Below are 57,259 nucleotides of genomic sequence, written 5' to 3' on the forward strand. Positions count from 1 at the left end.
AGAGGACGGGAGGTCACGAATTAACAACATACAATAAAGTAATTATAACAACCTACCAGATGCTATAATTATGAATTACGTGCCCCCAGCACTACCCGGTAAATCTGAATGAATAGCAATATAATGCAATTACTAATATTATTGACGAAATTCAGTCATAAACTTGAAAACTGACCACCCTATTGGGGCTCCAATACCGAAGGCTGTAATGACTCGAGTCCGACTCGAGTCGCGATTTTTTGGTGACTAGACTTGACTCGAGTCATTTTTTTAAATGCGTGAATTGACTCGACTCGAGTCAATTTCTGTATTGACTCGACTTGTACTCGAGTCATTTGTCATGACTCGAATCATTAGGCATGACTCGAACCAAGTCATATGACTCGAGACTAGAACGGCCAAGACAGACATTCCATATAACTTCGAAGAAGAGTAAAGTTACCACATTATTTGTATTTCGTCTATAAGTCCTGATACTTGGAAATAGGGCCGGAAACTGTGAAAACTGATGAAAATAATTATATTATGAATACCACTCGAGCAGAGTTGAAAAAAAGTGGGTTGAACCGGATTGATCAGAAAACAGATCTGTGAACATAACGACTTGGCCTCGTACTCGAGTCAAACACTATGACTCGGACTCGACCCTATACTAGCTGACTTGGACTCGGACTTGACTCGGGGGTGAATTGAAAATGAGTCGACTTGACTCGAGTCAAAACTTTAAAAGTGAGATTGACTTGTGACTCGGAACATTGTGTCTTGGTTACAACTTCACCAATACCAACGTTTGGAGTGGGGGACGAATTGCTGTTTTGGTCCTGCTTGTACCTACAACCCACGCTAACATGGTGTATAAGTGGATGGCAATGGCGACAGGTATAAATGTCGAGCGAAGAATTGTGAATTGGCGCCCGTTTCAAGTAGAGTCATATGTGAATAAGTTGAAGTGAACTTAAAATCCTACCTTCCACTTAATACAGATACTGCAAATTGCCTTACGAGAAACGGCAAAGAACAGCTCGGTTATGATATATATCAGCAGCTGTTGATTTTAACCATCGTAATCTGTTATTTGACGCATACTATACTACATAGATAGGCCTACTGCTCGCCAAGCAGCAACGGTCAAACTGCGTTTAACTAAGCATAACCAAACATTAATACATAAGTTCCTATTTGAAACTAGGCAAAGCGGTGATTATCATCTTGATGCGAGGTAGTGGCGGCTGGAGTGCTTTGATATCCTGATATGCAGCATGGCTTACACTGTTCTAACAATCTCACAACAATGTATATACAACGTACATATATTAACTGGTTGCCCGACATATGAACATGCGACACAATGGAAAACGACAGTTCAACATGAAACACATCAGCATGCGTCACTTCAGCATGTGACTGTATAACCCAAAAACTTACCCTAACCCGAAACATAGCCTAACCTAACCTAACCTAGCCTAACCTAACCTAAAACCTAACCCTAACCAAACCATAAATCCAACCCTAACCTACGCCTAACCAGTAATTTAACCCACATGCTCATGTCTCGCATGCCAAATTGTCGCATGCCGAAGTCTCGCATGCTGTAATTTCGCATGCTCATATGTCCAGGGACCATATTAACTACGTGCGGACTGTGGATACTTCTTACGCAAGGACGAGCAAAGCTAATACTTCTGACGTAATAATGAGCAGTGGCGTTTGAAAATCAACCGTTAGCGCTATCAATAACCTGGTATAATATTCCTTCCTTGTTCACGAATGTTCGGTTATGCCATATTCATTGTACAAATAAAAAGTAATCGTTCTTTCACAAAGAAATCGATTAGATATGTGAAGTAGTCGATTACGATTACGATTACTTTCGATTTTTTTCGAATGTAATCGATTGCGATTACGATTACTTGAAAATGCTGTAATCGTCGTAATCGATTACGATTACTAATCGCGATTACCCCATGTCTGATTTCAAGTAGCGTAAATCTGCTTCAAAATACTATTGTTTATGTTAATTTACGAATGAAATTTGAGCTTATACCAAGCCTTCTAAATTCCGTACATTTATAGGCATATGTCAGAATTTCCTCCCGGACGCAGTTTGAACAGTGAAATTCCGCACATGTCCGGGGAATGGCAACCTTAGTATAGAGCTGCGACTAAGTGATCACTTGTCTGTGTAGGCTGTTGCTGTGAATTACAATACTTTGTACTCTGCAAAACAGGCCAATCCGATCAAATTGGTATAGTATAGGCTATGCGCGCATTGGCAGGGCCTCAAAACCCTTTCTTTATCTGGCATTGCTATTGGGGAATTTATTTCTCCGAGGAAAATGTTCGTGTTTTGTACTCAGACTACATCGATAGGTCGCAGTTTGATTCGAGATGTGGTTTCCTTCTACTTTTCACGCAAATTAGCACCGCAGCTCACCTAGTACATATACCTGTACCAGTGGTTCTTAACCGGTGGTCCACGGAACACCAGAGGTTACGCGAGCCAGTCTCAGGGGTTTCACAGGTGGCCAAGACACAAAAAACTTATTCATCTGATTTGTGATGACATGCCATTATTGGCAATTAGGCGCGATCAGTAGCCGAATTGTACGCGGTTCCAGGCCGTGTGCGGTGCCGTACGCAGGGGTTGGGGATTGGGTTTAAAATCTTTTTTTTTTCTTTTGAAATGCCGGTTTTATCTCCAATATTTATAAATACATAAGCGCATTTGTAATCAAGCAATTGGCATCATGTTTGCGTTTCGACTGAGAAATACGATGACACTTTCCAAGGTGAAGCCTCTCATTTATGAACTGGTATATGAAATGGAACAGCTGACAAGGTCAGTGCGGACAAGTAATTGAAAACAATTTCAAACCTAGATAATAGATATGCTTGTCATAGGAAATGATAAACTCGGCGACCGGGTAAATAACTGCGGCGGATTCAGTAGATTAATGAAGGTGAGCGACACGGTTAACTTCATGCATGCATCAGCAAAGAATCTCCGATAAAAGTCATATATTGTACAATGTATCAGTACATCAGTAACTTTTTCAGGAATACCCTTCACGCTACACAGAGTAGGGAATCTGCACAACCAACTTTCAGTAAGTGTAAGTATTCATTACAATGTTATCGTTTTGTGTGGAAATCATATTTTCAAGGTTTTGTTCTTTTAACACTCTATACCTGAGTTTGAATTGCAGATTAACATTCGACAAAATCTGTCAAACCTCTGATTTTTTCGTGGCGTTTCACGCGAAATATGTACCGACTATGTTTGAAACATGTTTCTACGAATGCAGTGGTTTAATATAATTCATGTAAAATGAATTGCACGTACTTTTAGATCAAATCCCAGTTAAAATACTTCCGCCACGGGAGTTCTGGTTATTTTCCACATCTTTCCCGTCCAAATCTTTTTAATTAGGCATTATCCTGCAATGAAAATCTAAGGCACCGTACCACTTTTTTCAGTGAACAGAGCCGTTGGTACATTGAAGAAGAATTGAAGCTTTTTGGCCAAAATGATGAACTAAATATACTTTGAGAGCTACAAAATTAAATCGTCAGAATAATTCTTGATCGTGTAATCAAGGATGATACTGTTTAGAGTTGTGATGTGACCCACAACCTCACTTGGTCGTTATATAAAACGTTATCTCTACCACATTCCTGGTTGATTTACTAGTCACACAAAGCAATAAAAACAAAAGCCAATACAATTATAACTTGCCTGTATTGCCAATCGTAGAGGTGAATTCGGGATGTGTACATCGGGTTCGAACCAGACGGTATGAGCCCCTACACGATAGTTGTTATAACCTTGATTTTATCCCGAATATAGCGCATACAATTATTATATCGTTAATTAGTCGAGTGGTCCTCGGGCGCGATTCGAGCGCGAAATATTTTCAATAGTAAAAGACCAACCGGACTAATACTATTTACCCATTGTTTTTACAACAGTCCGGTTCAGACCTAGGCAATTTTTAAAAAAAGGAATAAGGTTAAGAACCACTGACCTACACTGACTCATGAGCAGAGCTGGTCACTGGTGAAAAACGAAGTATAGTTATAGTCTAGTCAGGCGGGCCGAATGCGACCCGCTGGCCGTATGTTTGACGTCTGTGACCTAAAATAATGATGAGACTACAGACTAGAATATTGAGGTCGCGTGGAAAAACTGGGTCGAGTAAGTGCAAGTGTAGAAATCGTGCCAGCAATTTCACAACTGGTCAAGCAGCGGAGACGCGCGGGCTCGCCACCACAGACACTTATTTATTCATCTGGCGCGCAACGGGGATTGATGGGATTTTCTTTTAGCTTCAGTACATTTACGGTGGATTTCAGAAGGAAATGGTTTCAACCAAAAATTATTTTCGCGATTTTATATCTTATTTGAGATCATATCATCTTTAGCGCGTAGTGCCCCTTGAAGTGACTATGTCTAAGGAAGATCAGGGATATCAGGTGAAGATGCATCTCTTTAACAATTTGGTATCACGAAGGCTGATTCTGTTTGCCATGACTCTGCTGCGTGGTCTGGAATTCTTGATATTATGCTACTATCTACAGTTTATTATATAAAACATACACATGTAGAGACGTGATGGGCCTTCGCTATCAACTCAATTTTATTATATATACAGACCAAATTAACAGAAAACGCAGATTCACGGAAATGCATTCGCAGTGATAGTGATTGTTTGACGTCTGAGCAGCTAATCGATGACAAATGACCAACAGTCGACCATTCATTTATCATGGCATAAAACACAAGGAATAGAACAACACAAGTGCAATGGAAAGTACAAGTAGCCTACACAACACAATATTACAATGGAAAGCGTAAAAACTGGCCCTACTAATAAAAGATTCACTGAACAAGTAATCGATAGGAAATTTCACTTTTATTGCAGCGCATTTTCGAGAACGATGTACAATGCAATGGATATGATAATTTCAAGAGCAGAGTAGAAATAGCATGTAGAAAGGCAGAAAGTACAGATCTATCAGTCCAACAACTAATCATAATCCATATGTGTTAGTAAAAACTCATCCACGGCCAATCTTCAATTGTAGATGTTCAATTGCTCATTGCTCGTATACTAGAAATGAAGGCATGACATTTTCGCCGCCTCTCTTACAGAGTCACTCGATTAATGCTTCCAAAGCATTGTTGAGATTCATTAAGCTGCGAAGCTCGGTCATACCCAACCGATCGTGCAAAAATCTGTAATAAAACTCTGGCGCGGTGTCTTTTAGATTCTTCAAAAACAGGAGGATTTGGCCGTCGATCGAAGACAAATTCTTCCTGCGAAACAATGGTTTAAATCGAACTTGAAACATCGCCGAATGTAGACCTATACCACAAATCAAAAACAATCAAAGTAGACACAATGCGTATCTGTTGTATAGCAGTAGTTCTTTAGTTTATAGTTTTTAGTTTATATTATTATCGGTGGTGTGTCGATATCACTGGTGATTGGCCAAAGGTCATTTCACATTAGGCCGATTATCTTTTTTGTGGTTCCTGAGTGATTCTAAGCTGGAGTGGGGCTCATTTAACCAACCGTACTTCACATCGCCGATATATTTCAATGAATACTAAAAGGAAATGTGCCTATCAGCATGCCTTTTGAGAACAAATATAATTTTGGTTAGATCGTTGGGACTGTTTTCGTCCAAGTCCTTTATTGGATGCATTTTAACCAAATCAACAACCGAATTCTCCCTCCTTTTATTCTATTTTCCTGTGCATATACTTAGTCAGTACGTCAACGTCGCAAATACAGGGGGATCCAAACAAAATTACGGCCCCCAAGAGTCTGACTTGAGACATCAAGGTGTAAAGTGATCATTGCAAAATCAATCACGCCACAGTGAGAGCTTACAGTGAATTTGCAAGCATCTCGCGTATCATCTATCCGCATTATATTCTATAGATCCGACGCTCAGCTATTTTGCGAAGCAGACTTTCAGAAGTTTGGTGTTCGAGCTTTGGAAATTGAGCTCAACGATTGGCGTTCCCTCTTTACATCTTAATAAGGACGATGCTCAATCACAACGGAAAAGCCTGACCATCACGTTACAATGTTACATCTGCTCACACAGAGAGATATTTTTTTACCGCTGTCATAACTCAGATCAATGTCTAAAAAGCTGCGTTAGAACTACGACATGAATTCTGCATGCATGGTTCTACTCACGAGTCTGATGAGTGCGTGAGTAGAAATCTGAAACTATGTTGTTTTGAGAGCACACCAAAGTTCGCACCGCTGGTATTTATATAAGGATGGCGTGTCAGTTTGCAATTACTTAGTCCGAAGACGACACCACCGTAACGAATTTTGGTGCCCTAATGGGGATATGATGATGGAAGTTCTCATATCTCACATGTGAACGTTGTTGATCGAGACCCAATCTTTGACTTCTTTTGACGTCCAGTTCTTTACGAGAGGACGGGCAGGATTTGCGAGGTCAGTCTGCTTGATGGAAATAATAGGCTCCTCCTATACAACAGCAATAACTCTGCGTAATTATATGTAGATCATGTCACATCATGTGTGAAAAACCGAACAAATATGCTATTACGGGCACTTGGAGCTAAGTCAAGCCCAATTTCTGCTTTTCGTGAGGGGTCTTAGTCGAAGTCTAGTTCACCGCAATATTCGATTTTTAGGAGTCGTGAGCAAGAGTTTAGGAGTTAATTTATGGAGAAATATCCAAGTATATATAGATTGTGTCAAATGAAAAGATACAGGCATGGTCCAATTCGATTCGAGCCGGAATTGCTATACCGTAATGAAATTGAGTCGTGAGTCGGAGTCGTTTCGTGGTGTCGAACGTAGAGTTTTATTGTCGTAGTTTCAGGATTTGTTAGTCGGAGGAATCAGACTAGCAATTTTGAATTTTATTCTGCACATTTGTTAATTTTGTAACCTTCGATTTGTATTATTTTCACGTTTTTACGTTGGTGAATGTGATGATGGTTACACACTTTTGGTTCCGGTGGTATTTTAGCTCTGGTTCCAATTTCTTTCGTTAGCTTTGTGAAGACCGTTTCGAACTCTGCCAAGTCACTGAAATCGAAATACAGCTTCGCTCCTTGCAAGGCCCCTGAAAATATACTTGAAGAGAAACTTCCGTGTTACTTTCCAATTTTTCCAAACCATAACATCATGACTAATGCTATAGTAGCGACTATTTCTCATATACCGGTAATAGAATCACCGCATGCGCCACGAATTCCATCCCATCTTACCCTCGAGCTTTCTCGGATTGGGATGAGTGTTTATTGTGCTTGAATATTTAGACGTCAATAGTATTATAACGTTATCCGAGAACGATAGTTTTTCTTTATTGTCTAATCTTTCACAGGGTTCATGTTCAAACGTCTGATAAATTTGTACCCCATATATCCAAATAGACGGTAATGTCTTACTATACCCGCCAATTCAAACATTGTGGAATTAACAATGTTACGAAGTTGACAGTCACATCATTTTATCAACTCCTACTTGTTTAGTCACAGAGTCATTTCCGTCAAACAATTCGAAGGTAAAGAACCCCGCGTTTAAAAAATAAGAAGATTCCCGAAGCCTCTTGTTCAAAATACGTGATGACTGCTTGGGGATTATTTTAAATTCCAGTATTTCTAAGCCAGTTCATCAATTGAGCTAGTAGATATCTTCTTACCGAGCCAGCCATCAGGCTCATAGCTTTTTTCCACTTTTAATGGGATGAGAGTTTTCTCGAGTTTATACGCATATTCCGCCTCCGTTCTGCAGTTCGGACTTTCCTTGTATTTTCGAGACATGCAGAGTAACACGATGGCGGACTTTTCGACCGCGTCCGCCATAGCCTGAACGAAAATACCAGTACTCACAATCAGTACAATATCAGTATAGGAAAGTATGGTATCAGTTATCTCTTGGAGAGTAGATGGAAATTTTCGTTCACGTTCGGCCGTGAAAACGTGCTTCAAATACATATTTTACGGCAGATACCAATAACCCGTCCCGAGCCAATATTGTTCGGGTGGACAACTCGAAGACGACATTACAAAGAAGAAGACATTACAAAGAAGACGTTACCAGCAGTGCCGATGACAGAAATGAAGCAAACCCGCAGCCGGTCAGCCTGAGCCAACACGTATTCGGAAGGCTGTAGACGAGTGGTTCACAGCCGGTGAGGAATTCCCAACTTATGGGTAATTCAGGGGTTTCTGGTGGGTAACAGACGTACTTGCAAAATCAATACATACAGTATAAAATACGTACGGAGGCATAAAACCACCACTATGGTTACCAGTTCACTGCTCTGGGCCGTGTGCGTCGATAATTTTATTGCGAGCTGTTCACAAAAACGTATTTTGAATTCTGGATAACCCAGATTGGGGTTACAAACACACTAGCACGAGCAGCATGACGTGCAATTCGCATAGTTTTGCGGGATACCAGTACAGAAGAAATCTTATGTTGCAGTAAAAGGCAATATCAGACGTCGGAGGGATATTGCGTGCACTCAAATAAGCAAATAGCTTTTCCGTGACATCCGTCATATCACTCTGGTGAATTCAGAGTTTCATAAAACGTAATGAATACATTTTAAAGAAAATTCGACCATAGTTATCTCGACCTCGGATTCACGTTTGTTCAGAAAAATTACAATCATTGACTTTCTTTTCACGGGTGGTCAGTATATCCATCCTTTGCGTCTTACCTTGCACCAATGAAAAGTTTTTACTAAACGAAGTATTATCAAATTTTTATTGGCGGGATCATTTTTAAGGGCTTGATAGAGGAATTTTAGGTTGTGGGGAATGAAGACTCGAAAAATATCTGAAACGGGGAATGAAGAAACAGGTTGGGAACAACTGGTGTAGATCGATGTGGCGCCGTACCCTATCCTTGACAATTTATTACAACCCTGGTATCGCTGGAGAATGTACTGTTTCTTGCCTGTTATTTTCATTACGACTTAGTTGCTTTCCGTTGATTACGCTCACTCGCATTTTATATAGTGCTGTGACTACGTGATCACTTGTCTGTTGTTTAAGGTGTTGTCTCTTGCGTTGTCGTATCTGAACTGTACGTACCGTATATTTCATGTATGCCTTGTTTATTAATATAATAAGTAAAGTCTATCTCGAGGTCAGAACATAAGTATTTAAGAAGGTAGTCCGTTTCCCGCAAGGTATAGTTATGGAACAGGCACGAAGCAAAACATAATATCAGCACATACCTGTAATGTTGATCCCCCCATCGACTCGACATCGATCCATACTCGGTATCCGAGACTTTCAAACTCATCCTTTACCTGCGAACATTGAGAGTCTATCGTTCTACTAGCAATATCGGTTATATATTATCAATTTTACCCGTATCATGAGTTTTTGATAATCCCATTGGTAGCTAATCATTATATGTTGGCCAGATGAGTCGTATTCGTTTGTCTCATTCTTTCCATAGTCTCCACCCATGACTTTCATGTCCGACATTGGAATCCTGGGAGTATGCATATCATCTGCAATTTTTAAAGGCAACTCATCACATTTCGGTATGTTACTGATCAAAATAGAATTTCAAACCATCAGAGTCATATTCCTCTTGCTGCGCGTTTGGCGGAAATTCAATCTTACTTTGAAACAAGCCGGGAGCCATAGAAATACTGCCAGCCTGAAAGTTGATATGGTTTGGAAAATAAATGTTTTGGCAACCCGAATCTTCAACACCCCTTTGGATTTTTTTCGGAATTTTTTTCGTAATGCCAATTTATACAACAACTTCACTATTCGCAAAATCGCAATAGATAATATAAATTTAAATCAGCGGTTCTCAACCTTTTTTGACACGCGCCCCCTTGGCGATGGTCAAAAAAATCGCGCCCCCCTGACCCCCCTCACATTTATCGTCATGTCAAAAAGAGCACATCATCTAATACAGAGGTGGGCAACCTTCTTGCTAATCATGGCCGCAGTTCGATTACTTATCTAGCCTAAGGCCGCATTCCCGGGCATAGCCGCAATGAACGATCTGGACGGAAAATACCTATGGTATACTGTCCATATCCATTCCCGGTGAACTCCGGACTATTCTACTTTTCACAACGGCGTATTGTACGCACCGAAATCGCGAGTGTCAATGTTATGAATTGTTGCTGGGAGTGCACACTGTCGCGCCGGGCGCGAAATTTTTTCAGAGCCGCGAATGAATTGTTCTTTCTTTAGGATTCTCATTCCTGCTTCAAGTAAGAAGGGCGCTACGGCATTACAATCAAAAAATGAAGTCTTGTTGAATTGCGCGGAGCGTGAACAAAAATTTCAAGATTAAATAAAATCTCTCGAAAATTCGGGAGTGAATTCATAATTGCAATTTGCATGTCTACGGTCGCCAACACGTACTAATTGAATTAGGCGTCGACGGCCGCACAAATTCCCTTCTACGGCCGCATGCGGCCGTACGGGCTGCCCACCCCTGATCTAATAGTATACATGTGGTATATCTTAGTCCAATTTTGAATCCGCATTCCAGTTGTTTAGTCTTTTACATTGCTGTCAAACTTCCCCAAACTTGTTTGAAAATAACAAATAACATTGAAAAGGATATCAATTAATTTCAAGGTAGGTTGCACTGAGACTAATCCTGATGCTAGTAGTGACTACAGAGAGCACGGCGTCGTTCTGTCCTGCCATGCTAAATTTGATCAGTTTCGGAAATGAATTAAATTGTGTTGATTTATAGCCTAATTGAGGGCGAAACCGGGCAACCTATATTGCATCTAGTCTGTCTTAGGCAGTACAGTTCGCCAGCTATCAACAACAGCCACCTATAGCACACAGAGATTTAGGCTACTGCCAAAGCTATTGAGTAATTAATGACTTGCACGTAGGAATTTCTCTAAATCTTCAAAGAATATCAGAAATTGGCTCAAATGAAGTTGAAGTCAGCCTACTCCGTTGAGCGCGACTGCTGGAGTTTGAGTTTGGCAAGCTTTCTAGAATACGAATTAAGTTCAATCTTCAATAATCGTTTCTTCAAAATGGTTGTGAAATACATGTTTAGTCACAATTTATACAGACATTGACAAAATTGACAAAAATTTCTCGCACCCCCCCCCCCCCCCCTGAGAGCCTTCCGCGCCCCCCAGGTTGAGAACCCCTGATTTAAATGCTCTTAAGGTAATATATTCTGTGTCCCTGGCGGCTTTTCTTACACATGAAACCCAGATCGAACGATCGGAAGTGACAAAATGATCGCAAATTTGCTGTTCTACTACTCTTTTCAAAGCCCTTGCTACCACACTATTGTATAGACGGGTACATAGTGATTTGGAGACTCGTGATATACATTCCCAGTTGATCGGCAAATATATATTGTGATTTTATATCCATGTTCCTTACCATATTTCCAGCGACTGAAATCTTTTTCTTGCGTTGTATTGATGCCGGATGCAGTGGCGGAAGCCGGGTCGGAAGCGAAGATGGCATCGACTGAATTATCTTTTCCGCATTTGCTTTGTTCAATCTTTGCTCCTCTTCGAGAACCCAAATTGCTCCAATTGCTGATGGTTTCCACTGACTGTAGATAATCCAAGCATCGTACTCGGATCGAGGATTTCATATGGCGGTTACTTAGGCTAAGCATATTTTTGACTATACGATGAGGAGCACTTTTGCATCACAAAAAGTCGGGACTTACTGCTTATAGTCGGGACATGGAAAATACTTCTATGAAGGCGTCTAGGAATATTGATTGTTAATTTCTTGTCAAAACATCGCAGTTTAGAGACATCGCGAAGAGAAAATGAGTCAGGAAGACCACGCGTGGCCTACGATAACCCAGTGATCGGACCACGATTTTTACCAAAGGCTGTCAAATCGGTCGTTGCTAGTGCCCATGTAGAAGTATAGGTAATGCCGTAAATTTCCAAGCAATTACAAGAAGAGGTAGCGATTCTCAAACCATGTTCAAACGATTTCAAACACAAGTTGAAAGGTAAGGTATGGGAAGTATACCCAAGTAAATAACCCGAAGATGTAGATTGATGCAGGGTGTCGCCTACATTTTCAAGTCAATCGCCGGTGACATGTCTTCAAATTGTAATATTCACTTTTGAGAGTAACGCAGAATGACTAATGGCGATGAAAATATGTGCATTTTTCGGAATAATAGTATTTCACCATCCTACAGGGTCAGAAAGCTATTAAAATACAACTTTGTACTTGACAAGATCTTAAATATAAGAGTAAGTCGTTTGGCTTTGAAGTAGATATGGAAGTAGTGAAAAGATTTGAATATACGTCCTACAGGTAGACGAAATCCAGTTGAGTAATTCGAGGAAGAGAAGTATACATGTACACTATTAATATCCATTTCTTTTCTTTCTATCGTAATTGATGAAATTGATAGCGTTTACCCGTTTGTCATGCTCAACTTTCTAAGTGCGTCCATTAAGCCCTCGCATTCCCTGATTTTCCTTTGATTTTCTTTACTGAATGACAATACCCAAATTGTTTTCGCCGCTATTGACTTTTCGCCCTCGTTGCCTTCGTGCAAGAGAACGACAGAGAGAGTGACAAAGTCTTCACCTCGACTCATCTAGAACTCACCAATGTCCAAAAGTTCTCGTAGCAGCGGTAGAACGCCCTGGTTTACAATTGCCTCTTTGTTTTGGTCGTTACTGGCGAGGCGCATGAGGCCCGACACGATTTCTTCCACTCTGAAGCCGTCATGCTTATGGTCTTGGCTTTTGATTGCTTTTCGAAGGTACTATAGATAGAAAACGGGAATGCCGAGATGTGTATATTGACGCATTAGAACTATAGGTTAAAAAGCTATGTTTATGACGCCACGAACTACCGCAACGTTAGTTTGGTTAAATGATTGAATCGCAGCTATGGTCATCATCAGACTCGACACCTTACCCTGCGAATGAACTTGATCACGGTATTATCCGTCGATATGATCGCATTGTCCTTTTCCTCTATTATATAAGCCAGGGTAAGGGTAGCAATGATTTTTATCTGTAAACAGAAAGGGATATTCAGTTAAAATAACGATACCTTCGGCGTGTTTTTCAAACCCCGTACATGATCATATAGCATAGAATAGAATGTATAAAATAGACATACCAACAACGGTAGGCGTTGGGTATATATCTATATATACATGACTCCCAGTGGCAACAAGCTGTTATTACCATGCTGGCAAACTGCAGCCGTTGTTTGTTAGTATCTAAATTCTATAGGTGGCTCATAGAAGTACATCAATATTGGAAGTAGACTATCGTTTTCCTATATTTCGTGGAGGTGGAAATATTTATGGCAGTCAATCAAATCACGTATACCATTCAGCTGTGATTATATTCCTGAAATTGCAGTGCTCGATTGGAAATCGTAGCTTTGCATAATTCCAACTACAGTTCGATTGAGTCTTCTTACCTCGGGTATTTCGGCCTTCAAGAGAGGCACCAAGGCATCCAATACGTTGGCTTCGTCCATGTATACTTTACTATCACTCGACTTCGCGCAATTGTGAAGAACGGAAACACTTTGCAAAATGATACCATATCTTTCATACTGTAAAGAGCAAAAACAGATGATACTCAAATGCATACAGCAGCAAGCATATGTTATATGGTGCGTGGACATGCGACGCACAGGCACATAAAAACAGCCGACCCGTAAGAACCAGGAGCATTCGGCACTTATGCATGTCGGTTAAAAATAGGGGGTGGGCTGGATAAGAGTTATATCATGATTATTATTATTAGGATTAGGATCGAGGTTAATTTTGGTTCAGGTAGATCAATAGGATTTAAAGATAGTTTTTGCGTTAAAGTCGCATGCTCTAGTGTTGCACTCTTATAACCGACATTTACCATTATGCAGCAGCTCACTTTTCTCACAATGGAGTATTTATAACTGAACATGTAGAGTATATTCATCATAGGGAACAGTATAGGGTACAGCAATTTGTTTCACTTCCAAATAAACTGGGCAGTTTTAAATCATGCAGCAAAATTTATAAATTGAATCGTGACATTGAACTTTAAAAGCTTTAAAAGTTTTAGTTATGTGAGGTTTTCAATATTTTGTTTCATATATCGCTCTTATAGCTTCGTGCGGGCTCCGTGATACCTCCGCATACATGAGTTGATGCGAAATAACCTAATGACCCTATTTTCAGAAACATGCTTTCTTCCGTGCACTTACGTTGTCACCAAGATCATCAGCATTGCTCTTGATCTCATCTACAAGTACTTGGAAGGTTCCAGCTCTTCCAAGTGCTAAGGTAAACTCGCTGCTCGCGTCGGAGTAATTCCAGCACACAGACTTCAGCAAGCCAAGGCATTCATCCCTGTAACTGTAGTACGCTCTGTCTTTTTATATGCCCATAGAATATGATAGTGCGGAGTTGATCCCAAAAAACGTATTTGGGGGTTGTCAGTTGTCAACTCTCGATTGGTGAAAGAGCGACAGCTGTTTAGTGTTTAGTACCATATATTGGTCAAAAAGATCCGTGGTCAACGTTCCATATTATATGGATCCCGAAGCAATGACGCCTCCAGCGTTCAATACGATGTATAAATACGCTGTTGCATAACGGAAATGTCATGTGGCCCTTACAGAACTTACGTAGAATTTTCACAATCCATTGGCAAAAGAGCTCTCATGTACTCCGTAAATATTTTTCCTCCGTTGTTATCGGCAATTTCATCTCCTAAAATTCTTTTGTGCTCCTGCGGAGTGCAAACGTCAATTAATTATATATGTCGTTATAAACAACGGTGACATGCCAGTTCGCAAGTAGTGTAGTCGATCGGTCTGGGTGTGCCCTTTTTTGCATGGGGCTCTTATGGGCGGGGTGGCATGTCGCCTGGAAACCCGGGGTGGCATATCGCGCTTTTAGACCCCCCTCTCGGTCGCACATCGCCATTGGTTCTTATGGGTGGGGTGGCATGTCGCACTTTCCGGTATAGGCATCTCTCACACATCGCATGGAAAACTCGTGGTGGCATATCGCACTTTTAGATATAGACATCTCTCGCACATCGCATGGAAAACTCGTGGTGGCATGTCGCACTTTTAGACATCTCTCGCACATCGCATGGAAACTCGGGGTGGCATGTCGTACTTTCGAGTATAGGCATCTCTCGACCGGTGTTGAATATGTATCAAGTGAATAGTCATGTGAATGAATCTTTGTTAATGTGTATATCGTGAAAACTCGCGGTCGTGACTCGCCTTTTTTGCTATAGGCTGTGGCGGTGATTCGCCTGTCGTGTATTCTTACGGGATCTGTGATGACTCGCCATGTGTTCTTATGGGTGCGGTCGTGATTCGTACTTTCAGGCATCTCTCGCGCGGTGTTGAATATGTACGAGTCACCAACAATAACCGCGCGGACGGAAACGTGACTTGTTGTGAGGATTAAGCAGTGCGACCTATATTTCGAACGACCTGCGTGCTGAATTATTTCTCGTCCAGCCGCTACTATCGATTATTACACTATTCCTGAATCGTAATGAAAACTCGTGGTCGTGATTCGTACTTTCCCGTGATTCGTAATGGATTCTTATGGACGCTGTCGTGATTCGTACTTTCGGGTATAGGCATCTCTCGCATGTCGTATTGGAAACTCGTGTTGGCATGCGGCTCTTATTTCTTACGGCGGGGGTCGCATGCGGCTATTGCGTCTTATGGATGCGGTCGTGATTCGTACTTTCGGTATAGACTGCGGGCGGTATGTCGTACTTTCAGCAAAAAAGGTGTGAAATAGTTTGCAAAACCCCGCAATCGCTGACAAGGAATCACTTCCAAGGTAATATTTTGGTAATTAGTTTACCGCAGAGCCGGCGTAGACGGCGTTTCGAACATCAACAATAACCGCGTTCACAAACTAACACTTCAAAAATGTGTGAAATAGTTTGCAAAACCCCGCGATCGCTGACAAGATAATATCTCGGACATAACCATCTTTCGCGACTTGGTGTTACAGACATATCGATCGCTCACGCGGTGAAATATTCGTAAGCATCACTCGCAGAATTATATTTTGGTAATTATTTTGTCACAGAGCCGACGTAGACGGCGACTTCAACACCAACAATAACCGTGCACACAAACTAACACTTCAAAAAAGGTGTGAAATATTTGTAAAATGCTACGATCACTCACAAGATAATGTCCCAGACATAGCCATCATTCGTGACTTGCTGTTACATACATACCAATCGCTCACAAGGTAATATTTTGATAGTTTGGCACGGAACTTGATTTCACTCGTAAGATTTAACAAGTAACGAATAACAGACCGCCAGTGTCGGTAACTTGAATAGCGACAAATTGTCACTTATTTCCGCTCTAACCCTAATCCTCTGTGAAGTGAACGCTTATTCAAAAGGGTGTGATATAATTTTAAAATCCGACGACCACTCACCGGATAATGCTAGCAATCCCTCATACCCGCTCACAAGGTAATATTTCGGTAATTAGTTTGTCCCAGAACCGTCGCAGGCGGTGATTCGAAAACCAACAATTTGTCACTTGACCGCGATCGCTATATGTTTCACACCTCGCGAATAGTGGCTGACTTTAGTTGCGTGATAAGATCCATGAAAATATTCAATCAATGTGTTAGTTTGTCAACTTGAAATGTAACTCACTACACAAATCAAGTCGATTCGTATCTGAATGTTTTAAATCGGTACAACTCTAATCCTTTGACAAATCCCTTAACGCGTTTTTGCTGAATCGAACGTAACCCGAATATTACTGACGCCGACTTTCAGCCACATCGAATTATTCGCACATTCCGCGCCACTGTTTTCACACTTATAGAATCAATACCAACTATAACTCTACAAGAATCAAGAATCACAAGTATGTGCATTACACAGTTATTGTCTTTATTGACTTGGAATCAAACTCTTAACAAAAACACACATCTTATCACTCGTCAACTCTAGCATTACCAAAAAATTCCAGTATTGTTGATTGAAAATCCTTGAGTCATTATTATCAAAAATGTTATAGTACCGCATCGGAATCCATTCGCGGGATGTACTAAAGATAAATCCAGATAATCCAAAATGAAATATTTGGACTTTGACAAACATGACTACCAACTTTGATCCAGTCACATTTCAAGATCATACTTTGAAACAACCCTTGAAACTTACAACTCTATTCACGACTGAGTTTTCCGTTTATCAAATAGAGTTTCAGTAAATACTATCGCGATATTTTAATGTGTTACTACACACAATAGAATCAATCAATGAAATAGCACCTGTTGTAAATATTTCTAACTTGACAACCACTTGTGCATACCGCGATCGACTTGTGACGCGATGAGTTAAATCGTAAATCGGAATATTTCAATCTATTTGTCGAAACCTTGAACAAACTATCAGGTTATTTTTTGTTGATGTTGTAATCGAGTGAACGGAAATAGTATTACGTCTCAACATTTTAACATCTTCCCATACACAAAAGAGTAAAATACAAAAAACCTTGTCAAGTCAATCCGTTTGTAACTTACCCAACCAAAACAAAAAGTATCCTTACGAAAAGTAGACAAGACTACGCAAGTAATCACTACAACCAACAAACATATCAAGTTCGGTTTTAGGCATATACCACCAACTCGTCTTATTGGAATGTCAGCAACTCTTTACGGTCATAGTTACAACCACATAAACTAATTTACCCTGCCCACACGTCATGATCATTCCTGAAATCAACACAAACTCGACCACTGACTTGAGTTAACCACAAAAACGACATCAAGTTTTTAATCCACTTATAGCTGACAGATTATTCGAATACATCGATGGAGAATATTATTGAACTCGTCGGTATTGTTACTTCAACAAATTACACCGACTGCGAAAGTTAATATCGAATGGTAACACTTGATCACATATTTGTTGAACACAGACATGACAAAGAACATGATCGGGATTTTATAAACTAGTCATATTACTTTTCGCATCTATCAATATCAGAATACAAGACATCAAACTTTTTGTTAAATGTAACATAGCACTTTTGGAATCGGATTCGTTATAGTCGTACAAATTGTATTAAACCCAACATCAAAACAAAAGGACTTTTTTAGTTCATTGAAATCAAATCATTCGTCTTCGACTTGTGCTTTTTTAGATTGCCCGCGACAATTCGTTTCGAGTGAGTTGTAACCAAAGTCAAGATATCTTTGTGTCCACAGATATGGAAGATGAATATAGCTAACACAATCACGAATCGACGTTTCAGAGTATTTCACGGATGTAATAAACTTGTTAGTGTCACCTATCTAAAAGTACGCATGCGTTCGATTTCCATACCGACTGTTCCGATGTTTAGGATTCACTTACAATAACCACGGGTGAGGATTTAACATCAACGTCGTTACTGATGGTATTCACAACAGAGAATCGAAACATTACACAGTGTGAAAATATATCTTTGATATCAAAGCATTATCCCAAGTATACGATTAATAGTCAACTCCGTTCACACTTTCTATAGAACGTGCTAAATGTAAAATATCACGAGGTTGCACTCTAAGACTTTGATCATTACAAAAGTAAATTGGAATATGTTTGCTGGATGCATTCAATTCAGCTAGAAATGTCTAGTGCACAACAATCGTAATATCAAGGAAGTACTTGCTATCACTAAACGTGTTTTGTATCGTTGTTCATTTGTAGTATTGATTGAAATTGTTTTTGAACACGCAAATAATAATTCCCGACATGAAACCAAGTCGCTGAAAGTCGTTACCATAACAAAGAAACAATTTGTACGATGTTTGGCAAATGTACCCTATAGTTAGGTGTACTAGAATTATTTGTGTAACACATACACCGACAATGCAATCGAAATTTTTTCCGTTGTCATTCGCTAAAGTAAATGTCATCACAATACTCTGTCACTAAAAGACGTTACTCGGACGTGCTTGAATTCTAGGCATAGTTCTGATTTACCCAACACAAGACCCAAGGACAACCCTAGTTTCAGTCGAACACAGATATCCAAAATATCGCACACTTCGCTATTCCTAAAGCGCAAACACCCGATACAAAATATTACTTGTTGTGTTGTTGCGGCATCATCTTCACAATATCACCCTCGATACAAATGATGTTTATGTGTAACATGCTATTGATTTGAATCACACCCACCTGACGGAAGAGGATTTACTCAATCTTTACAAAATGGATATTGACCAACATCACATCACCGGATTGTATCTGTTTTGCTGGATACGAGTTATGTTAGTTTAACAGTAAACAAATTTCACCCTCTTGTATTATGAACTCAATGCGTTAGCAGTCATTCAATATTTTGTTTGTGTCAACTAGTTACTTGGTATGTTACTCCACAACTCTTACAAAAGTACGACGGATATTAACATCACACTAAGTAATTAACTTTACTCCGCTTTCACAACAAAACAGCTAGTAGATATTATCATTCAAAATATTCCTAACCCTTTACACATCAGTAACAAATCATACAACGAATATGTTTTGTGGGTCGAGTTGTTGTTCAGTGTCAAGTCTACCTGTTGAAACGTACATTAAAACAACACAGTCACAATCAAATTAAAACCGCGAATCTATTTTCATTTCCTCGCAAACTGTCACATACAGAAAAATAAATTTAATTTCCCAAAACATACTTGTAACCAATCGCTTTCATTAAACACACAACACTATAATAGTATTTACTTTCTACAACATAGACATTCCGGTGTAGTCAAGAAATCAAAATCATCGACTTCTGTTTACGGTGTTAGTGTGTGCATGTCATACATGTGGGCCCGTATTAAAATGGACACGACACGACTGACTGTAAGGAGATAGAAGTCTATCGCATAGATTTACATGTGGTCTTCGCTACGGTTTCAAAAAACGAATCATCTCTTTTGCATTGATCTAGACCGAGCAAGTTAGTTAATGGCCATGATTGTGTTTGTCATATGTGAATGATAGGAATACTGTCAAATCTACATACAACAATCTTCTGACGATCATAATAGCAATTTTATTTTCCGCCCCTTCATAATTGTAAAACTCGGTAACTACGTTTAACAAGACCAATCACACTACCAGCGTTGAACACAAGATACCTACCCAAGTAAAATTATCATTTTCACCTAGAGGTCCACCATCACCTAACTAAAATACCATTGTCCTTTGGAGATTTATCGTTTACCCAGTGTAACAATCCCCTTTTCACTTGGAAATCTATTTTTGCCCTGGATAACAAACCTCTTTTCACTTGGAAATCTATTTTTGTCCTGGATAACAATCCTTTTTCACTTGGAAATATATTTTTTCTCTTGGTAACAAAACTTTTTCACTTGGAAATCTATTTTTTCTCTTGGTAACAATCCTTTTTCACTTGGAAATATATTTTTTCTCTTGGTAACAAAACTTTTTCACTTGGAAATCTATTTTTTCTCTTGGTAACAAACCTTTTCCACTTGGAAATCTATTTTTTCTCTTGGTAACAAACCTTTTTCACTTGGAAATATATTTTTTCTCTTGGTAACAAACCTTTTTCACTTGGAAATATATTTTTTCTCTGGGTAACAAACCTTTTTCACTTGGAAATATATTTTTTCCCTGAGCAACAAACCATTCTCACTTGGCGGGTCGTCGTTTACCTTAGTAAAAATATCATTTTCCTTTGGAGATCCGGCGTTTACCTAGTGTAACAATACATTTTCTCTTGGTCATCTAGCTTTTCCTAGAGTAACAAAACCATTTTCATTTTGAAATCTGACAAACACACCTGACAATTTGGTATTTGTTGTATTGACGATAGTTTGAAATAGATTACAACGAACAGTGACGGAAATATACACGGAGTTACAGAGTATACCTCCATCAGTCGTATCACATCAATATCATCGGTTAACCACATACAATATACTCTTGTACACAGAAATGTATGTTTCGGAAAATTGGACAATAGGCTTCGATAGTTCTGTGATGTCCGGGTTCGTGCTTTGGATTTTCCAGAGTCAAAATGTCTGAATAAAACACCTCCTCGACGATGGGTGGTATGTGGATAACGGTGTTCGGAAAACGGTTGGATTTATGTTACTCATCGTGATAACTACTCCAGGTCGAGTTTGCCCACCTGCATGTTTACTATATTGTATCTTTATTGGTCAGTGTATGTCTCGACATTCAGTTTGAAATCGGAAACCCTGATAAAGTACGTAACCGGATCCGGATATCAACTCTGAATCGATAAACCAATGAACAATATTCAAAGTAAACATGTTACACCCTGTGTTTCCACGAAAAAAATACCATCCAGACATATGTCGCGCTTGTTTGCCCACACCAGTATACGCGTAAATGGAGGTGTGTGACATTGCATACAATGTGTTGGTATACAAACATCGATCCACAGACATTATCATAGCCGGTAGTTTTGATACAGATCGAATGTCATCACACCCGATAACAATGTCATACCAATAAGCCACATTGCAATGACTCTGAGTCAATCTGAAGCAGGACATACAGACACACAAACATGGAACCCTAACATGGGTTATTCGCACGACGGTGAAAGTGAACTGTACAACATATACCAATTGGGCGTTCACAGTCGAATATGCGAACCATGCACAATCATATACCCAGATTTTTGTTGGATATGTACGAAACCGATAAATCGATACATTTCTTTTCCTTCAACGTCAATAATACAAGCGCCATTCCAATGCATCGCTCGAATGTAAGGTTCGTCGGGTGTAAAATCCATGTCAAATAACACCAAAGTGTGATTTCCGTGTTTTATTATTTCCACCGACGCTTCTTGTCTGTGTCGTAACACTATGGTGCGGGGAGTTGAAAAATGGTGGATTGTGAAACGGATTGACATGACCAACAGAATCGACGTCAATAGACTTGTGACGATGTCGTTTCAAAATGATACCGATCTCTTGTGGCGATGACCGTTTCGAAATGTTGCCGGACGAACTGGACCCTTACGATGATGTGTTTTATGATTGTGTGTGAAATCGCGAGGTAGTGTTCTATTGTGGTGTACGATTGCAGTCTTCATTCCACAGAAACATACCTTATTGGATCACAGTATCAGACCGAGATTTTCAGAATCACTGTTCACGATATTTATCTGGAGTCGTTATGTGGGAGTAGCGACATCCTTGCATCGTGACTGAAAGACTGATCACAATCATTTCGAGCACCGTACTTCGATAGTTCACATTGGTGAAACGCTGCAGTCTCAACAGAAAACTTCGGTCTCGACAACACGATGGATATTGACCCATGTATCCAATTGATCTGGGACGTCTGTCCGAAAAAAAGGGTCATGACTATCTTGTAATGTTACAACGCCATCGAGTAAATCAGGGAACGGTGTCTGTATGTCCTGCTTCAGATTGACTCAGAGTCATTGCAATGTGGCTTATTGGTATGACATTGTTATCGGGTGTGATGACATTCGATCTGTATCAAAACTACCGGCTATGATAATGTCTGTGGATCGATGTTTGTATACCAACACATTGTATGCAATGTCACACACCTCCATTTACGCGTATACTGGTGTGGGCAAACAAGCGCGACATATGTCTGGATGGTATTTTTTTCGTGGAAACACAGGGTGTAACATGTTTACTTTGAATATTGTTCATTGGTTTATCGATTCAGAGTTGATATCCGGATCCGGTTACGTACTTTATCAGGGTTTCCGATTTCAAACTGAATGTCGAGACATACACTGACCAATAAAGATACAATATAGTAAACATGCAGGTGGGCAAACTCGACCTGGAGTAGTTATCACGATGAGTAACATAAATCCAACCGTTTTCCGAACACCGTTATCCACATACCACCCATCGTCGAGGAGGTGTTTTATTCAGACATTTTGACTCTGGAAAATCCAAAGCACGAACCCGGACATCACAGAACTATCGAAGCCTATTGTCCAATTTTCCGAAACATACATTTCTGTGTACAAGAGTATATTGTATGTGGTTAACCGATGATATTGATGTGATACGACTGATGGAGGTATACTCTGTAACTCCGTGTATATTTCCGTCACTGTTCGTTGTAATCTATTTCAAACTATCGTCAATACAACAAATACCAAATTGTCAGGTGTGTTTGTCAGATTTCAAAATGAAAATGGTTTTGTTACTCTAGGAAAAGCTAGATGACCAAGAGAAAATGTATTGTTACACTAGGTAAACGCCGGATCTCCAAAGGAAAATGATATTTTTACTAAGGTAAACGACGACCCGCCAAGTGAGAATGGTTTGTTGCTCAGGGAAAAAATATATTTCCAAGTGAAAAAGGTTTGTTACCCAGAGAAAAAATATATTTCCAAGTGAAAAAGGTTTGTTACCAAGAGAAAAAATATATTTCCAAGTGAAAAAGGTTTGTTACCAAGAGAAAAAATAGATTTCCAAGTGGAAAAGGTTTGTTACCAAGAGAAAAAATAGATTTCCAAGTGAAAAAGTTTTGTTACCAAGAGAAAAAATATATTTCCAAGTGAAAAAGGATTGTTACCAAGAGAAAAAATAGATTTCCAAGTGAAAAAGTTTTGTTACCAAGAGAAAAAATATATTTCCAAGTGAAAAAGGATTGTTATCCAGGACAAAAATAGATTTCCAAGTGAAAAGAGGTTTGTTATCCAGGGCAAAAATAGATTTCCAAGTGAAAAGGGGATTGTTACACTGGGTAAACGATAAATCTCCAAAGGACAATGGTATTTTAGTTAGGTGATGGTGGACCTCTAGGTGAAAATGATAATTTTACTTGGGTAGGTATCTTGTGTTCAACGCTGGTAGTGTGATTGGTCTTGTTAAACGTAGTTACCGAGTTTTACAATTATGAAGGGGCGGAAAATAAAATTGCTATTATGATCGTCAGAAGATTGTTGTATGTAGATTTGACAGTATTCCTATCATTCACATATGACAAACACAATCATGGCCATTAACTAACTTGCTCGGTCTAGATCAATGCAAAAGAGATGATTCGTTTTTTGAAACCGTAGCGAAGACCACATGTAAATCTATGCGATAGACTTCTATCTCCTTACAGTCAGTCGTGTCGTGTCCATTTTAATACGGGCCCACATGTATGACATGCACACACTAACACCGTAAACAGAAGTCGATGATTTTGATTTCTTGACTACACCGGAATGTCTATGTTGTAGAAAGTAAATACTATTATAGTGTTGTGTGTTTAATGAAAGCGATTGGTTACAAGTATGTTTTGGGAAATTAAATTTATTTTTCTGTATGTGACAGTTTGCGAGGAAATGAAAATAGATTCGCGGTTTTAATTTGATTGTGACTGTGTTGTTTTAATGTACGTTTCAACAGGTAGACTTGACACTGAACAACAACTCGACCCACAAAACATATTCGTTGTATGATTTGTTACTGATGTGTAAAGGGTTAGGAATATTTTGAATGATAATATCTACTAGCTGTTTTGTTGTGAAAGCGGAGTAAAGTTAATTACTTAGTGTGATGTTAATATCCGTCGTACTTTTGTAAGAGTTGTGGAGTAACATACCAAGTAACTAGTTGACACAAACAAAATATTGAATGACTGCTAACGCATTGAGTTCATAATACAAGAGGGTGAAATTTGTTTACTGTTAAACTAACATAACTCGTATCCAGCAAAACAGATACAATCCGGTGATGTGATGTTGGTCAATATCCATTTTGTAAAGATTGAGTAAATCCTCTTCCGTCAGGTGGGTGTGATTCAAATCAATAGCATGTTACACATAAACATCATTTGTATCGAGGGTGATATTGTGAAGATGATGCCGCAACAACACAACAAGTAATATTTTGTATCGGGTGTTTGCGCTTTAGGAATAGCGAAGTGTGCGATATTTTGGATATCTGTGTTCGACTGAAACTAGGGTTGTCCTTGGGTCTTGTGTTGGGTAAATCAGAACTATGCCTAGAATTCAAGCACGTCCGAGTAACGTCTTTTAGTGACAGAGTATTGTGATGACATTTACTTTAGCGAATGACAACGGAAAAAATTTCGATTGCATTGTCGGTGTATGTGTTACACAAATAATTCTAGTACACCTAACTATAGGGTACATTTGCCAAACATCGTACAAATTGTTTCTTTGTTATGGTAACGACTTTCAGCGACTTGGTTTCATGTCGGGAATTATTATTTGCGTGTTCAAAAACAATTTCAATCAATACTACAAATGAACAACGATACAAAACACGTTTAGTGATAGCAAGTACTTCCTTGATATTACGATTGTTGTGCACTAGACATTTCTAGCTGAATTGAATGCATCCAGCAAACATATTCCAATTTACTTTTGTAATGATCAAAGTCTTAGAGTGCAACCTCGTGATATTTTACATTTAGCACGTTCTATAGAAAGTGTGAACGGAGTTGACTATTAATCGTATACTTGGGATAATGCTTTGATATCAAAGATATATTTTCACACTGTGTAATGTTTCGATTCTCTGTTGTGAATACCATCAGTAACGACGTTGATGTTAAATCCTCACCCGTGGTTATTGTAAGTGAATCCTAAACATCGGAACAGTCGGTATGGAAATCGAACGCATGCGTACTTTTAGATAGGTGACACTAACAAGTTTATTACATCCGTGAAATACTCTGAAACGTCGATTCGTGATTGTGTTAGCTATATTCATCTTCCATATCTGTGGACACAAAGATATCTTGACTTTGGTTACAACAGTAGTTATATAGATCGCTCGTGATGTGGCAGGGGTTCTTATGGCGGGGTGGCGATTCGCCTGGAAACCCGGGGTGGCGATTCGCCTCTTATCTCTTATGGCGGGGTCGCGATTCGCCATGTGTTCTTATGGGTGCGGTCGTGATTCGCCTTTTCGGGTATAGGCCGCGGTCGTGATTCGCCGTGAAAACTCGTGGTCGTGACTCGCCTTTTTTGCTATAGGCGGTGGCGGCGATTCGCCTGTCGTGTATTCTTACGGGTTCTGTGGTGAGGTGCCATGTGTTCTTATGGATGCGGTCGTGATTCGCACTTTCAGGCATCTCTCGCGCGGTGTTGAATATGTACGAGTCACCAACAATAACCGCGCAACGGAAACGTGGGTTGTTGTGAGGATTAAGCAGTGCAACCTATATTTCGAATGACCTGTGCGCTGAATTATTTCTCGTCCAACCGCTACTATCGAATATTACACTATTCCATTCAGTGCGAAATAGTTTGATCGTAAATTATGATATATGATGTCGTAGTTTAGTCGTATCAAATGACCGATCGTGTTCTCTTTTCTCGCTATTGATTGCTACCTGAATAATACTTTCGGCTTATTCGCTGTTTCGCACCTACAGAATAGTCTGCTGTTCACAGTCACAACTTCATCGCGATAGCACAATTTTCACACCTCGGTCAGTAGAACAACACTGCACTAACCCAGTTGTCGAAACACATAGGTCATACATATTACGTGAAATATTGTATTGTGGTATACAAATATGCAAACTATTCTTTCAATTCGACAAGTCTAGTTAACTGATCGATTTTCAAGCTGCCGACACAGTTTTTAACACGAGTGAGTTGATATTTCTTCCCGGGTACGAGCGAGGCTTTGTTCCATTGATCCAAAACCACCTCGCCAGTATCATCCTTCAATGTAAAACTGTATAATTTCAACTCCTTTCCGGCACCAGAATTGACCATCTTCTCCTCTCGAGAAACACAAGTAGCGGCGATCGAGACGTATTCATCTTTATTTCCGTATACCGATTCACAGGTCAATAATGGGTATTCTTCAGTCGTATGTCTCGATTTTCCATGTAGAGTTACTGACGAAGCCCGACCAAGTAATACAGCGGGTTTTCCAGTAAATTTATCAATTTGAACCCAACCGGATTTGACCATGAGTTTTTTTCGTTTGGTGAATGCTTTCTCAATGACCCCGAACAAATCACGATTGAAACACGTGAAAGATATCTCTTCGTTATTGCCATCGATGAATATACCTTTGAGATATTGGCTAACGCCACCTCTTTTGGGTGATGAGACGAATTTGACGCCGACGTGAAAATTTGAAGTTGCTCCGACTTGCATACTGTTGACGCTGTTCGATGTCATATCGTTTGGTAAAGTGAGAGTCATCAGCAAATCCTTCGAAATTTATAGAATTAGGTGCGTGGTATTGAGTGAGTTAACAGTCTTTGTATAATCCTGATGACCCGTGTGAATAGACTTGGATTGGCCAAACAGGAAATTCACTAAAGCGCAGTGCGCTGTGCGATTTTGAAAAACAGATGTCCGTAGCGCGTTTTGATCTGTGTGACACACTAAATACGTCCGGTTCTGAAATTCGGAAACGCGGCCTGTTTGCAAGAGAATTACGCAGCGCGTGACCTATATTACACATACAATCGTAGTATTTATTACTGAGAAATCAAACGCTTAACAAAAACACACAACTAATCATTTACCAACTCACGCAGCGCGTGACCTATATTACACATACAATCGTAGTATTTATTACTGAGAAATCAAACGCCTAACAAAAACACACAACTAATCATTTACCAACTCTAACATTACCAAAAAATTCCAGTATTGTTGATTGAAAATCCTTGAGACCTTATTATTAAGAATGTTATAGTGCGGTTTCGGAATCCATTCGCAGGATGTACTAAAGGTAAATTCAGATAATCCAGAATGAAATATTTGAACCTTGGCATAGTGTGAATTGAAATATGTTTGACAAACATGACTACCAACTTTGATCCAGTCACATTTCGAAATTATACGCACATTGATTTGAAACAAGTAATGAGACATTACAACTCTATTCGCGATCCGGCTTTCCGTTTGCCAACGAGACATTTTAACATCTTACCATACTCAAAAGAATTATTCACAACATTAGCCAGTGTTGAAAATCTAGTTTTCACTTACTTGATTATATCAGTACAACTAGCAAACTCGAATTAATTCATCTGGTTGTATTCATATGACCGATAATTTTTATCCCAATGTAAAGGTTGTTATACTATTCTGCAAGACAAAGTAATTATTCCTCGATATATTTTGTAAGACAAAAGTAATTACTACTCGGTGTAGGTGACTTGAGATTAACATATGTTTGAGTATACGAGATTTGAAAGTCCGACCAACGTAGTTAAGAATTCATTTCTTACAATCGAACGGTGGTATTACATTGAAAGTTATCATGCTGTAAACATAAGGATTGACACATGGATTTGACAAATGAGATTTTGTAATTGTTGATCATTACTTCATTATTAAATTATTTGTGTTAATTAGACCCGGTTGTGGTAAATTTTATGACAACAACAAACTTTTCAGTGCAATTGGTATTAACATATTAAGTTGTAAAACTATACTTGTCTGAAATGTTCTTGATAGGGAAATTACTCCACCTTTGTAAAAATCACTCTGCGTATCGTGGATATCAGGAAATATTTTTACAAATGTAATTGTCTCCAGTAACCAAGACTAAAGATGAAACAACAATTTCCTTTGTTGAACAATAACCGGTACAATACTTTATCATCGTAATCTGCGACGAGAATTGAAACACTTTCACACATTATCCGGTGTCAAGATATCACACTAGGCGAATTGACATACCGCCGCTTGATTAATACCTAATCCATTCGCACCATTTCACATACTTTGATCATTACAAAAGTAAATTGGAATATTTTTGCTAGATGCATTCAATTCAGTTAGAAATGTCTGGTGCACAACAATCGTAATATCAAGGAAGTACTTGCTACACTGTAATTCACTTCACGTGTTTTGCATTGTTGTTCATTTGTAGTATTGATTGTTTTTGAACCCCCCAAATAATAATTCCCGACATGAAACCAAACCGCTGAAAGTCGTTACCATCACAACGAAACAATTTGTACGATGTTTGCCAAATGTATCATATATAGTTAGGCGTACTAGTATTATTTGTCTAACACATACACCGACAATGCAATTGAAAATTTTCCCGTTGTTCGCTAAAGTAAATACCATCACAATACTCTGCCACTAAAATACCTTACTTGTATGTGATTGAATCCCTAACAATTATCTCACTAAACCGAACCATAAGGAAATTTCACTCACTCATCGGATATGAAACAGCGTCACTTAATCGGCGTAGATCGTTTTACTAAATGCAAATCATACCTGACCAACAGAAAACAATTTTCACTCACCTTGTAATGAAACCAAGTGGTGGGCCTTCGTTCAATATTTTGTCTGTGTCAAATACTTTGTAATAAACACAACGGAGTGGTTGAGCTTTACATCATCAAGCTGTCATTAATAAATCAAGATTTCGGTAAACTTGTAAATGTATCGTTTAACTAACCGAGTTGTATGCACAGTTTGATATTTTTGCCATTTAGTGATTGCTGAACATACCACTTCGAAATACTGCGTTGATCTCAATTCCCTTTGTCCTGATAATCGAAGTACTTTTGTTTTGAATTCATAACAACCGACTATGACATGATAAATTAGAAGATTGGTTGCATATCACTAAAAATAATATACCACACATATTATTACTGTTACTCCATTCGTCGGTATTTTTTCCGTTGTCGATTTTCAAACGAGTAAAATTTATTACTTGAGTTGCTCTGCTTACTATATTTAAATGTAAACTCACCCGTCTTTCAACAACAAACAATGTTAAAAAACTATGCAATCAAACACAACAAGTTTTACGATACTAATTATTATCCCACATAACCCATTTCTTACCGAAGACATATGAAATATATTCATGTTACACGAAAATATTCGCTCATGCTACAAACCTGTACAATGATTGGCGGTGCTTTCAAACTGTTTCGATACCTCAAGAACTTTATTGTCTGAATGGTTGTTCATGTATCGTAATAATCAAGTAGTTCAACACAGAACTAGTATTAACAGAAACACCAGAGTTGTTTACACAAAAGTTTGTATGTGTACAGTATGCGAATACCGTGTGTAAGTCCAACACAATTGTGGTATCCATACGAGCTTAGTTAACACAATTTACGACACCGAGGTCGCCTCATCTTTCGTAAGACAACAAACCAAGGCTTCAGGATATGTCCATGTCATAACAATAAATCAGCTACTCCAACAACAGAGTACATATGTTTTCTAGTTACGGCGCTTACATCTTACACACAAATCGACCTACTTTGCTAACGAAAAGCGCTGAGTCATCACAACAATACAACTAAAACATACTATCATACAAATTGGTCGTTATAGTTTGCCCACCAACGATACATCGTACAAGTAGCAAGTCTCGAGAATCCAGTTATTCAAAAACGTGAAAGTGTTTCTACACCAAGTCGGTATGTTGACGAAAGCATATATTGTAATATCATGATCGATTTACATTCGTTGGTCACAAAATGTCACTACTCTAAATAATTATTTTTCACTCAAAGCCTACTTGTCATCATTCGTTTCATCAAGCACGAGTTCAAGAAACCTGCTACGACATGAATTGTTATTTTTATGTTGTGTAAATAGGTAATAATTAATTTTAGTAACACTATATCAACATCATCGAGTTGTGCGAATAGATTTACATGTGGTCTTGTGGTTTTAATCGAAGTATACAGCACGGTCTAATGTAGAGTCATCTCTATTGTACAACAACTCGGTAATCGAAATGCATTAAAATTTAAACAACGATCTTGTTTCGTCGCACCAAAAATATGTTTACTATCGCGATACTCTGCACAGGCCGTGTAAATCCTTTTCACACTCGTAATAGTATACCAAACGCTACCGGCGACAACGTTTAACAATACCAACAACACTAAACATACGATACCTACCCAAGTAAAATTACCATTTTCACCTGGAGGTCAGTCGTTACCCGAGTAGAAATACCATTATCCTTTGGAGATTTATCGTTTACCCAATGTAACAAACCCCTTTTCCTTTGGTAATCTATTTTTTCTCTGGGTAACAATCCTTTTTCACTTGGAAATATATTTTTTCTCTGGTTAACAAACCTTTTTCACTTGGAAATATATTTTTTCTCTGGGTAACAATCCTTTTTCACTTGGAAATATATTTTTTCTCTGGTTAAGAAACCTTTTTCATTTGGAAATATATTTTTTCTCTGGTTAACAAACATTTTTCACTTGGAAATATATTTTTTCTCTGGTTAACAAACCTTTTTCACTTGGAAATATATTTTTTCTCTGGGTAACAAACCTTTTTCACTTGGAAATATATTTTTTCTCTGGTTAACAAACCTTTTTCACTTGGAAATATATTTTTTCTCTGGGTAACAAACCTTTTTCACTTGGAAATATATTTTTTCCCGGGTAACAAACCTTTTTCCCTGAGCAACAAACCATTTTCACTTGGTGATCCGTCGTTTACCCGAGTAAAAATATCATTTTCCTTTGGAGATTCGGCGTTTACCCAGTGTAACAATACATTTTTACTTGGAAAAATACTTTTACCTAGAGTAACTAATCATTTTCTCCTGGGTAACAAACCCTTTTCGTCTGGAAACTGTCATTTACCTGAGTACCAATACCGTTTTCACTTGGAAATCTATCTTCTCCCTGGGTAACAATATCATTTTCGTTTTGAAAACTGACAACCACACCGGTCAATTTGATATTTTTGTATATTGCTACAACGGACAGTGACAAAATATACACCAACAACGACTCCGATACATTTGTGTAATCGCATACTCACTTGTTCTGGTGCATCCCATCAAAATCGACGGTTAGCCACACACACACACACACACACACACACAATACCAATGCGCTATTTCGATATGACTGCGATGTCCGGGTTCGTGCTTTAGATTTTCCAGAACCAATCCGTCTAAAGTTGTAATCCCCCGCCTTTGTTAACTGGTTGATACACGGATAACAATCTTCGGAAAATGTAGGAACGCATACTACCCATCGTGCTAACGATTCCAGGTTACTTGTGATTAATTTCCTTGCTCACCCTATACAGATTATACGTACAGCGATATGTAGTGGTAATCGGTTTGGTCAATACATATCGCCCCATTCAGTATGGAATTACAAACCCAATACAGGTCAGTTCATAACCAGATCCGGATATTCAATGCAAAGCGATAAAGCAGAACCAACGACCAAATGTAATTAAACATGTAGATTCACAACCCTTGATTTTTTTTTCGTGAAAAATGACAATACATATCGAATATATATTTTACGATGGTTCAACCCTGCCAAGTATTCACGTAAATGTGGTTTATGACATTACATACAATGTATCAGTGTATCAATGTTGGGTGTTTATGCACACATCGGTATGACCCATAGACAATATCATCATACCCTCCAGGACTTCGTTATTGCATCGTGAGGTCAATAAAATCAATCGGTGGCATGGACGACAGAAGGCTTGGAGATCCAATGTAAAATTCAGACAAACAAACGGATATATTTGTCCATCTTGGTTATTCACTCAACTACCATTGGTGCTCTCGATACAGCGAACGGTACAGTATGCAACGCATATCATTAGAGTGATATATCCACAGATAAATATGGGGCCTGGCCACAATAATTGTACGACGCCGACAAATCGATGCACGCAAGGTGTGGTTGATAATAATTGTTTCATGTGTCAAAGAGACAGCACTCTCTCGTAAAGGTTAGCAGATCCCACAGAAACACACCTTGGATTACATTATCAAATCTATTTTAAACTTAAACCGAATCACTGGTGTTGAGAGTAGTGATATCCGATTTTTCGAATATTCATATCGACTTAGTGAACGATCGGTAACGACACTAATCATAAACATTATGAATATTAGTAATTCCAGTCGTATCTATCTTGTGTTGTTACAAGTTGCTAAAACCATCGAGTGAATCAGTGAACGGATAGTAATCTGGGTTAAATCTCGATACAATTATTGTGGCCAGGCCCCATATTTATCTGTGGATATATCACTCTAATGATATGCGTTGCATACTGTACCGTTCGCTGTATCGAGAGCACCAATGGTAGTTGAGTGAATAACCAAGATGGACAAATATATCCGTTTGTTTGTCTGAATTTTACATTGGATCTCCAAGCCTTCTGTCGTCCATGCCACCGATTGATTTTATTGACCTCACGATGCAATAACGAAGTCCTGGAGGGTATGATGATATTGTCTATGGGTCATACCGATGTGTGCATAAACACCCAACATTGATACACTGATACATTGTATGTAATGTCATAAACCACATTTACGTGAATACTTGGCAGGGTTGAACCATCGTAAAATATATATTCGATATGTATTGTCATTTTTCACGAAAAAAAATCAAGGGTTGTGAATCTACATGTTTAATTACATTTGGTCGTTGGTTCTGCTTTATCGCTTTGCATTGAATATCCGGATCTGGTTATGAACTGACCTGTATTGGGTTTGTAATTCCATACTGAATGGGGCGATATGTATTGACCAAACCGATTACCACTACATATCGCTGTACGTATAATCTGTATAGGGTGAGCAAGGAAATTAATCACAAGTAACCTGGAATCGTTAGCACGATGGGTAGTATGCGTTCCTACATTTTCCGAAGATTGTTATCCGTGTATCAACCAGTTAACAAAGGCGGGGGATTACAACTTTAGACGGATTGGTTCTGGAAAATCTAAAGCACGAACCCGGACATCGCAGTCATATCGAAATAGCGCATTGGTATTGTGTGTGTGTGTGTGTGTGTGTGTGTGTGTGGCTAACCGTCGATTTTGATGGGATGCACCAGAACAAGTGAGTATGCGATTACACAAATGTATCGGAGTCGTTGTTGGTGTATATTTTGTCACTGTCCGTTGTAGCAATATACAAAAATATCAAATTGACCGGTGTGGTTGTCAGTTTTCAAAACGAAAATGATATTGTTACCCAGGGAGAAGATAGATTTCCAAGTGAAAACGGTATTGGTACTCAGGTAAATGACAGTTTCCAGACGAAAAGGGTTTGTTACCCAGGAGAAAATGATTAGTTACTCTAGGTAAAAGTATTTTTCCAAGTAAAAATGTATTGTTACACTGGGTAAACGCCGAATCTCCAAAGGAAAATGATATTTTTACTCGGGTAAACGACGGATCACCAAGTGAAAATGGTTTGTTGCTCAGGGAAAAAGGTTTGTTACCCGGGAAAAATATATTTCCAAGTGAAAAAGGTTTGTTACCCAGAGAAAAAATATATTTCCAAGTGAAAAAGGTTTGTTAACCAGAGAAAAAATATATTTCCAAGTGAAAAAGGTTTGTTACCCAGAGAAAAAATATATTTCCAAGTGAAAAAGGTTTGTTAACCAGAGAAAAAATATATTTCCAAGTGAAAAATGTTTGTTAACCAGAGAAAAAATATATTTCCAAATGAAAAAGGTTTCTTAACCAGAGAAAAAATATATTTCCAAGTGAAAAAGGATTGTTACCCAGAGAAAAAATATATTTCCAAGTGAAAAAGGTTTGTTAACCAGAGAAAAAATATATTTCCAAGTGAAAAAGGATTGTTACCCAGAGAAAAAATAGATTACCAAAGGAAAAGGGGTTTGTTACATTGGGTAAACGATAAATCTCCAAAGGATAATGGTATTTCTACTCGGGTAACGACTGACCTCCAGGTGAAAATGGTAATTTTACTTGGGTAGGTATCGTATGTTTAGTGTTGTTGGTATTGTTAAACGTTGTCGCCGGTAGCGTTTGGTATACTATTACGAGTGTGAAAAGGATTTACACGGCCTGTGCAGAGTATCGCGATAGTAAACATATTTTTGGTGCGACGAAACAAGATCGTTGTTTAAATTTTAATGCATTTCGATTACCGAGTTGTTGTACAATAGAGATGACTCTACATTAGACCGTGCTGTATACTTCGATTAAAACCACAAGACCACATGTAAATCTATTCGCACAACTCGATGATGTTGATATAGTGTTACTAAAATTAATTATTACCTATTTACACAACATAAAAATAACAATTCATGTCGTAGCAGGTTTCTTGAACTCGTGCTTGATGAAACGAATGATGACAAGTAGGCTTTGAGTGAAAAATAATTATTTAGAGTAGTGACATTTTGTGACCAACGAATGTAAATCGATCATGATATTACAATATATGCTTTCGTCAACATACCGACTTGGTGTAGAAACACTTTCACGTTTTTGAATAACTGGATTCTCGAGACTTGCTACTTGTACGATGTATCGTTGGTGGGCAAACTATAACGACCAATTTGTATGATAGTATGTTTTAGTTGTATTGTTGTGATGACTCAGCGCTTTTCGTTAGCAAAGTAGGTCGATTTGTGTGTAAGATGTAAGCGCCGTAACTAGAAAACATATGTACTCTGTTGTTGGAGTAGCTGATTTATTGTTATGACATGGACATATCCTGAAGCCTTGGTTTGTTGTCTTACGAAAGATGAGGCGACCTCGGTGTCGTAAATTGTGTTAACTAAGCTCGTATGGATACCACAATTGTGTTGGACTTACACACGGTATTCGCATACTGTACACATACAAACTTTTGTGTAAACAACTCTGGTGTTTCTGTTAATACTAGTTCTGTGTTGAACTACTTGATTATTACGATACATGAACAACCATTCAGACAATAAAGTTCTTGAGGTATCGAAACAGTTTGAAAGCACCGCCAATCATTGTACAGGTTTGTAGCATGAGCGAATATTTTCGTGTAACATGAATATATTTCATATGTCTTCGGTAAGAAATGGGTTATGTGGGATAATAATTAGTATCGTAAAACTTGTTGTGTTTGATTGCATAGTTTTTTAACATTGTTTGTTGTTGAAAGACGGGTGAGTTTACATTTAAATATAGTAAGCAGAGCAACTCAAGTAATAAATTTTACTCGTTTGAAAATCGACAACGGAAAAAATACCGACGAATGGAGTAACAGTAATAATATGTGTGGTATATTATTTTTAGTGATATGCAACCAATCTTCTAATTTATCATGTCATAGTCGGTTGTTATGAATTCAAAACAAAAGTACTTCGATTATCAGGACAAAGGGAATTGAGATCAACGCAGTATTTCGAAGTGGTATGTTCAGCAATCACTAAATGGCAAAAATATCAAACTGTGCATACAACTCGGTTAGTTAAACGATACATTTACAAGTTTACCGAAATCTTGATTTATTAATGACAGCTTGATGATGTAAAGCTCAACCACTCCGTTGTGTTTATTACAAAGTATTTGACACAGACAAAATATTGAACGAAGGCCCACCACTTGGTTTCATTACAAGGTGAGTGAAAATTGTTTTCTGTTGGTCAGGTATGATTTGCATTTAGTAAAACGATCTACGCCGATTAAGTGACGCTGTTTCATATCCGATGAGTAAGTGAAATTCCCTTATGGTTCGGTTTAGTGAGATAATTGTTAGGGATTCAATCACATACAAGTAAGTTATTTTAGTGGCAGAGTATTGTGATGGTATTTACTTTAGCGAACAACGGGAAAATTTTCAATTGCATTGTCGGTGTATGTGTTAGACAAATAATACTAGTACACCTAACTATATATGATACATTTGGCAAACATCGTACAAATTGTTTCGTTGTGATGGTAACGACTTTCAGCGGTTTGGTTTCATGTCGGGAATTATTATTTGGGGGGTTCAAAAACAATCAATACTACAAATGAACAACAATGCAAAACACGTGAAGTGAATTACAGTGTAGCAAGTACTTCCTTGATATTACGATTGTTGTGCACCAGACATTTCTAACTGAATTGAATGCATCTAGCAAAAATATTCCAATTTACTTTTGTAATGATCAAAGTATGTGAAATGGTGCGAATGGATTAGGTATTAATCAAGCGGCGGTATGTCAATTCGCCTAGTGTGATATCTTGACACCGGATAATGTGTGAAAGTGTTTCAATTCTCGTCGCAGATTACGATGATAAAGTATTGTACCGGTTATTGTTCAACAAAGGAAATTGTTGTTTCATCTTTAGTCTTGGTTACTGGAGACAATTACATTTGTAAAAATATTTCCTGATATCCACGATACGCAGAGTGATTTTTACAAAGGTGGAGTAATTTCCCTATCAAGAACATTTCAGACAAGTATAGTTTTACAACTTAATATGTTAATACCAATTGCACTGAAAAGTTTGTTGTTGTCATAAAATTTACCACAACCGGGTCTAATTAACACAAATAATTTAATAATGAAGTAATGATCAACAATTACAAAATCTCATTTGTCAAATCCATGTGTCAATCCTTATGTTTACAGCATGATAACTTTCAATGTAATACCACCGTTCGATTGTAAGAAATGAATTCTTAACTACGTTGGTCGGACTTTCAAATCTCGTATACTCAAACATATGTTAATCTCAAGTCACCTACACCGAGTAGTAATTACTTTTGTCTTACAAAATATATCGAGGAATAATTACTTTGTCTTGCAGAATAGTATAACAACCTTTACATTGGGATAAAAATTATCGGTCATATGAATACAACCAGATGAATTAATTCGAGTTTGCTAGTTGTACTGATATAATCAAGTAAGTGAAAACTAGATTTTCAACACTGGCTAATGTTGTGAATAATTCTTTTGAGTATGGTAAGATGTTAAAATGTCTCGTTGGCAAACGGAAAGCCGGATCGCGAATAGAGTTGTAATGTCTCATTACTTGTTTCAAATCAATGTGCGTATAATTTCGAAATGTGACTGGATCAAAGTTGGTAGTCATGTTTGTCAAACATATTTCAATTCACACTATGCCAAGGTTCAAATATTTCATTCTGGATTATCTGAATTTACCTTTAGTACATCCTGCGAATGGATTCCGAAACCGCACTATAACATTCTTAATAATAAGGTCTCAAGGATTTTCAATCAACAATACTGGAATTTTTTGGTAATGTTAGAGTTGGTAAATGATTAGCTGTGTGTTTTTGTTAGGCGTTTGATTTCTCAGTAATAAATACTACGATTGTATGTGTAATATAGGTCACGCGCTGCGTGAGTTGGTAAATGATTAGTTGTGTGTTTTTGTTAAGCGTTTGATTTCTCAGTAATAAATACTACGATTGTATGTGTAATATAGGTCACGCGCTGCGTAATTCTCTTGCAAACAGGCCGCGTTTCCGAATTTCAGAACCGGACGTATTTAGTGTGTCACACAGATCAAAACGCGCTACGGACATCTGTTTTTCAAAATCGCACAGCGCACTGCGCTTTAGTGAATTTCCTGTTTGGCCAATCCAAGTCTATTCACACGGGTCATCAGGATTATACAAAGACTGTTAACTCACTCAATACCACGCACCTAATTCTATAAATTTCGAAGGATTTGCTGATGACTCTCACTTTACCAAACGATATGACATCGAACAGCGTCAACAGTATGCAAGTCGGAGCAACTTCAAATTTTCACGTCGGCGTCAAATTCGTCTCATCACCCAAAAGAGGTGGCGTTAGCCAATATCTCAAAGGTATATTCATCGATGGCAATAACGAAGAGATATCTTTCACGTGTTTCAATCGTGATTTGTTCGGGGTCATTGAGAAAGCATTCACCAAACGAAAAAAACTCATGGTCAAATCCGGTTGGGTTCAAATTGATAAATTTACTGGAAAACCCGCTGTATTACTTGGTCGGGCTTCGTCAGTAACTCTACATGGAAAATCGAGACATACGACTGAAGAATACCCATTATTGACCTGTGAATCGGTATACGGAAATAAAGATGAATACGTCTCGATCGCCGCTACTTGTGTTTCTCGAGAGGAGAAGATGGTCAATTCTGGTGCCGGAAAGGAGTTGAAATTATACAGTTTTACATTGAAGGATGATACTGGCGAGGTGGTTTTGGATCAATGGAACAAAGCCTCGCTCGTACCCGGGAAGAAATATCAACTCACTCGTGTTAAAAACTGTGTCGGCAGCTTGAAAATCGATCAGTTAACTAGACTTGTCGAATTGAAAGAATAGTTTGCATATTTGTATACCACAATACAATATTTCACGTAATATGTATGACCTATGTGTTTCGACAACTGGGTTAGTGCAGTGTTGTTCTACTGACCGAGGTGTGAAAATTGTGCTATCGCGATGAAGTTGTGACTGTGAACAGCAGACTATTCTGTAGGTGCGAAACAGCGAATAAGCCGAAAGTATTATTCAGGTAGCAATCAATAGCGAGAAAAGAGAACACGATCGGTCATTTGATACGACTAAACTACGACATCATATATCATAATTTACGATCAAACTATTTCGCACTGAATGGAATAGTGTAATATTCGATAGTAGCGGTTGGACGAGAAATAATTCAGCGCACAGGTCATTCGAAATATAGGTTGCACTGCTTAATCCTCACAACAACCCACGTTTCCGTTGCGCGGTTATTGTTGGTGACTCGTACATATTCAACACCGCGCGAGAGATGCCTGAAAGTGCGAATCACGACCGCATCCATAAGAACACATGGCACCTCACCACAGAACCCGTAAGAATACACGACAGGCGAATCGCCGCCACCGCCTATAGCAAAAAAGGCGAGTCACGACCACGAGTTTTCACGGCGAATCACGACCGCGGCCTATACCCGAAAAGGCGAATCACGACCGCACCCATAAGAACACATGGCGAATCGCGACCCCGCCATAAGAGATAAGAGGCGAATCGCCACCCCGGGTTTCCAGGCGAATCGCCACCCCGCCATAAGAACCCCTGCCACATCACGAGCGATCTATATAACTACTTACAACTCACTCGAAACGAATTGTCGCGGGCAATCTAAAAAAGCACAAGTCGAAGACGAATGATTTGATTTCAATGAACTAAAAAAGTCCTTTTGTTTTGATGTTGGGTTTAATACAATTTGTACGACTATAACGAATCCGATTCCAAAAGTGCTATGTTACATTTAACAAAAAGTTTGATGTCTTGTATTCTGATATTGATAGATGCGAAAAGTAATATGACTAGTTTATAAAATCCCGATCATGTTCTTTGTCATGTCTGTGTTCAACAAATATGTGATCAAGTCTTACCATTCGATATTAACTTTCGCAGTCGGTGTAATTTGTTGAAGTAACAATACCGACGAGTTCAATAATATTCTCCATCGATGTATTCGAATAATCTGTCAGCTATAAGTGGATTAAAAACTTGATGTCGTTTTTGTGGTTAACTCAAGTCAGTGGTCGAGTTTGTGTTGATTTCAGGAATGATCATGACGTGTGGGCAGGGTAAATTAGTTTATGTGGTTGTAACTATGACCGTAAAGAGTTGCTGACATTCCAATAAGACGAGTTGGTGGTATATGCCTAAAACCGAACTTGATATGTTTGTTGGTTGTAGTGATTACTTGCGTAGTCTTGTCTACTTTTCGTAAGGATACTTTTTGTTTTGGTTGGGTAAGTTACAAACGGATTGACTTGACAAGGTTTTTTGTATTTTACTCTTTTGTGTATGGGAAGATGTTAAAATGTTGAGACGTAATACTATTTCCGTTCACTCGATTACAACATCAACAAAAAATAACCTGATAGTTTGTTCAAGGTTTCGACAAATAGATTGAAATATTCCGATTTACGATTTAACTCATCGCGTCACAAGTCGATCGCGGTATGCACAAGTGGTTGTCAAGTTAGAAATATTTACAACAGGTGCTATTTCATTGATTGATTCTATTGTGTGTAGTAACACATTAAAATATCGCGATAGTATTTACTGAAACTCTATTTGATAAACGGAAAACTCAGTCGTGAATAGAGTTGTAAGTTTCAAGGGTTGTTTCAAAGTATGATCTTGAAATGTGACTGGATCAAAGTTGGTAGTCATGTTTGTCAAAGTCCAAATATTTCATTTTGGATTATCTGGATTTATCTTTAGTACATCCCGCGAATGGATTCCGATGCGGTACTATAACATTTTTGATAATAATGACTCAAGGATTTTCAATCAACAATACTGGAATTTTTTGGTAATGCTAGAGTTGACGAGTGATAAGATGTGTGTTTTTGTTAAGAGTTTGATTCCAAGTCAATAAAGACAATAACTGTGTAATGCACATACTTGTGATTCTTGATTCTTGTAGAGTTATAGTTGGTATTGATTCTATAAGTGTGAAAACAGTGGCGCGGAATGTGCGAATAATTCGATGTGGCTGAAAGTCGGCGTCAGTAATATTCGGGTTACGTTCGATTCAGCAAAAACGCGTTAAGGGATTTGTCAAAGGATTAGAGTTGTACCGATTTAAAACATTCAGATACGAATCGACTTGATTTGTGTAGTGAGTTACATTTCAAGTTGACAAACTAACACATTGATTGAATATTTTCATGGATCTTATCACGCAACTAAAGTCAGCCACTATTCGCGAGGTGTGAAACATATAGCGATCGCGGTCAAGTGACAAATTGTTGGTTTTCGAATCACCGCCTGCGACGGTTCTGGGACAAACTAATTACCGAAATATTACCTTGTGAGCGGGTATGAGGGATTGCTAGCATTATCCGGTGAGTGGTCGTCGGATTTTAAAATTATATCACACCCTTTTGAATAAGCGTTCACTTCACAGAGGATTAGGGTTAGAGCTGAAATAAGTGACAATTTGTCGCTATTCAAGTTACCGACACTGGCGGTCTGTTATTCGTTACTTGTTAAATCTTACGAGTGAAATCAAGTTCCGTGCCAAACTATCAAAATATTACCTTGTGAGCGATTGGTATGTATGTAACAGCAAGTCACGAATGATGGCTATGTCTGGGACATTATCTTGTGAGTGATCGTAGCATTTTACAAATATTTCACACCTTTTTTGAAGTGTTAGTTTGTGTGCACGGTTATTGTTGGTGTTGAAGTCGCCGTCTACGTCGGCTCTGTGACAAAATAATTACCAAAATATAATTCTGCGAGTGATGCTTACGAATATTTCACCGCGTGAGCGATCGATATGTCTGTAACACCAAGTCGCGAAAGATGGTTATGTCCGAGATATTATCTTGTCAGCGATCGCGGGGTTTTGCAAACTATTTCACACATTTTTGAAGTGTTAGTTTGTGAACGCGGTTATTGTTGATGTTCGAAACGCCGTCTACGCCGGCTCTGCGGTAAACTAATTACCAAAATATTACCTTGGAAGTGATTCCTTGTCAGCGATTGCGGGGTTTTGCAAACTATTTCACACCTTTTTTGCTGAAAGTACGACATACCGCCCGCAGTCTATACCGAAAGTACGAATCACGACCGCATCCATAAGACGCAATAGCCGCATGCGACCCCCGCCGTGAGAAATAAGAGCCGCATGCCAACACGAGTTTCCAATACGACATGCGAGAGATGCCTATACCCGAAAGTACGAATCACGACAGCGTCCATAAGAATCCATTACGAATCACGGGAAAGTACGAATCACGACCACGAGTTTTCATTACGATTCAGGAATAGTGTAATAATCGATAGTAGCGGCTGGACGAGAAATAATTCAGCACGCAGGTCGTTCGAAATATAGGTCGCACTGCTTAATCCTCACAACAAGTCACGTTTCCGTCCGCGCGGTTATTGTTGGTGACTCGTACATATTCAACACCGCGCGAGAGATGCCTGAAAGTACGAATCACGACCGCACCCATAAGAACACATGGCGAGTCATCACAGATCCCGTAAGAATACACGACAGGCGAATCACCGCCACAGCCTATAGCAAAAAAGGCGAGTCACGACCGCGAGTTTTCACGATATACACATTAACAAAGATTCATTCACATGACTATTCACTTGATACATATTCAACACCGGTCGAGAGATGCCTATACTCGAAAGTACGACATGCCACCCCGAGTTTCCATGCGATGTGCGAGAGATGTCTAAAAGTGCGACATGCCACCACGAGTTTTCCATGCGATGTGCGAGAGATGTCTATATCTAAAAGTGCGATATGCCACCACGAGTTTTCCATGCGATGTGTGAGAGATGCCTATACCGGAAAGTGCGACATGCCACCCCACCCATAAGAACCAATGGCGATGTGCGACCGAGAGGGGGGTCTAAAAGCGCGATATGCCACCCCGGGTTTCCAGGCGACATGCCACCCCGCCCATAAGAGCCCCATGCAAAAAAGGGCACACCCAGACCGATCGACTACACTACTTTCGCACCGTCGGTTCATGCTTGAAAGAGAAATCCAATAACTCCTCCAGATTCTTTTTACTGGATAACGACATTGTCTTAGCATCAATATCTTCTGTCGCATTATCGTCCAGCTCATTCATGATCTTTTTCAAGTATGAAAACGAATCTGAAACAATTCTATTTTATCTGTCACATTAAATAAGGCATAAGATGGAATGGAGCGAAAAGACGTCGGAAGTAAATCTGCAAATCTCTGTGTTTCATCTTAGAACCGAAGTATAGTGACAATTATATTTATTGAACTACGATCCAATAGAGTAGTTACAAAGCAAGAGGGGCTATTAGATGCTTTCCATCATCCTTCATGGGAACATAAAATATCGTGGTGAAGGCACATTTGGGTGGCGGTGGGGGTGTTAAGTCCCATAACTACAGCGTTAATAGGCCTACCCATAGCGCATGTAGAAAAAAACGAATATGCTTTATGTAATCTATAGTCTGTCAACCTGCTAGGTCTGGAAATTGATCAAGTAGTCTTTGTCGAGCAGCAGTTTTTTCTCGCATTTTCGCCATTTCAAGTTCTTCTGCCGTAATGGATGCTTTGCGGCGATGTTGAGATGCAATGCCTGAATGAAAATATGCATTCAACATTATAAACCTGCATACAAGCATTCTCACTGCTCATGTGTATGAGTTCCGATCACGGGTGCATGAATTCGGAAGGGGGCGACTCGCACTCTTTTATCCTTTCTCGGAGATTATGCCATTTATTGAGCAAGTGTGGAACAGCATCTGTGCTGTGCATGTGCAACCCAAAGCCGAACAACACGCCGATCCCCGCACGCACCCCCAAACCCAACCTAACCTTTACCGCTCCTTCGCAACGTCGTCCAGTCCCTGTCTTCACATAATCCCGAAGTTATAACTTCCAACTAACCGATCCAAAACCTACCCCCTAAACTCTATTCCTCAGACAGCTACTGCGCCCAAACAGATACCGACAAACCCTAATACGCAACTGCGATCGATGAACCCAGTCCTAAATAACCACCATCGGCACCATCCTTAACCCACTATACCACAACTCGAAACCCCTAGCGCTCGCCCAACCCACATCTCATCCTAAACCCGAACCAGCATAACCTGAAACCGCAACGCAGATGCCTCAACTACAACCTACAAACGGAGAATACAGCTCCTAGCCAAAAAAGTAACTAATTCGAATGAGTAACGATCTTTGTTGAATGGCTAATGGCTATATTAAGGCATTGACAATTTGGAATGACTCTTTTTGCCGAATTACTCGCCGTTATGACACTTGGTGGTTTGACTTCATAATTTGTATACTCGTTGTTTTGTGTGCTTGATGAATCCATAGTGGTTGGTGAGTCGATGCTCAATCTGTATTTCGGCCATACACAAATCTGCTAGTCAGACTAGACATAATCGTACCACTTGTAGATCTTTCTATATCGGTTGCCTCAGATTGTTTCACAGAACCGCTTGACGACAGTCGTCTGCGCTTCCGAAATGCACCATCAGCGGCGGTTCTGCTTGGAGAAGAGCCCATCTTTCAGAGATTGCGCGCACCGAATGCCGTGATATCTGTCACTGCGATTCGACTTCTGCACGAAGCGACACGGGATTGATGCGACGAGATCGTATATTATTGTACGTAGGAATGTTCTTACTGAAAATAGCATAAATAGTAGCCTAAACTCAGTATTCAAAGATACGATTATTTGTTCTGCGCCAATTCACAGAGTATGATAAGGCAATGAAGTGAGGTTACTATAGATACTGATCGCATAAGGCAGTCGCAAAACGCTGCCCTCGTAATATTTTATTCGCCGCAGCTTTTGTCATCGTCAAACACAGATATATTTCTATGTTGATCGATTAGTGGCCGGGGAGAAGTTTTCGTCATTAGTGAACGACATCGTTTGATTGATATGAATAATTTAATATACATTCTAGCTAAGATTCGGCGGGGTGAGTACGGGGCAATGATATGGTCCGCTGCCTCATCATAATTGGATCCGCGCTCAGCTTAACTTAGATCATATCTCAATAATTATATTTATACCCATTTAGGGAATAATGTCAAGCGCTAAAGCGGACGACCGTACAAGTCAGAAGTTACCAGCAAATTGAATATATGGGATACTAACTAACCAGAATTCCTACCGAAGCGTTGGGGGTTTATCTATGCTCCTCACCACCTTCTGATCCCGTGTTTGAAAAGTCAAGAAGCGGGCCAAGCAACGAGTCGACAGATACGGAATCATGATAATGAATATGGACCTGCTGTAAATGAACTTTGTAGTCGAAAAACAACATACCTTTGCACACCTTCATCAGGTGAACCCAAGGCCAGAAAAGCATATTATTAGTTATTGTATCTTGAAGGTACGTGGGACCATCCATACTCAGTACTCACCAGTGACCACAGACCATATTCATCTTGCGACTAGTTTTGAGAGAATTTTGAGAGTTCATCGAATCATTATGTTATCATGGCTTGATCTCAGTTCTATTAAAATACGCCGATGATTGAAGTCATCAGCAAATTTCATAACACCGCAGCACTTTATAGCTCCGTAATTAATAAGTCTCATTTTGGTATGGTAAGATTAGTTATTGGTTCGATGTAATATTCCATACAACGTTAGCCCACCGTATCCCCGTCCTTAGATTTATTTACGTTATGCGTGTAACCGAACTTGAACAACAGGTTAAATTAGAAGAGAACTCACTTTTGAAGTTCAAATCTTGACGATGATAGATTCTGTAAATTTTAATTATAACGCGTTGATGTTGAAAATGCGATTGCGCGAACATAGGAAATGGATGGGCTGTTATCGGCGATATTGTCACTGAAGTATTGATAATTTACGACTAAAATACGGTATCCCGTTTTCCATTTCGGTTGTCCAGAAATTATCTTTTTGACCTTTGTCCGTATTGTAAACGACTGCCAGGAATAGTCTCGTCGGCTTTCAAATTGCACTATAGCCTACTTCCATTCATTTATACTTTGGCGACATTGGTTGGGTGGATGGATGGTTGGTTACCCACGTTACTCGCTTGTAGTTTTATTCCCTGATACGGGCTGTAATCCCACAATGGAAACATGAATCGGTGACTTTACTATATTGCGGTGTTTAGTTTACATAGAGCGATGTTAGGGCTATTTGCAGACTTTAAATAGTGTTTTACGGTAAGTTATGAAAAGATATATCAATTTGTGGTTCACTTTTTACTACCGATCTTTAGATTGCAGTCTTCTTTCTTCCTTCATCGATCTCGGAGTATAAATAACCTCGCTTAAGCATTGTGCAATCACGTCCCTACAGTAAATTTAATTCTCCTTCCATTTCGCTACTGATAAGCCAACATCATTATAGACGTTTTTAAAGAAATATCGGATTTTAACGTTCGAGGCCAAGAAGGATATTATCGACCGAACTGGAGGATATATTCTTTCTCAGAAAAAAGTTAGAAATGTCACGTGATATTATGGTCTATTTCTGATTTCATTTTACTGTCTTTGACCATTACAAAGGGTGAATTCGGTTCGTAAATTTGACAAGTCGCCGTATATTCTGCTCTCAGTCACTATTATTCTCGCATTTCTATTAACAGACCATGCATTTCTATAATGAATAATGATTATATTGGTACCATATTGTTCCGATCCTGCATGATAAAGTATATAGATTATATACTCTATTGATCAAGCGAATGGCGTGCCTAATCGCAGAATAAGGCAGCATTTCTCATTACTTATGTAGCGTAGCAAATGAACGAGCAATTAATTATATCGTATGCGTATGATGAATGGTGAAATGAGTTTGGGCTGCCCATGTCATTGAATGTACCACAAAAATTCTGTCTCGACAAAAATTGCCGTAACAATATTTTTACCACGTTTTCAAGAAGGATCGGTCCAGGATGATTTTAGTCAATTTTCTCCGCCCTTTTTAGGATCGCTTCTGCTGAAAAGTAAACCTATGCAATATCTTTATGGATATAAAACTGAGCAGGTCCATACGTCAGGCGATGCCACATTTATCAATCGCTTACTGTATCTAATTATTATTTTATTTGTATGATAGTTATACTGTATAACAGTTCGCGGCATTCTCGCAATTCCAAGCGGCCGCAATGCGTACGTGCGTAGTGAAATCTTGCGTCGACGCTGCGTGACTTGGGCTGTAATCAATCATCTGGTGAGCTGCGATCGAGCGTGTAACGTAAATTCCGCCGTAATGTGCCGTACTCGCGCGCTAGCACCTAATTTAGCGACAATCTAAACGCAGAACATCATGCTTATACTAAAGGGTTAAATTTATTCCAGGCGGGCTATTTCCGATCCAGCAAAAGTAGCTCAAGGGGATACTCTGGGTGAAGTATATCCAATTATGCATGCATCTTATTAGGCGCTATGTTCGATATGATGTCGGTGGTACGTGAGTGATGTTTGAATACGACGACTCGGCGTAACGCACATCGTGTATGGAACGTTAGGTGCCTTTCCCCGCGTAATTGATGTGCGTTGAACCCGCCAAATGAATCAGACTTATGACTGAATGCCAATTTTATTCAGGCTTTTGTTCGAACATAATCAAAGTCATTCTGACTTACTGTCAATCCCTATTACGCAGATGATTGTAAAAGAGTCTTTCCAATTTGTCTAAATGCGTGTTCGCCTGAATGATTGGGCGGTACTCGCTTTTGGCTTAACGTAAGGTATTGATCTCAAAGTCGCTTTTACTTAAAATGTGATGGATCTTCTCACAGAATTTAGGATTTTGTCAAATCCCGAGAGACTCGAGAAATAAGATATATGCCAATCGGTTCAGGTATCATTCTGTGTAATCTCATAAGTTGAGTAGAGCTGCTCACAAGACAGTCGGGATAATTGGAGTTTCTGCTACTGCCTGCAGACACAGTGCCTATGGTAAATATGTTTTCCGGTGAGTCGACATATGCTCAATACATTGTCTGAGTACGGAGAATTTATAATAGTGCATGGTATATCATGCCAAGGAGTATATAAAACTTACTTTCCACTGCAGTATGACCACGGCCGTAGACGAAAGTGGTATATGTTTGTTAGAAGAGCTTCTTGGAGGCAGAGAACATCAATATACTATTCATTTATATGTATATTAAATACATAATACTGTATATACATAAAATATATACATAGTGCGCAGGGTTGCAATGTTTGAAGTAAGTTTTTGAGGTAATTTGTTACTTTCGTAGATATTCCAGTGTAGACATGACGTTTCATTGCTGCAAGTTTTACCTCTCCTACGATTTTTTCCATCAATTCCACTGGGAATGAGCATCGGGGCTTTCCTTGATCAATTGTTGCCGTATCATCTACATTATTTGACTATACGCTCACCACAGTCTCTATGCGCTGTATAGTATACGATTAAGATTGTTGTTGATTACAGTGTGATGATTCCTAATGCGGTAACATTAGGAATGCGAATGCAATTACGGGTTTCATGGACCATGCAGCACCATAACTACTCAGCCCCTCCTCGCCATCTAATCCGTATAAGTGATGTCTTATAAAAGCCTAGAAGTTGGCCGTGCTACAAGTCGGCAGCTACGGAATAAAAAAAATGAAAAAAATTGACCTGATGTAAATGACCATAGTAGTCGACAAACAACATACAACTACTCAGCTGGTTGCATCTCGGCATTGACAAAAACTGGAATCGAATAATCAATTTCCGACGTATGCATTTGCGGACGTTTTGTGATAAAATATAGGTACTTTCAGCGGAGTGGCGTAGCAATATGACAACTAAACGCCAACAAATCGCACTCCCAACTTACTTTCGTGATTCGAAACACGAAATAAGATAAGTTCATCCTCATATCCTATCGTCGACTATCATCGGGAAGAATATCAAGATTTATCTTGCAGCCAGGTTGTATTTTCAGCCTGAAGAAATCGAATTGGAGTATTTGAAGGCAATTCACCGTGAGACCCAACGTAGCATTAAGGAAATGACTTTACGACAAAGCCAACAAAATTTGACGTATGCGGCAGGCGATTTAGCTCTGAACAGGGAGTGCGGCCAAGGAGGCAGTGCCTCGATCACTTGCCGAGTGGATTATTAAAAGAAAGTAGTGTAACCTTCAATGATTATTGTTATTTGCCTTCTGGTCTTAATGTTCACATATGTAGCACCTGTGCTAACGACCCGGCGTAGAATTTAAAATAATTGGTATCATTCGAATACTATGGTCGCTCACTGATTCCGAAAATCATAATATGAGTAATAGCCGGACACCAAAACCCCCTCAAAATCGCCAAGAACTGTTGAAATCGGTTTTACTGTCACGTACAGGGACTGCGCAATGAAACATTTCAAGGGGGAAGGGGGAACAAATTAATCCGTGTCCGGTTGCTGGCCTGACAATCCGACAATGCGCTATTCGCTATCTAGTTTGCGAACGACGGTACGGTGTAGTATAAATTCTGAAGTAGCGATAGCTCAGATATATTACAGAGCAAATACCTTCTCTTACTGATTTAGCTGTAATGTAAATTCCTTACATAACTTCATTTGTGAAAACGTAGTACCTGCTGCGTGTGAAGCGCGGCTGTAGAGTCAACATAATTGTATTTGGTCTTGATGGCGTCGGAGCCACAAAATTTTTGTAACACCCTTTGGAATCGGAGTTGGAGTCAGAGTTGGGGAAACTCGGGTAACCATATTTTGTTATCCGAGAAAGAAGACTCTTTTTTCAGGTGATGTCAACGGCATGGTCTTTACGGGAAATGGTGTGATCGGTCGTGATTTGTGTAAAAAAGGTTGTTTTTCCGAGCCGGTTCCCACGGCTTGTTTAGTTTGTCACCAATTGGGACGTCATAGTGGATTGACATTGATAATTGAAAATATAGGATAAATATAGTTCTTTTGACGAAATATCTCTACTATCGCTGTTAAACCGACTATTTTGAGGGTTCCAACCATCCCATATCCATATACGTCGGCTATATCGGGGTTAATTGTTCGTAGGCTCATACAACATGTTTTTGGAAAGTATTTACACAATTATGGCATAATTTTACAGCTTGAAAAAACATCATTTTTTTTAAAGGCCTCTGTTTAAAACACTGTTTAAAACATGTTGTAAACATAGTGTTTTAAAACACCGTTTGTTTTAAATGGAACCCTAACTGTCTCTATATCATCGGCGGCAATAAAAGAGGACGTTTTACTACAAAAGGGGAAATTTGGGCGTCCTCGGAGGACATTTCGGTTCTATTGAAAAAAAATGACAAATCCTCTTGAAGAGGAGGTATGGTATCCACAGGGGAAACACAAACTGGTCGGAGTCGGAGTTGGAGTGGTAAAATGTTCTGATTTCGACTCCGGCTACTTTGAAATTCATCCTAATGTTCTCAAATGCTACTAAAAAGTGCCGTTGCAGTTACAAAACACATTACGTTCTTCACGTTGGCGGAATTCCACAAACTCAATTTCTTTCTGCGACCTTGATTTCCCTCAATTCAAAGAAAATAGGCTGATCAAATTGGTAATATTAATGACTAAAATGTAAATTAACATGAACGTTGGAGTCGGAGTTCTGTGAAGAAAATATTGGAGGTCGGAGTAGGCAAGTTTAAATCTTCCAGAGTCGATACACTGAAAATGTCTGGAGTCAGAGTTGGATTAGGTGGTAAAGTTAACCGACTCCACAGCTCTGATGCGATGGGTGCTAACTGCTAAGCTACTGTGAAGAAGTCATCAACTGATTCTGCTATCTTTCTTGGGTGTTATATATTCGCGAATCTGGGAATCTGCTTATCCAATCATGAAACTCTCCGCACATCACTGGGTCAGAAAGTTTTCGGTTGTCAAGGATATCTTGAGCAAACTGAAGTTGCGTTTTGTGGTTTAACGTTAAAGTTACGAATAAAAGAATGGAATGATGTGATTTGTGGAATTATTTGATCTCACGAGATAGCGCTCGTGAGTCAAGAGTCGTCTCGATAGTTTGTTGACATTGTCACTTGTCAATACTACTGCGAAGGTGAATAAGACGAGATGTGTAGCAGTGGGCATTCTAAGTATCGATGTCTTTCTATGTTCCGAAGACAGCTGCTATGGAATACGATATAGCTAACGAACTATGTACTGAGCGGTATATAAAAATTATCTGACGCGCCGTGGTGGAACTATATGATGATAATTTGCTAGGTATTAATGTATGATGGTATCGGACAGCCTTTCCGATCGAGTTTAGGACAAAATAGCTAATGAATTTCTTGAAGAATGCGCGCGAAAGCTCGTAATAACGGAATCCGAGATAGCACAATACTGGAAAAGAGTTTTGCAAATGCAACGGTTTCATGTGCGTCGCTATGTGACGCAGATTATGATGACGTCACATTGTTAACAAATGACAGTATTTTCGGGAAGTGCAACTTCCATTTCCTAGCAGAGCGTTGGTGCGGAATGCAGCTTCAGTTTTAGTTATTCGATTTATCGCTCGCCTTTGTGCTAGGGAGTTACATAGTATTGTTTAGTTGCTTGCATATAGCAGCCAGCTGCTGCCTTGCTACTACTAGAAGGTGTTTACACAATAATACACATAGTTGTTGGTGGTCAACTATTCTAGTACAGAATGACATGGGGCGGTCTACTCGTTTCTGTCAAATGTTGTTTCTACCGTGTGAATGTAAGCGTACAAACACAGTAACGTTCAGTAGCGGAAATTATGATCGATTTCGTATATGTGCATGTGCAGTGTGCATATTAATGGATGCGTGTCGTGCTCTGAATGATTTTGCATTACCGAAATTTGGACATCGCGTCATTTGCCTCGCAAAAGGCAGTCATTAAAATGCAGTGCGTGGTTGATTATAATGTGGACGCAAAAGTAAGCTATCTGAAGGTTCGTGTCTAATTTGTGCAAGTATGCGCGATATGCGACTGCGCGCAATTCACATGCACCAGTTGCTGAAATGTTAGTCGTTTTTGGGATTTGGCATTAGCTCTCAATTCATGACGGCAATCTACTTTGTAGCATGGCAATAGTATCACAATAATGTTATATTTTCGATAACGTATCGCGCATGGTGTTAACTGCATTAGACATACGAGTTACAGATTCATCATCTATAATTGGGTTGAACACCCTAGTGTAACGGTTGTCTAATATCTAGTCGGAGCTGTCACGTAATATTGTGCATTCGTCTCAATGGATTGACGATTAAAGTGTACGGTGATTTCATAGTATTCAGTTACCAATCAATAAAATTGGCGGTTCAATACCCCAGAGATGTTCGCCAAACGCGTACGGAGCAAAATGTATGAGCACTGATCATGATCATGTATATAAATCGATCAGTTAGGGCACATCCGTTTTGATGTGAAGAGCGGTTGCTGTAATTGTTGCATGGTTTAATCTTCCATACGCCGGATTGCTGGGTACAGTTCTGTGGCGTTTGTGCGAATGCGTAACTATGGCATTGATGTTATACTGCCGCCGTGCTTGTATTGATAACAATCCACAAGTTGCGGAAACTTCCGTAACAGTTCAATTTATAACGCTGTACACAATATCCGTAGAAAGCCAATCCATTGTCCCCCAAGTCCTGTAATAATGTAAAATACTCAAATAACAACATCGACTTTCTGTTGTTCAACACTTCCTATTATCGTCACATCAATATTCCGATATTTATTTAAGAATGGATCTGCGGCTTGGTTTGTCGCGCTTCGCAACTATTCCTTTCTCATAAATTTACACCGACAGGATAACTTAACACTACGCGTAAACGTATTAGCCCTATATTTTTCATTACACCTTACACCCTGCGAGGTGCTCATCAATGAATATATATAATGATATAGGCCTGTAGAGTATAGTAAGTTCATGAGCGCAATTGACATAGTCAATTGACAACACGACAGTTCTTTCGTCGAAGCAACAAAAGCTTGTTTCAGCTACTTATCTAGGCTCCTACTGAATGAAATAGGCATGACCCCAGCCGGTGTCCTACTCAAAAACAGTGCGTTTCTAACCATTTGAAGGCGCTGCCCCGACTTATTCGTACCCTTGCTGATCCGTACCAGTGTCGAATACCTCAACAATGTACAATTATACGCATGAGCGCGGTGGATACGACGTTGAATAGCCAGGACTCCTCTACATTGTGGTTTGTCATCAGAATCACCCGCCGCAATTACGACAGTGGTCCATGCTCGCCACATTTGATCAAACAAATTAAAAAACCTTCGCATTTCCTATAAATCCACACAAAATGTATTGTTCTCGGGCTGTTTTTAAGGATACGCATTGCGAATATGCACCGTCGCTCTCGTGTTTATAAAATGTGACCGAACCACACGACATGCGAATTCTCCATATGAGAGAAAAGCTATATAAGTGCAATTATGCATTGCCCAACAATTGGTATGTAGTATACCTACCAGACTCGGACAACTAGATAATTCCAGTCATCTAATAGACTAATTAGAACGGAATTCCGGTAATATAATTCTAATCTAATTTGTGAAATGTTTCTATGCTCTAATTCTAATATAATTTCTGGCTTTCCTGAAAATGTTACAGGAGAGCTGTATATTGCGAAACGAGCCAAGCTTGGTGAGCACACATTCGCCATTGTCACGCGCATGACAATGAACAAAGATTTGACATGAAATCAACTGTTGTGTTTCTTCCGCGAATTCAGCAGTTTTAATTCTAATCTAATTTGAAAAAAAATTGTAGCTATAATTCTAATTCTAATCTAATTCGGAAATTTTTGGTAGTTGTCCAATGTCCAACTCTGGTAGGGGCGCCGGTCTGACGCAGGGCTTTGCATTTCCGCGTGTCTGTCAAGATGTGCTTATGATATGCATTTATGTACGTATGCAATACATGCATAAACCGGCTTCGCTGTTTTCAGCACTGTTTATTCGCTGGTGTTAGTTCCAATGCAAGCATTCGCGACCCGATATGGGTGTAGATGTGCGAATCTCACAAACATTCCCCGTACGTCGCGTCTGCGGTTGGGATTAGGGCTGCATTTTAAACAAATGGTGTTTTAAAATATACGTCGTTTATAACATGTTTGAAACAGTGTTTATAAATATACCTTTTTTCAAACGTTGTATAATTATGCGATAATTGTGTAAATGCTGTCGAAAAAACATGAACTACGAGCCTGCGGACGATTTGCACTCGACATAGTCCACGAATACGACATGGAATGGTTGGAACCCTCGAAATCTTCGGCGGTTCAACAGTTATAGCACGTAGATACAAATCATTGGTACGGAATTGCTGTTCTGATGATGATGATGACGACCATAAAAATGCTGCATAACTATGTAGTCCTAGTTAACGATATTTTTGGTCCGTTATGGCAGGGTCGGAAGCCTTTTTCGTCAAAGGAGTCATCAGTCAATCCACGGTGACGTCACAATTAAATATTTGTTGCGTCGTGGCTAAAAAAACAATGAAAATACATGTTTTAAACGAGGGTCATGTTTTAACCATGTTTGTTTTAAATGCAAACCAAGTTCTAATGACAGTGGATTTTAGAACTTGTACCAAAATCTTTCACCGCGCAACCTTCGGAAATAGTGATTAAGCATCTTTCTGCGTTTCATCTCCTTTTTTCTGGTGTTACGCACCCGTTCGTCCGCGCGGCGTAGCCCATAGAGACGCATGTTGCAAATTACGCGTGTCGCCACATGCCACATATATCTGTCGATTCAGCGAGATGCCACACGCGTCGTCGCAGAAGTCGAAATTGCGGCTGGAACGCTGATCGCAGACGTCAATTTTACAACCTCAAAATGTCTCGCTACGTACATTGTGCAATTAGTCCTGTAAAATGTACATTCGCGAACACTTAATAGAAAAGGAACGCTCAAGCAACGATTTATCAGTCATTACGATGTACTTTAACATCGCATCATCGAAATTAAGGAGAAAATTGTCAGTTCTTACGAGTGTAGGCTCTGTTCAAGAAAACCTCAAGTTATTTTGCGACTGCTCGCAAAATTTGCCTGAAGGGCCCCGTGCGTCTAGATCGGCATCGCATTTGTACCGTAACTCTATCGTAAACGTACCAACGGCGAATTGTTGCTAGCTTGTTAACCTGGGAGGATTCGATTTTCCTTACTGCGCAGAGATAGAACAAGAAACAGGGAACTCTTGAAACTGATTCGTCGCGGATAATTGATATTGTAACTGACAGGCGATGCTCTTGAAGCGAGACAGCGGCACGACCGCGGCCGCGCATGAAATATCCGGTGACAAATCGCCTAATTCAGTCGCGAAATCAATAAGCTCTCCATTCATTACCGATTGATGGATTGTAATATAATTGATGAGACATGTTTCGCAGAATTTCGGTCGAAGCGTCGGTTAGATGTGGACGCATTGAGACGTCTTATAGCCTGTTGCATTGGAGCATGGTGTTTCTATATATTTGGCAAGAGCTAGTGGTCTGTTTTTTATATATTTATTCTCAATACTATGATTACATTGTTATAGGTTTAGGGATGTTGCAGAGCATTGGGTAGGCGATCTGTCATTATACTGTGAGTATGTGAATATGTAATTTACATGTATCCAAGGAATCTTGGTAGGAAGAAATGCGTATTGGGGTTGTAACCAAGTCACAAGGTTCCGAGTCACAAGTCAATCTTACTTTTATAGTTTTGATTCGAGTCAAGTCGAGTCATTTTCAGCTCATCACCGAGTCAAGTGCGAGTCGTAGTCTGGTTGTGGAAAGGGTCGAGTCCGAGTCACAGTGTTGAAACTTGCGTCCCAACCCAAGTGTTCATTGTTCATTGGTGAGTTTAAGTCACGTTCAACTCACTTTTGAAAATCTTGGGTGATATCGAAGGCCTGGCATTCATAATATCCTCGTTTTCTTACTGGTAACACGTTTATTCAAACGGATAACAGACAGTTTCTTGGCCCATTTTCAAGTATCGGTCCTGTGCAATGACTCGAATATAAATCGAGTCTGTTCACATCGTTATTAAGTCGAGTCGAGTGATTTCCCATTTAAAAATGACTCGAGCCAAGTCGGTTCAACTCGAGTGATTACAACCCTGAATTTTGGAGTTTAGGTATGTGACGCACAAATTCAGTAATCGTACTAGTGGCGAGATACCGTACTGGTATAATCCGCAGCAACCATTCGGTTGCGGGTTCGAGTCCGGCCGAGGCCGAATTCCTACCCAAGTGTTGGAGGTTTACCTATCTATAGGCTACTTCTCGCCATCTCACCGTCGCACCAGTCTTATAAAAAGCCAAGTGGGCCGTGATATACAAGTCGGGGTTGGGGAAAATTGGCCTGGTATAAATGACCAATGACCATGACCATAGTCGTCGACACATACCATGAATACCACAAACAAACAACCAGTAATCGTAGATGTTATGCATCCAATGTTTTTGTTAAAATCACTACGCTACCGATGATCGCATCCTCCGTTTTCATACTCTCAGACTTTCTTGTGATGTTGCGATTAAATATAAACGCGCGCGCAGCCATTACACATGCACGTTCACTTGTCAAAGTATTCTTATTTACAACTTCTTGATAAATATCAATATTTGATACTCTATATAATCAATTTATGTCCCCTCGCGACTGTCGCATGTAATTGCAAAAGGTTATTGGTTGTTGAGTAGACATACAGGCATATTGTTAAAAGCACATATAATATAATGCGTGTATCCCTGTGCAGTGTGCAGTGTGCACAGTATAATGTGTTTATGTTTACGCGTGTCAATTTCCAATTAAGCCTTCCGATTCGCTGTCGTTGTTAATCACGGTTCCGTGTATGATATATCCCTCAAATGACCCGCGCAGTATCTTGGATCAATACTTTCAATCCACCCAAATATTTAATTCCGCGGTGCACAAGGTTCTCGTGCCATATGGCGCTAGCGGAATGACTGTTACGTCGGCGTGTCACGCATGCGTTACGTTAACGACGCTCTGCGTCACTAATGTTGCAAACTACA

At 39.3% G+C, this 57,259-nt stretch overlaps 1 protein-coding gene across 2 annotated transcripts; it reads right to left on the bottom strand.

The window, feature by feature from the left end:
* Positions 1-4,613: 4,613 nt before the first annotated feature.
* Positions 4,614-45,006, bottom strand: LOC145458664 (uncharacterized). Of its 2 annotated transcripts, XM_080337108.1 has the most exons (17): positions 44,672-45,006; positions 43,726-43,845; positions 43,246-43,385; positions 14,645-14,748; positions 14,222-14,372; positions 13,448-13,585; positions 12,932-13,030; positions 12,617-12,776; positions 12,424-12,553; positions 11,408-11,585; positions 9,596-9,683; positions 9,386-9,531; positions 9,250-9,324; positions 7,702-7,867; positions 7,004-7,122; positions 6,400-6,515; positions 4,614-5,317 (listed from the first exon to the last, which is right to left on the bottom strand). In XM_080337108.1, the coding sequence occupies exons 1-17, from the start codon at positions 44,787-44,789 to the stop codon at positions 5,155-5,157; spliced, it is 2,211 nt and encodes a 736-aa protein (XP_080193234.1). In that variant the 5' UTR covers positions 44,790-45,006; the 3' UTR covers positions 4,614-5,154. The 2 variants fall into 2 exon arrangements, 1 of the variants encoding a protein (XP_080193234.1); XR_013921173.1 differs by lacking the exon at positions 7,004-7,122 and having other exon boundaries at positions 5,177-5,317.
* Between the last annotated feature and the right edge of the window lie 12,253 nt (positions 45,007-57,259).

Source organism: Botryllus schlosseri, chromosome 16 (assembly GCF_051294905.1).
Source record: "Botryllus schlosseri isolate E-star chromosome 16, Bs_hap1, whole genome shotgun sequence".
Taxonomy (NCBI): domain Eukaryota; kingdom Metazoa; phylum Chordata; class Ascidiacea; order Stolidobranchia; family Styelidae; genus Botryllus; species Botryllus schlosseri.

Coding starts and splice junctions, on each gene's coding strand:
- LOC145458664 (XM_080337108.1), bottom strand. CDS start 44,789: ATGGGCTCTTCTCCAAGCAGAACCGCCGCTGATGGTGCATTTCGGAAG. Junction 14,373..14,644: donor ATGGATTGTGAAAATTCTAC/GTAAGTTCTGTA, acceptor AGCGTACTACAG/TTACAGGGATGAATGCCTTG. Junction 9,532..9,595: donor AGAGGAATATGACTCTGATG/GTTTGAAATTCT, acceptor TAAAAATTGCAG/ATGATATGCATACTCCCAGG.